General features: G+C 36.3%; 3 protein-coding genes across 4 annotated transcripts; 2 read left to right on the plus strand and 1 right to left on the minus strand.

Moving 5' to 3' along the window:
* Window positions 1-6,966: 6,966 nt before the first annotated feature.
* Window positions 6,967-13,115, plus strand: LOC145069943 (putative glycosyltransferase At5g03795). The gene is made up of 4 exons (XM_079016881.1): window positions 6,967-7,403; window positions 11,562-11,907; window positions 12,163-12,471; window positions 12,668-13,115. Exons 1-4 carry the CDS (start codon window positions 7,033-7,035, stop codon window positions 13,037-13,039), a joined length of 1,398 nt encoding a protein of 465 aa, XP_078873007.1. The 5' UTR covers window positions 6,967-7,032; the 3' UTR covers window positions 13,040-13,115.
* Window positions 13,116-31,560: 18,445 nt separating this feature from the next.
* LOC145071494 (putative glycosyltransferase At5g03795) lies at window positions 31,561-39,354 on the plus strand. Of its 2 annotated transcripts, none has more exons than XM_079018363.1 (4): window positions 31,561-31,994; window positions 37,602-37,947; window positions 38,189-38,497; window positions 38,738-39,354. In XM_079018363.1, exons 1-4 carry the CDS (start codon window positions 31,561-31,563, stop codon window positions 39,107-39,109), a joined length of 1,461 nt encoding a protein of 486 aa, XP_078874489.1. In that variant the 3' UTR covers window positions 39,110-39,354. The 2 variants fall into 2 exon arrangements, with proteins under 2 accessions (XP_078874489.1, XP_078874490.1); XM_079018364.1 differs by having other exon boundaries at window positions 38,189-38,477; window positions 38,738-38,862.
* Window positions 39,217-42,271, minus strand: LOC145071495 (3-isopropylmalate dehydrogenase, chloroplastic-like). The gene is made up of 11 exons (XM_079018365.1): window positions 41,954-42,271; window positions 41,729-41,858; window positions 41,431-41,542; window positions 41,171-41,246; window positions 40,997-41,085; window positions 40,828-40,914; window positions 40,625-40,741; window positions 40,435-40,542; window positions 40,282-40,335; window positions 39,546-39,698; window positions 39,217-39,437 (listed from the first exon to the last, which is right to left on the minus strand). The coding sequence occupies exons 1-11, from the start codon at window positions 42,168-42,170 to the stop codon at window positions 39,363-39,365; spliced, it is 1,218 nt and encodes a 405-aa protein (XP_078874491.1). The 5' UTR covers window positions 42,171-42,271; the 3' UTR covers window positions 39,217-39,362.
* Window positions 42,272-72,089: the final 29,818 nt, after the last annotated feature.

A 72,089-nucleotide genomic window follows, 5' to 3' on the forward strand; every position in this document is an offset into this window, starting at 1 on the left:
AATCTCCGAAGAAAGAAACTCTCGGGTCTGCTCATCCATGCGCTCGTCCCCCGAGCCTGAACCTGATCCCTCCCCGGCACCTCCACTGCCGGCTGCTGGTCTGGAACACAAAACCACCATTCTGAAACACATCACAACTACATTAGAAAACGGAAATATCTCAAGGGATCATTGATACTACAACTAGCTTCCTGGTATTGTCTCAGCCTTTCTTGATTCGAGTACGGATCCTCTGCTTTCAGTAGTACGGGCCCATACTACCTTCCACATCTATCCGTACTTTCTTCAAGAACTGCCTTGACTCCACCAAGTCACTTCTACTACTATTGATCTCCGCTACTCTCATCCTAGGCTTGCCCTAGGGAAACCTCCGACTCAACTCAACTAGTCCTCAGCTGCTGAAGGTCTCCTTATAATGCTAATTAGCCACCACCTGAACACCATCACATGTGACGAGGATCAGATAATCCTTCAAGTAAAAGACCCGTCCCTATAACGGTTGGACTCAAACAAGAGCTGCGCAATAGGGCCAGTTCCAGCACTCTGGGATTATTTAACCCTGATCACATGTGGTGTGACGTGTTCACCTAATGGCTAACTCCCATCACTCAGAACCCCACAAAGCACGAAGCAAGCAGCATTCGGATAAAGGAAACATACTCAGGCAAAACTATTCTCATAACGAGAAACTGTACTAGCATACAATGCGAAGCTCATACTATCAGGCATAACCTAAACAGGATATCCTACTGTTGTCTACTCAATACTAGCATGCAATACTCATAAAGATGTAACACATAAAGCAGGCACATAAGGCATCCTCCTAGATCCTTAGTCCTATACTAGCATGCTGTTCTACTGAAACTGAAACTGAACAAATAACTTGTATGGGTAATTTGGGAGTACTTACTTGAGCTCGGCTGATCGCATGCACCACACCCTTATCTCGTTTAAAAATTTCTTTCTTTCTAAGTGCTTTCAAAATTCTTTTAGAAAACATTTTCCTTTTTAAAAATCTTTTTATTTCCCCTTAGTTTGAGTTCAGATACACTCAGAAGTGTATCTGAATCCCTCAAACCAGGGCTCTGATACCAACTTGAAACAACCCAAAAATACGACCCAAAAATTTCATTTTTCAATATAACCAAAAACCATAATCTGAGTGTCATATCATAAAACCATACGTGATGTATCCCAAACATAATAAAAACACTGTGCGGAAAACTGTATCATATCTATGTCATATCAAAATCAAAAACTAAATCAACTCCCAGGATAAAAGCTGAAGCTATGGTGTGTGTGATGCCATCATCCCGAGCTCTTCCCTCTACTTGCGGAAGTACCTAAAACCAAAACTGAAACTGTAAGCACGAAGCTTAGTGAGCTCCCCCAAACTACCACATACCGCACAATACATATATAAATCACATACTGGGCCTTGCCCACTGCATCAGACCGAAGTCTGGAACTAGCTGCATCGGACCGAAGTCCGGAACTGACTGCATCGGACCGAAGTCCGGAACTGACTGATCATGGCATAGCATAAAACATAACAACTATTATAAACACATATATTGCATACTGCATCGGAACAGAGTCCGGAACACATAACACAAACATGCTTGTATCACAAAGACATCAAGCACTCTAACTACTGCATCAGACCAAAGTCCGGAACTACTGATAATTAAACGGGCCGGCATTGTGGCCGTAGACCCGTTTCTACTAAAAGGAAACTCACCTCGAGAACTGGCTGCTGAGTGTATGGCTCTGGAAGCTAACTGTTGCTGCTCCGGTATCTCCCCGGCTACAAGTCCATAAACACTCAATCAAATACTAAACACTGTACTGGGTAAAATGACTCTTTTACCCTTGGTCAAAGTCAACTCTCGGTCAAGGTCAACTCTCGGTCAAAGTCAACTCTCAGTTGACCTGACTCGCCGAGTTGGGCCGCCAACTCGCCGAGTCCCTATTCTCACTCCTCGACCCTACTCGCTGCTACTCGTCGAGTATGGCATCGACTCGACGAGTACCCTCTCGATCCAAGAACTCAGACAATCTTCATCCGACTCGCCGAGTCATATGAACAACTCGACGAGTTGTTCTTGAGTCTAAGAAGATTGCCTTGGACTCGCCGAGTTGTATGAACAACTCGCCGAGTCCCTCCATTACTGATTCTACCCTCAAACTCGCTGAGTCCACTCCACTACTCACTGGTCCCACTCGACACCGCTCAAAAGGAAGAAATCGGGGACTCGCGACTCGACTCGCCGGGTCGTTCTTCTGACTCGCCGAGTCACCGCCATGCAACTATTCTACTCTCGATTCTGCTCGAATCCAATACATACAAATGATAGATCTGAGTCCAATAAGCTGATTTACCACGTAAAGTTTCCAACTTTATGTGTACAAACACATGAACAAGGGAATAAAGGCTAAAAAGGCACTTAAAAGGGTAGATCTAGGGTTATGATGCAAAATAGCTCCATAAAGGCAATAGATCTGGGCTCTACAACTCCTAAATGAACAGATCTAAAGATATCTTGACATAAAAGGGCTTCCATATCAACATAAGGCTTGAGAAAAGCATCAACTAGATCTAGAGGGGGTTTTAAAGCATAAAAGGGAAGGAAATCCGAAGAATACCTCAAAGAACTCTTGTTTTCTCTTGAATCTCTGCTCTACAATCCTTCTCCTTGCTCCTTTCTTCTTCTCCTTCTTCAAGCCTTCACAAATGCACACAAGATCACTTAAAATCACTCAAGAACGAATTAGGGTTTTCTCACAGCTTCTGAGGGTGAAGGAGGCGAGAATGGAGGCCATAAGGTGGCTTAAATAGTGGGCAACCCGGGGATTTAGGGTTTCTCCCAGACGGACAGACTCGCCGAGTCTAGAATATGGACTCGCCGAGTCGCCAGCTAACATGTGCTCGAAATCTCGTCCCTACTCGGCGAGTCAGGCTATGAACTCGCCGAGTCCCTCTTGCAAAACTTTAAAATAAATACCAAAGAATCATCATACCGGAAACGGGTCGTTACATTATTATTATTTTCATGTTTTGGTTTTCAGACACGAGATATGTTTTATGAAATGATATGATCGGATGATGTTTTACTACAAATGTTTTACAAACCACTTAATTTAAATGAAATTTTTGGGCGTGAAAATTAGGTCGTTACAAATATATTAGAACTTATAATATATTAATGTAAATCATAAGTATATTTTTTCTCATTTTGTCTATCCAATTGTTCCGATGCCACGCAACCCAAATGGACCGTGCCAAATCGGGTCAAGTACATACCAATTATAGTTTTGGACTTAGACGCTAATCCAACACCTAGATCATGAATGGAAGGAAACTAACAATCAAGACTACATTTTTATGCTTCCTAATAGCTCCATAATGGATAAAGTTTCCAACTTTGTCCATTTGAATGGTCCAAACAACCAAGATCTAGTCTTTAAGTCTAAAAGGGACCAAAAAGTGCATCTTTATCAACTTAATCCATTAAGTCCAAGTCTCCAACCTTCAATTCTGAATCAGAATGATGTTTAGATGGATAATGTTTCCAATTTTATCCATAACAAGGTCACAAACTTTGAAGATCTAAACTAGCTAGATCTAACAAATGAATCATCAAGATTCAAGCTTTATACCTCTATAAGGAAGATCAAGGTGAACAAAGTTTGGATCTACAAGCTCCAACGCAACCAACACTTCCCCCAATGAGCTCCTTCTTCTCCAAGATGCACCAAGAACACTCCAAAGCACTTAAAAACATCTTCTTTTTGCTCACAAGGCTCAAACTAGGGTTGGGATTTCAAGGGAGGGTGTTGGAGAGGTGGAAGCTGAGAATGAAATGGGTTTGGGGAAGTTAAGGAGCTTAAATAGGGCTTGGGCACTGATCGCGTATGTCCAACGTACTTCTGGTATGCCTAGCATACTCAGGGATGCCCTTGTACGCCCAGTGTACGCAGCTTAACCCAAAACCATCCTAATTTCAAACGGTCATAACTTCTTCGTTCCAACTCCGTTTTTGACGATCTTTATATCCACGGAAATTTATTAAAGAGACCCACAATATTATCTAGATATCTTGACTAAAACCCTCATGAACAAAAATCTATATTTCATGCAAGAAGTCTGAAACATCACTTTTCTCGTTTTACCCCCTTTGACTCCAACGCACACCAAGGGCTTGGATTACATAACCAATATTTTCAACATCCAATAGAGTCTAAATCTTATTCCCTTGAAGTCCAAGGCCTTTATGATCCATTTATTGCCCACAATAAGAAACTTTTCGAAACAGGATGTTACATGAATACTCATGCGTTGCACATAATACAACAATATATTTGAAATATTTACAAATATACGTTTTTTAAATATACCAATGACGTTGTTGTTAACTCTTATATAATAAATCTTATAATAGGATAGTACAAACATTATTTGTTTTGATTTTATATGATAATGTGAAAATCTTTTAAAATTCTATAATCTCAATTGTCTCAATGGTCTCTACCTGTAGGTTACTCATGAATAAAATTAAATATAATATATGATTTAATGATATGTATAGTTGTTGTTATGATTAATTAAATTTAAAAAGTTTATTTGCTTAAGATTTTAATCTTTGTCATTATAATTATTTAAAACATCATATATTGTTTTTGTTTTTAAAGATAACAATATAATTTTTGTATATAATGTTACTTTTAACTATTGTTGTTTTAAGTTATTTAAATTAACGTATTTGGAAACTCTTAATTATTTTAATTTTGTTTCAAAAATTTAACTTTTTTAAATTTATTTGATGAATATTAGTAGTTTCTTTGATTGTAACTATTCAAAACAACAAACATTGTTTTTGTTTTTAAAGATAACATTATAATTTTTTATATAATATTACTTTTAACTATTCTTATTGTAAATTATTTTTAAGCTACTTATTTAAAAAATTCTTAATGATTATAAGAAATAGTTTCACTTTTAATATAGGATTACAATTTATGTTTAACACTATATTTTATAACTATTAACTATTTATAAAAAAAAAAATTCAAGTTTAAGTTAACTATTTAACATTATATTGAAATTGATAATTTAAATATTTTGCATAAAATCATAAATTATACAAAAGTTGTGACTTTAAAATGACAATTTCCCACATGCGACAACGTATCTAAATTAATAAGTTAATTATAATATGTAATTTCACTATAATATATTAAAAAGTTAAAGTCATAATTTTATAAATAAAAGTAAAAAAATGTTTTCATATTGTAGTTTAGTTAATTTATGATGAGAATTTAGTTTTTGCATTAGTTTAACATTATTAACCAATTTATAATAATATTAAAAAGAAATTGAAAAGTCATAGAGGTTTTAAATACATGTGGTCCAAGTATATATATATATATATATATATATATATATATATATATATATATATATATATATATATATATATAGAAAGAGAGAGAGAGAGAGAGAGAGAGAGAGAGAGAGAGAGAGATAAGATCGGGTGAGGACTCATTTTAAAGTGATGACTCGTGAGGACATTTTAAAAAAATTTTAAAAAAATCTTAAAAAAATAAAAATCATAAAATCGAGCATAGATCTATGTCTAGTAGAAAAAAAAATTGGATCATTGAATTTGAATCATGGATCATAATGATGCAAAAAAAAAAACTAAAAATGAATCATGGATCAATTTTAATGATGCAATTTTTTTTCTAATTTTTTTTTCTTTCGGACATATATCTATGCTCGATTTTATGATTTGTATTTTTTTTAGATTTTTTTCAATTTTTTTAAAGTGTCCTCACTTTAAAATGAGTCATCTCAGGAACCAGATCCTCTATATATATATATATATATATATATATATATATATATATATATATATATATATATATATATATATATATATATATATATATATATGTTCAGGTTCATTTGAGACCATGCTACTTTTGTGAGACCGTAAAACCAAAATCTAAAAATAATTTTAAAATGCAAAATAAAAAGAAAAATCCAAAAAAAAAAATTAATTATTATTTTTGAAACTTTAATTACCTAAAATAATAAAAAGTAATAAAAAAAAAATTACCGTCTTTTTTTTTCGAAAAATACGTGAAATATTCTAATAGAATATTACGTACATTGTAAATATTCTAATATGATTTTTAGAATGTTAGAATATTATAATAGTAGATTTCTCAGATTTATACAATATTCTATTTATTCTACTATAATATTTTTAAAAAAATTTATTATTTTTTTATTTTTTTTGGTATTTTTTTATTTTTTATTTTGGAAAATATAAATTCCGAAAATAATATTTGAAAAAAATATTTTCAATTATTTTACATTTTAAAAATGTTTTTTTGTTTATCTATCAAATGAATGGCTAAGATTGCATCACACACACACACACACACACATATATATATATATATATATATATATATATATATATATATATATATATATATATATATATATATATATATATATATATATTTTTTTTTTTTTTTTTTTTTTTTTTTTTTTTTTTTTTGTTGTTTTCCTAGTATTTATGGCTAGTCAAGATGTGGTTAAATCATCATTGTTCAACATTAGTCAATCTGAAACTAATCCACCATTTTCGATTAGCTTTTTCTTTTAACACCCATAAATCTTTATTATACTTGTGACTATGTTGGTTTTTTTCCGTTTTTCTCGGACCAAAAATATGTTTAAACCGACTATGTGTTCGGTCTATTTTTCTTCGTTTCTTGCCCTGTCACAACAACTCTCAACATTAATAGTAATAAATAATTAAATATAGCATTAAAGACAAAATGGTCATTTTGTAAAAATAAGAATACTTTTGTTATTTTTGTTTAGTACTTTATTCATAATATATAGTTTTTTTAATATCCCTTTGTTTATATAATAGATTTCGTAATATTATGTCCACGGAGTATAAGCAATTAAATTCTCACAAATACAATCGCTCCATTTTCTAGAGAGAGAACATGGACGCAAAAAAATGCATCATGAACAGAGGGTGGTCAAGTTCTAAGCTTCCATGGCTGACACCATCTCTAATCATCATCATTCTATCATTTATCTCCATTCATCCTACAATTTCTACCTCATTTCTCAACAATCGTTACACCACTACATCAAATTTCAGCCTTTCTTCTTCAGTCAAATCAAATCCTCGTCGAATTTTATCAAGTTTTCCAAACAAAAAACAGAGCAATCTGCAGAGAATTGAAGCAAGTTTAGCTCAAGCTCGAGCTGCAATCAAGAAAGCTGCTTCCATGGCAACAAATAATTCGATTGATGATCCAGATTATGTTCCATCTGGATCAGTTTATCGGAACCCCAATTCGTTCCACAGGTACAATTCTGTTCTTCATTGATTTGCCAATAATTTCTGGACTACTTATGTGATTCACAACGTTGTTTATGAATTGGTTGCGTGAATCAACAACCATCTAATATGCTTCAGGAAAGATCCTTTCTAACTTTATCGTGAATGTCACAAAAAAGAATTCTTCCTATGTTTTCTTTTTAGAATTGATGATTTACTATTATTTTAGTTATATCTAGATGTTAATGATTATATTATGTTACACGAAGTATATTACAAGTGATAATGTTGAAATTTGAAATTGTGAAAAATCTACCTCCATTTTATCACAAAGAGGTCATAAAATCTTTTTGCTAAATTTAGACTCGGTGGATTATATTATTATTTTTTTTTTTTAAGAAAAAGACAATTTTATGCATGTTTTAATTTTTAATTTATTTTTTTTCATTTATTTTTAAATTAATTGTGAGATATGTATAATATACGAGTTTTAATTAATAAAGTTAGATATGAAAGTCAAAAATTTAGGAGTTTGAATCTATAAGTAAAGTGAAAAAAATATTGAATTACTGAAATTGAAGTGATTATTTCTTTTTTGAATTTAAATAAGTAAACAAACTAATAATTGAGCTTTAATTTAAGAATTATAAAAATAAATGAAAATTTATATTAATGAAATTGATATCCATTTATTATTATAATTATTATATTTAAATAATATCTAAAATTTACTAAAATGAAAAAAAAATCATAAAATGACATGTGAAAAAAAATTATTTTAAAATAACTATAAAATAACATATGTTAAAATAAATGAAAATATGACTGAAAGATTATTATTTATTACAAATTTAGATTTAAAAGAGACTATAATAGATTTTAAATTTTAGAGTCAACTAACTAAATTTTGAAAATTAAATAAAAACTTATTTCAACTTCCATCTATTAACGTATATAAACACATCTATATATATACATATGATGTGACCTAACTTCTATTCTACTCCGTTCAATCTTTTTTCTAATTTGAATATCTTAAACGTCAATAATTGAGTTTTTTGAAGTCTTTTCAATATTTTTCCTTCTAAAAACTGAAAGAAATTTAGAAAATAAAAATCATTTGAGGGCTCTTTTTCAAAGAGATCTATAATTTATAAGTTATTATCATATGTTTTTTCAAGTTTTAAACCAATTGTAAATAAATAATTTATGCAAAGGTAAAAACAAATTTGAAAAACTCTCTTATTGTAGAGATAAATTGAGTTTTTCTATATATATATATATATATATATATATATATATATATATATATATATATATATATATATATATATATATATATATATATATATATATATATATATATATATATATATATATATATATATATATATATCATCGAAAGCTCTTTCATCATGAATGCTCTTAGGGTGATGAATATTAATCCTTAGCTTTCCTACCTTCATTAAAACCACATTAACTTTTTCTTTATCTTCTTATATCATTCATAACTTCCTTAAAACTAGTGGAAATTATCACCCCTCGCATCCCTAAACCATTTTTAATAAAATAAATAAAAACTAATTAAAATATATATAAAACTATTATTTAATTAAAAACATACATTAATAAAGAGAAATATAGGACTGGATAAACAAAATATGACTTGTACCGAAAGTTTTGAAAATGGTGAAAGTTGAGCTTCATATTGAGTGAATTGCATGAATTGAGTATGTGAATTGAATGTTGGGAGTTGGTTGCTCTTGTAAACCCGTAGCGTTTTCTTTCAGCTTGAAAATCTATTTTGATTGTGAAAATGAAAGTTGTGAAATATGGTGTGGTAAAATAAAAAAGTTACAAAAAAAATGGTAATTCTTAATGGTGAACTCTTTAGGTTATAAGTAGTGTTGTAAAACTCGCCGAGTTGGCCAATTACTCGTCCGAGTACTCGATACTCGGCCCCTTACCAATGCGAGTTACAAAATCCGAGTACTCCCTGATCGACCCCTTATTAAAGTGAACATTGTTGTAAAACTCGATCAGTTCGGTGATTAATATGTATAATATACTTAATGTTTTATTATTTAACACACACATGTGATTATTAGGACATATATATCTTAAATTTTCAATAATTATTCACGAAGTGAGATCATTGTGTGTTTTTCAGTTTTTGTGTATTCACATGTATCTAATTTTGATATATATTTCAATCAACTTATCGTTTTAACTTATGATTTTGACATATATAATTTCCTTAAAAATATTTATACATGAATTACCGAATCCGAGTACTCCCCGAATACTCGTTGCTCGGTAGTCGGCCGAACAAACACCAAATAACGAGTTCTACAACCATAATTATAAGTCACATCTAATATCGTCCTCACACCTCTACCTCCCAAGCTCCAACTCATCGCCACATTTCCATTTGGTTTAGATAGTAGATAAAAAGTTTAAAAAGTCATTAAAAATAAATTTTTGAAAATTTTGAAAGTGCTTGCAAATATTTAAAAAAGTCAGAGAATTTATGTTATCATTTTATTAAAAATAATTGAATATATATAAAATATTAAAAGGTTAAAAAGTAGTAAAGAAAATTCCAATCAAAAAGTCCGACAACCTCTCAACCCTTTGGGCTTTAGGGCTAGTAGTTAGTTTAAGGGGTTAGATTTGGTTGGTATCAATTTTTTTTAAACGAAAATCCAATATATTCCTAAATTATTCTTTAAATCTATTTATGTTCATAATGTGACTTGAACCCTCAAAAAAACGAAAAACAATATTAGATACCGTTGGACTAGAAACCCTTTGGTATTTCTTTTTTACTTAACCAATAATTTTTTTTTTCAATTTAAGTAATGAAATTTTATAGTGTTAATACATATTGTTATGCATGTTGTTATACGTTTTTTAAAACACTTTAAATTTTATAGGTTTGTTGAATATAACAATAAAAAGGTAAACATTTTTAATTGATGATAATTTTTTATTTTTTTTAAGGTTATTTAATCTTTTAAATGGACATTTTCAATATTGATAAATATTAATATAGCTATAAGATTTTCTAATATGTCTTAAGAACACATATAAGAAGCATTAACTGAAGTATTAATTATGAGAAATATTATCATAATTAAAGAACACATATAAGAAGCATTAACTGAAGTATTAATTATGAGAAATATTATCATAATTACATGTGATAGATATTAATTATAAATACTATTTTTTATAATTAATATATTTTACATTTAATTATGGTAATATTACACACAATTAATGTTAATCACATTTAATTATGGTAATATTTCTTATAATTAATACTTCAATTAATGTTTCTTATATGTATACTTATGGCATCCACAAGACATCAAACTTACTAGAGTTGTGTAGTAAATGTGAATCGATAAATTTACTGACATTCATTAAATATATGTTCCATTGAACTCCATATCTATTGAATACCAACATGGCATCCCACAATGGTAGAGTTTAATTTATTGAATGTCAATTAGTCATGTCATCTCATTCAATTTTCTCATTGAACTATGCATTATGGATGCCCTTATGGCACATATTGGAAAATCTCTATAGTTATTAATAAGTGTGAATCCATAAATTTACTAGCACTCTTTGCAAAACTAATTAAGATAACGTTTTGGCATATGCCAATTTTAGAATTTCAAGTCTTTTTAACCGGTAATCAAAACATAAAGAGGGGTGAATGATGAAGTTGCATTTCGTTTCATTTTGTAAATGAATGCTATATTTATATTTTTTTAACATCAATTTTGAAATTTTGAGGGTTTTTATTTCTTTCAAATATTATTTGAAACAAATATCCACTTAATAATAATCTTATTTTAAAAATATTAATATAATTTCTATAAAAAAACCAAAAAAAAACTAATTTAACCTACAACTTATTTAACTCGATCTTTGTTTTAATCCCCTAATTATAATGACCATGTTCAGTCCATCATTCTTATTTAGTGTCTTGTATTTATTATACCACCGTTGATTTAAATAGTTAACTGTGTTTAACTCTTAACGAAATACTATTTTTAAACAAAAGTTTAAAGGTTGTTAAACTATCAAATTTTGTTCTATTTGTTATGTATTTCCGTTTGTGATGTTGCACACAGGATACCTGAAAGACTAATAAATTGCGAATTTGTGTAGGAGTTACCTAGAAATGGAAAAGCGATTTAAAATTTTCGTTTATGAAGAAGGAGACCCTCCAATATTTCATAGTGCACCATGCTACGGAATCCTAGGGTTAGAGGGGATCTTCATCAACGATATGGAAATCAGTCGGTTTCGTACATGGGATCCTGAAAAAGCTCATGTTTATTTCCTCCCATTTAGTATCATAACACTTATCAACTATGTTTACATAGTAGGATCCCATGATTGGAATCCTATGTACAACACAATTCGAGACTACATCAAAGTTATAAACCAAAATCACCCCTACTGGAACCGAAGTCACGGAGCAGACCATTTCATGTTTGCATGCCATGATTGGGTACACTTTGAATTTTAAGCAATTGTTCACATCTCAAATGCACGACATATAAGGGGCATGAGAACATATATGACATTAAACTGTTTTTTGACATACATTTGACTGACTGAGATTAAATATTTCCCACCGATCATCAAAGAGAACTATAAATCTTGTCTAATCACATGCATGTCATGTTATAACTTGAATGTCATAACTTGAGTGCTTTAACTAACCAATATTTAATACCATGTTATTATTTTTTATTTTTCATAGGGTCCTGTAATATCGAGATCCGTTCCTTACTTGTACGAAAACTCGATTCGTGCTTTATGTAATGCAAATACATCAGAAGGGTTCAAACTCTCTAGAGATGTTTCGATCCCTGAAATCTACCTCCCACATGGGACCACGGAGGGTTTACTTGGTGGGCCACCCCCTTCGAAACGAAAAATCTTGGTGTTTTTCTCTGGCGGAGTCCATGGCTACATTCGTGAGGTACTTCTCAAGCATTGGGAGAATAAGACTGAAGATGGTGTTAAAATTCTAAAATACCTCCCAAAAGGTGAGGATTACAATCAACAGGTACTAATTTTAAATTGAGGTTTACAGTTATATTGAGATTTTATATACAGAGCTAAGAATGGTCCGAGTCAACTAGATGAGTTTATTATTAATGTATGTTGTTCACATAACTATGGTAATCGTCCTATTGGTCACCATAGCCGCTATTAGGTCTAGAAAAAATAAGACTGTTGAGTTGATACAAGTTTCTTAATAGGTGAGAAATAGCAAGTACTGCATTTGTGCTAGCGGATGGGAAGTTGCAAGCCCACGCATGGTGGAAGCTCTTTACATGGGGTGTGTTCCGGTGCTTGTCAAGGATGATTACGCAAAGCCATTTAGCGATGTTTTGAATTGGGACACATTTTCGGTTGATATACCAACAAAGAACATCCCACAACTGAAAGATATTTTAATGGCAATACCACAAAGGAGGTATATAAGGTTACAAAGGAATGGTGTTCAAGTTCGAAAGCATTTTGTTGTTAATTTGCCTTCGAAGAGGTACGATGTTTTCCATATGATGCTTCATTCGATTTGGCTTAGAAGACTTAACATTCATATCCGAGATATGGACAATGAAATGTGAATCATAATATTTTGATAGATAATCAAGTATGTAAATTGTATCTATTTGTGTTTCTTTAATAAATCACTTGCTACAACCAATTTTTTAATTTCGTTTCAATTTTTGTAAAATCTTGTTGCTTTAAGTTTAAACACTTCACAAACTCCAAAAGCTTTCGATGGAAAAACTCCCACAATTTCACATTACATACAAAAATTTTCAATAAAAAGAGCCGAAAAAAGATGATTAATCTCAACAGTTGAAAAGGAAGATGCCCATAGCATATTATTGAACTCCAATCCACTATCGGTCTTCCTAAAGTTAGCATATATGTGTCTTGCACACCGTCTATGTTCCACATTTGGTAGTAATTCCTTTGTTGCTTCAAGCAATCCCTGCAATGTAATAAAAATAAATACTTAAACATATAAGATGATCATAAGGAACAATCATTAATATGCTAAGAAATTACAAACCTTGTGTTTATCATAAATTATAGTAAACCCTCTTCTATCTTGTAGGTTAAGATCCTTTGTGAGAAATTCTAGAAACCATTTCCAATTAGCTTTATTTTCAATGTCAAAAACTGCCCAAGCAATAGGATACACTCGGTTGTTTGCATCCCTCCCTATTGTTGTGAGTAATTCTCCTTTACATGTCCCTTTCAAGAAAGATCCATCTAGACGAATTACCCTACGACACCCTATTTTCCAACCTTACTATATTGATTTAAAACACACATACATCCTATGAAAGTATGTTGTTTGATCTGAATTGACAGTGACACCCACTTGGACAGTGCTACCAGGATTTGGCCTTAGTAACTCATGAGAATAATCTCACACCCTTGCATAATGGTCTGTGAGTTTACCATCTATAATGTTAATTGCCCTACACCTTGTTCTGTAAGCCTTATACCAAGACACCCCACAATGAATTTTGGTTCTAATTATTGATTGCATCTCCTTACACTTCAAGTTATGTTTCATTATCAACTCCTTCAAAAAAGTGTCTTGTTAGCCATATAGGGCTCAATAAATTTGAAATATTGAAATTTCTAACATATTTGTGATCATGAACAAAGGTTTTAATTTGAAAAGACATTTCTTGAGTCATCTAAGAAGCATAAACTCTAAATGGACAGGGTTAGGACTTCATCGTAGAAGCATATTTGGCAACTAATCTCATAGTGTTACACTTCACAAATGTAATGTTATACCTTGTCTTAATAGCATAATTAGTGAGGCATTGTTGCAACTGATGTGGTGATTCATACCTTTCACCAAAAAGGGGCTTCATCTTATTCCACTTAACTAATGAATCGTGAATGGGGAAGCCCAAATGAAGATCATTAACCCCTGTTGTGTCATTGATTTCCTCTGCTGACCCAAACCCTTCTTCATCTTCATCAGAAGCGCCATTGTCTTCATCGACTTTATTATCTTCAAAATCAGAACCGAAGTTAAATAAATCATCCTTGCATCTCTCTTTACCATGTGTTTTGAAATCATCTTCCAGTTCCATATCTATAAGTTCAGTATCGAGCACTTCCTCATCGTCCTCGTATTCTTCAAAGTCGTATTCTCTAGATGCTTCATGGTGAACTCCTCTGATTCGATAGCCATAAATAAAAACAGTCGGGGTTTACCTTCGTTTCTCTCAGTAAAACCATATTTCCTTCATGTTTCTCTTTGGAAAACCCTAGCCTTTTTCTCTCAATCGATTTACCCCATATGACGAACGAAGTGGAAATGGAATGGTAAACCCCTCATTTACACGTAAGGTGCCACATACGCATAGTACCGATGGGGTATCGACTAACCCAATAATTATCCTGCTTTGATTACGTTTACCAGTAATTAGGACTTAATTGCAAAAAAATAATAATAAAGGGACTAAATCGATTATAGGGTCAATACATAAAGATTTTACTACGGTTTTTCCTATAAAAAAAAGTTTGGGGGTAACCCTATTTCTTTTTAATCGTAACCAAAAAATAATAAATAATAAATAAAAGAATTTACACTCTTTTAACAAATACTAAAAGGTAGAACGGGGATACTTTATGTCCACTCGTATCCCATGTATTAATGTATATAGGCACATATGATAGTGACCCAACTTCCATTATACGCTATTCCATCTTTTTTCTATTTGTATATATCTCAAAGATTATGATAGTAGTTTTTTTAAGAACTTTTCATTATAAAAACTCATGAAATTTTAAAAAGCTATTTGGAAGCTTTTTTCAACCTAAGCTTTTTCAATGAGTTTGTTAATTAACAAAATTTTGTCATAAGTTTTATTAATGATTTGGTAGGTCAGATACACTATATATACAATTAATTCATATAACACCTTATGAATAGTAAACTTTCTATTGTTCAAATTATTGCCACAAAAGATTCATGAATTTGTCACTTTTGGTCCCTTCTCTACTTTTTCTATATTAGTTTGTCCCGTTGACACTGTTGGAGAAGGAGCGGGTGATTGGGCAGGTTTCCGAGTTTGTGACGGACATTCGTGGGCTTATGACTTTCCTAGAGCGAATTTGGGTACCCTATACAGGTGGAGCACGACGCATACTGATAGAGGAGACACATAGATCGGGATTCTCGATCCATCCAGGGGACACTAAGATGTATTTGGACCTGAAGAGAGATTACTAGTGGCCCTGTATGAAGAGGGACGTGGCATGGGTACTTGAGAAGTGCTTGACCTGTCACCGGTTTAAGGCAGAGTATCAGCATCCACATGGCCCATTACAGCCTCTAGAGATTCCCCAGTGGAAGTGGGAACATATTTCGATAGATTTTATCACCAAGATACCGAGGATCGCACGTGGGGTTGACGCGATATGGGTGATTGTAGACCGGTTGACGAAGAGTTCTCACTTCCTCGCCATTAGTGAGAGCTCTTCTGCAGAGAAACTAACCAAGATTTATGTGAGAGAGGTAGTAGCACGGCATGGAGTGTCGACCTCGATAGTGTAAGACCGAGATGTGCATTTACTTCCAGGTTCTGGAAGAAATTTCATGAGGAGTTGAGTACTCGGTTGCATTTTAGTACCGCATACCACCCGCATACAGACGGGCAGAGTGAACAGACGATTCAAACGCTCGAGGACATGCTGCGTGTATTTGTTATGGACTTCAGAGGAATTTGGGACACCTATTGGCCCTTGGTTGAGTTTTCTTACAACAACGACCACCATTCCAGTATTGGCATGCCTCCCTTTGAGCTCTTATATGGGAGGAGGTGTCGGACTCCCATATGTTAGGGAGAGGTAGGGCAACGAGTGATGGGTGAAACTGAGATAGTGTTGAAGACGACCGACCAGATTCAACAGGTTAGACAGATGTTACTGACATCCCAGAGTCGCTAGAAGAGTTACGGAGATCGGCGACGATCCAAGTTAGAGTTCCAGGTTGGAGATTTTTTCCTCCTGAAGGTATCCCCATGGAAAGGGGTGATCCGATTCAAGAAACGGGGCAAGTTGGGGCCCCGTTACATTGGTCCTTTCAGAGTGATCGCCAGAGTGGGCAAGGTAGCTTACCGGATGGAGCTACCTACAGAGTTGAGTGAGATTCATAACACCTTCCACGTGTCTCAATTGAGGAAGTGTGTTGCCGATGAGACGGCGGTGGTACCCTTAGAGGATATTTAGGTGGATGCGAGCTTGAATTATATTGAGAGGCCAATAGCGATCTTGGTTCGGAAGGTGAAGGTTCTGAGGAACAAATAGGTTCCCCCGGTTCAGGTCCAATGGCAACATCGAAAGGGGTATGAGTGGACTTAGGAGCCGGAGTCCGAGATGCACGAGCAGTATCCAGAGTTATTTCCGGAGCTTGACTTCAAGGGCGAAGTCTGATTCTAGTGGGGGAGAATTGTAACATCCCGACTCCCAGGTATTACATTTATTTATTTATTTATTTTTGGGATTTAATGAGTGACTTGATGAGTTGTGTGTCCAACTCGTTGAGTAGAGTTGGATTGGTCACGTGGGTTTAATGACCGACTTGACGAGTCAGAGAGCCGACTCGCCGAGTTGGCGTTGTGTGAGGAAACCCTAAATCTCCGGGTTTGTGACCTATTTAAGGGGCCTTAAGCCCTCATTTCCGCCTCACCAGTCACCTTACACCCTTGAGAGAAACCCTAATCGTCCACTTGAGCTAAAGAGTGAGAAAGGAGCTAATCTGGTGGTTATTAGTGCACTTTTGAAGGAGAAGATGAGAGTATCAAAGGTTGGATCAAGAGGAGGCTTTGGATCTAGAGGTTCATCAGAGTTTTGCTTCATTTGGAGGTAAAAAGATGCTAACTTGATCATTTCCTTATGAGATCTTGGTTTAGGGAGTTTCTAGGGTTTTCTCCCATATCTTTTGTTTCATTTGAGTACTTTGAGCATGATTTGAGGTTGAAACCTCAGATCTGGAGTGTAGGAGGTCTTGTGAGTCCAAAGATCCAAACTTTATTGAGCTAGAGATAATATCTTGTGCATCTAACCCTTTTTGGAGCTTGAATTGGCATTTTGGAGCAAATATGCCATGCATAAACGTAAAGATCGAAGCTTTACATCATAATCGAGGCTTAGGAAGTCAGATCTGGAGTGTGGGGCATGGGTTCTGCCTTAAAACGTCTGAATGAGAATTTAATTCAAGGGACTCGAAGAGTCAAGGAGCTGACTCGACGAGTCAGTTAGGGTTTTCCCCGATGAGTCTGGACAAGGGTAACTCGGCAAGTTGATGAGACAACTCGACGAGTTAAGTTGGGTTTTCACGATGCTTTGAGGAACAATGGGGGCTCAGCGAGTCACATAGGTGCACTCGGCGAGTCAGGTCAACATGGACAGTTGACTCTAGTGTTGACTTATGTTGACTTTAGGGTTTGGTCAAGGCAGGGATTAAGGGGACCATGGAGGGGTAAAATGGTATTTTACCCATCCCAAGAGTTAGAAAGATATTAGCATGAGTTTATATAAAGTTGTGATCTTTATGAGTTAATTAGAGATGCTTATTACGTGTAGGCGGAGATTAGGTTGTTCGAGGGGTATCTAGTTTTCCTTGCTTACTTACGAGGTGAGTCTTCTCACTATACTTATCTGCGTGGTAATACCGAGTGACCAGAGGGTCTTATTTGAGTTATCGACCGGAGGGTCCTATGTGCTTATATTGAGTTATGTGATATTATGCATTTCTGTCTTTGTGATATATGCTATGATATTATGTGTTTAACTGAGATCGGATCGGGGGTCCAAACCGAGTTTTAAGACTGCAGGGTCTTCATTGAGATATAGGAATGGAGGGTCCAAACCAAGTTGTGAGACCGAAGGGTCCTCACTGAGACACATGACTAGAGGGTCCACAGTGAGCCGTAAGACTGGAGGGTCTTCACCGAGACGCATGAGACCGGAGGGTCCATGCCGAGTTCTAGCCATGAGAGGCTTATTATTTGTGTATGTGGTATTTTAGGGAACTCACTAAGCTTTGTGCTTACCGTGTTGTGTGATATGTGTTTCAGGTACTTCTCAGGATCGCGGGAAGGCATCGGCTTGATTATACCCACAAATTTCAAGATCATGTGGATTCTGGGATAATGATCATTTTTATGTGGAGTTATGTTGACACTTGAACAATTATGTTTTTGAGAAATATATTATGAGTTTGATGTGTTTTTAAAATGAAAAATTTGGTTTGAAAATTTACGTCGTTACAAATTTTATATATATTGTTTTATGTCATTATTCAACAATGAATATATATATATATATATATATATATATATATATATATATATATATATATATATATATATAGAGAGAGAGAGAGAGAGTAAATTTCAAGTGGTTCTTATTTCGTGTCTTATATTTATTATATTTGTATTGATTTAAATAATTAACAAATTTGATTAGTATCGAAATACTACTTTTAATAAGGGCGGACTCAAGTGGTTCCCGGGGGCTCCCAGGCCTCCACTTCAGCTAGTTAGTGTATAAAAAATTGATTTTCTATTAAGGTGCAACCTCTTGAAATATTAGTGACACTACTATTTTGCATTTGGTTGGAAAAAAATTTGGTGCCACAACTATCCAATGTTTGTGCGTTTGCACTGATTCTCAAACTAAGTTTCAAAGGTTGTTGCTTTATCGATTTGTGTTTATATGATATGTTGCAAACGTCATGCTCGGAAGAGTTAGACCATTTTGTTCCTTAATAGTTACAGTATTTTTTGTTTTTCACCCAATGTATTTTATGTTGCACATGTGATATGTGAAATACTTATAAAATGCAAAATTTGTGTAGGAGTTACCTAGAAATGGAAAAGCGATTCAAAATTTCCGTTTATGAAGAAGGATACCCTCCAATTTTTCATAGTGCACATGCTACGAAATCCTCAGGTTATAGGGGATCTTCATCAACGATATGGAAATCAGTCGTTTTCTTACATGAGATCCTGAAAAGGCTCATGTTTATTTCCTCCCGTTTGGTATCATAACACTTATCAACTATGTTTACATAGTAGGATCCCATGATTGGAATCCTATGTACAACACAGTTCGAGACTACATTAGAGTTATTAGCCAAAATCATCCAAAGTCACGGAGGAGATCACTTCATGTTTGCATGCCATGATTGGGTAAACTTTGATTTTAAAGTAATTGTTCACATTTCCATGCATGACATACAAGAGATATGAGAACACATATGACATTAACTTTTTTTATATACATCGGACTGAAATTAAGAATATTATAAAAATAAATTAAATATTCCCACCAACTATCAAAAGGAACTATCAATCTTGTCTAATCACATGTACTCATGTCATGTCATAACTTGAGTGCTTTTGTGACATCCCCAAAATCTCGGCCAGAAAAGACCGGTTTCATTTATGCTTTTTAAACATTTTCAGAGTAAATCCTTTTAATTTTAAAAGAGATGCGGAATTTGTTCCCAAACACAAAATATGATAAAATAATATTTACCAAAGCATTTCATAAAGAAATGTATTTTCATTATATAATCAAAACTCGGGGTGTCATGTTCTGATACAGACCATAAAGCATAAACGATAACATTACAAGTCATTCAACAAATATATACATATACAGACTTGTAAACAAAACAACTTGATGATTATCCATCTTATGCCCTCGCGCCACTTCCTGTAATACAAAGAAACTGAGTGGGTTAGGCTTGGGAGCCTAGTGAGCATATAGGGTTTTCAACCCACAATAAATAATTATATTTAATTCCACCAACCAACAATAACCCAATTACTCATTCCCGTTATTCTCACTTTACGTCCCTAAAACAACTAACACAAGGGACCTAGTCTTAGAATATTTCATTGGGGCGACAACACATGCATTCGGGGGTTTCCCGGCAATATATGTCAAATAAGGCAACCATGGGGGGATGGAGTACAGCGAATGAACACCCAAGTTCATTAACACCTACAGGTGGCGAGCCTGCTAGTGTTCCACAAGACTGTCTAGAAAAGTCCGTGGTAGTCATCTAAGCTCCGCTAGATGACTAAATCAAAACAACATCGAGGCCTCTCATCTATTTATTACACACCAACTATCTACCCATGTTCTACCCAACATATTAGTAGATAAAAATATACATTTTTATACATAGTTTAAAACCTGTATAGCATGCTTTAATCAATACATATTCCACATAACAGATGAGGCACACACACATAACACGTATTTCATAGAGAATAAATCAGATCTATGAGATAGAAGAGAGTGAATATACATTCACACATATAACAACAAAATATATACACGTAGCACGTATATTATATAAAATACTTCATAATAATGTGTTGGAAGAAAGTAACTACATACTCACTTGATCAGAAGATGATCAGACAGCACTACGACTTGCAGAAGTAGTGTTTCTCCGTAGATCTGGAAGATTTTCACAAAAACCGGGCTCCTCGCGGGCAGGGCTTCGGCTCGGGAATAACGCTCTTCGGGATCCTTGGGGCTTCAGATCTTGCTTCGGGGCTCGGGAATGATACCGGGGCTTCGGGGTATAAATGGCATGCAAATCGAGGCAAAAACTAGAGAGGAAGAAAGAAGTTTGTAAAAGAAAGAAGTTGCCCTCGTATGCCCCTTTTATAGGGCTGAACCCTCGCATTACGCTGGGCGTACTGCTTCGGTACGCTGGGTGTAATGCCGAAACGTCACTGCATCCGTCATCGGAGTACTCGAGTGCGAGGCTTCGTCATGCTTCGCTGGGCGTACAACATTACGCTAGGCGTAACCCGGATAAGTCCGGTGACTCCTCTTCGGATAATATTGGGAATAATAATTAAATTTAAATATTAATTATTTAATAAACTTTGAAAATTCATATCTTCATCATACGAACTCCGTTTTCGACGTTCTTTATATCCACGCATAGGTGAGACTACGCTCTACAACTTACGTTTGGAAACCTCGTTTCAGCCACTACAACTTTATGCAAAGATATTGAGTTTATTTTACACTTAAATTTTGACGCTTATTTCATTCTTAATTAATCAAATCACATAATTAAGCAATTAAGCACGAAACACATAATACACAAATAATACGCTCTTATTATTTCAAAACGGGTTACAAAGGTTAACCTAGACTGTTACATCAACGAAAATGCCTAGCCTGGAAACGCGGGCGTTACATGTGACATCCCCAAAACCTCGGCCAGAAAAGACCAATTTTCATTTATGCTTTTAAATAATATCAGAGTAAATCCTTTTGATTTGAAAGAGTTGCGGAATTTGTTCCCAAAAACAAAACATGATAAAACAATGTTTACCAAAGCATTTCATAAAAGAAATGTATTTTCATTATATAATCAAAACTCGGGGTGTCATGTTCCAATACAGACCAATAAGCATAAACGATAACATTACAAGTCATTCAACAAATATATACATATACAGACTTGTAAACAAAACAACTTGATGGTTCATCCATCTTATGCCCTCGCGCCACTTCCTGTAATACAAATAAAACTGAGTGGGTCAGGCTTGGGAGCCTGGTGAGCATATAGGGTTTTCAACCCACAATAAATAATTATATTTAATTTCCACCAACCAACAATAACCCAATTACTCATTCCCGTTATTCTCACTTTATGTCCCTAAGACAACTAACATAAGGGACCTAGTCTAAGAATATTTCATGGGGGCGACAACACATGCTCCGGGGGTTCCTCAGCAATATAAGTCAAATAAGGCAACCATGAGGGGGATGGAGTACGGCGAATGAACACCCAAGTTCATTAACACCTACAGGTGGCGAACCTGCTAATGTTTCCACAAGACTATCTAGAAAAGTCTGTGGTCGTCATCTAAACTCCGATAGATGACTAAATCAAACAACAACGAGGCCTCTCATCTGTTTATTACACACCAACTATCTAGCCATGTTCTACCCAACATATTAGTAGATAAAAATATACATTTTTATACATAGTTTAAAAACCTGTATAGCATGCTTTAATCAATACATATTCCACATAACAGATGAGGCACACACACACATAACACGTATTTCATAGAGAATAAATCAAATCTATGAGAAAGAAGAAAGTGAATACACATTCACACATATAAACAACAATATATTTAATACACTCAAACCATACTTGTATTATTATCGTGTTTATGAAAGGTAGTATACACTCACTTGATCAGAAGATGATCAGACAGCACGACGGCTTCTAGAAGTAGTATCTCTCCGCAGATCTGGAAGATCTTCACAAAAATCGAACTTCTCGCGGGCAGAGCTTCGGCTCGGGAATCACGCTCTTCGGGATTCTCGGGCTTCAGATCTTGCTTCGGGACTCGGGAATGATACCGGGGCTTCGGGGTACTTCTGACACGCAAATCGAGGTAAAACGGGAGAGAGAAGAGAGAAAATAGCAACCCTAAACGGCTGGCCCTTCAAATCTATTTATAGGGCAAATTTGGCCCTTGCCACGTCGTGGCAACCTTTTTCCACGTCGTGGGCTTGGTCGTCACTGCATGCGTCATCCCAAGTTGCATCTGAGGGCCTTCCGGAGGTGACAGGAGATTTGCCACGTCGTGGCACTGCTTGCCACGTCGTGGTCTCTGACAGTCTTGGGGTTTCGCGCCCCGAACTTCAAAAATTCATAACTTTCGCATACGAACTCCGTTTTCGACGTTCTTTATATCGCCGCGAAGGTGAGATTATGCTCTACAACTCTCGTTTAGACTCCATTGGCTAATTTTGACTTTATTTTTAATATATTATAAGTATATTACTTATATATTATCTTTAGTAGGCCGGGACAGGAAAACTTCGTTCGAAATTCATAACTCCTTCATCTGAACTCCGTTTCCGTCCGTCTTTCCGTCGTTGCACTACTATCGATGAGATCTTAAATTCTCATTTAGATCACTAAGGATAGATATCTATCTACCTTAAATTCACTATTTACGTCGCGCTGGGTCGCGCTGGGTCGTGCCGGTTCTGTCGCGAAACTTCGACAGGTCATAACTTCTTCGTTATAACTCGGATTTTGACGTTCTTTATATGCACGGAAACCTCGTTTCAACTACTACAACATTATCCATAGATATCGGCTTTATCTAACATTTCATTTTGACACTTAGTTTTTATTCTTAATTAAATTAAGACACACAATTAAGCACATAACACATAATACTCAAATAATACAATTCTATTATTTCAAAACGGGTTACAAAGGTTAACCTAGACTATTACATTGCTAAAAAATGGCAAGCCTGGAAACACAGGCGTTACATTACAATTCTCTCCCCCTTAGGATGTTTCGGTACCCGGAATCACACATTAACAAACAAATGTGGATAGCGACTCAACATGTCACTCTCCGTTTCCCAGGTGAGATTTGGCCCATTCAAATGTTTCCAACGAACAAGCACTAATTCGACCATCTTGCGTCGAAGCTTCTTAGTCTTTCGGTCAACAACTGTCTCTGGTTCTTCAACTAACTTCTTGTTTTCATCAATTCTCAATTCAGAAATTGGAATTATATCGGGAACTTCTCCCGTGAACTTCCTCAAATAACACACTTGAAAAGTGTTGTGAATTTCATTCAGTTCTTCGGGTAATTCGAGCTTGTAAGCTTGGTTCCCAATCCTCTGAAGAACTTTAAACGGTCCAATAAACCTCGGACTTAACTTTCCCCATTTACCAAACATTATAAGTCCCTTCCACGACGAGACTTTAAGCAAAACCGAATCTTCAACTTCAAAAGTCATCGGTCTTCGCTTCTTGTCAGCATAGCTCTTTTGACGATCCTGAGCTGCTAACATTCTTTCTCTAATTATTTTCAACTTCTCAGCAGTCTGATGGACCCTCTCGGGACCCATAAACTGCTTTTCCCCAGCCTCAAGCCAACACGACGGCGTACGACACTTCTGTCCATACAAAGCTTGATAAGGTGCCATCTTTATGTTCGAGTGGAAACTATTATTGTAGGAAAATTCTACCAAAGGTAAATGTTCATCCCAGTTACCTAGGAATTCCAGGGTACTTGCTCTCATCATATCTTCAAGTGTTTGTATTGTTCTTTCACTCTGACCATCAGTCTGTGGATGGTAAGCTGTACTTAAACACAACTTGGTACTCATTTCCTCTTGTAGACTTTTCCAAAACCTTGAGGTGAACCGACTGTCACGATCTGACACAATCGTTAACGGGACACCGTGAAGCCTCACAATTTCCTTCACATAAGAATTCGCAAGCTTATCCATAGACCATTTCTCCTTGGCTGCTATGAAATGCGCACTCTTAGTGAATCGATCAACGACCACCCAAATCATGTCGTGACCACTTTTTGTTCTGAATAGTTTAGTGACAAAATCCATAGCAATGTCTTTCCATTTACCCATAGGCACAGGTAAAGGCTCTAAACTCCCATATGGTTTCTGATGTTGTGTCTTGACTCTTGCACAAGTCACACACTCGGCCACATACTTTGCAACATCAAGCTTCATCGTCGGCCACCAGTAGTAGGGTTTCAGGTCCCTATACATTTTAGTGCTGCCGGGATGAATTGAGTACATGGTCTTGTGAGCTTCTTCCATCAGAAGATCTCTTATTCCTCCAGACTTAGGTACCCAAATCCGACCTTGGAACACCTTCAGTCCATGACCGTTTGTATCAAACACCAACGTTTTTCCCAAACGTTCCTCCTTTCGGTCATTCTTCTCAGAAGCTTCCTCTTGAGCTTTCTTTATACTTTCCACAATTGTCGAGACAACTTCTATTCTCAACGCTCTTGGCCTTTTTCCTTCAAGATTGACTTTCCGACTGAGAGCATCAGCAACAACATTAGCTTTACCGGGGTGGTAAAGTATCTCACAGTCGTAGTCTTTAAGTAATTCTAGCCAGCGTCGTTGCCTCATATTCAATTCTTTCTGACTAAAGAGATATTGGAGACTCTTATGATCAGTGAAAAGTTTGCACTTCGTGCCATAAAGGTAATGCCTCCATATTTTTAGAGCGAAAACTACCGCTGCCAACTCCAAATCATGAGTCGGGTAATTCTTTTCATGCTCTTTCAGCTGTCGAGACGCATATGCTATCACCTTTTCTCTTTGGGTCAAAACACAACCCAATCCAACCCCAGACGCATCGCTATAAACAGCGAAGTCTTCAACTCCATCGGGTAGAGATAGAATCGATGCCTCACATAGCCTCTTCTTTAGCTTCTCGAATGCTTCTTTATGCTTATCACTCCAAGCATAAGTAGCTCCTTTGTGGGTCAAAGCTGTTAATGGAGTAGCAATCGAAGAAAAGCCTTGGATAAACCTTTGGTAATATCCAGCTAATCCTAAAAAGCTTCGGATCTTCGTGGGACTTTTCGGCTGTTCCCACCTCATTATAGCTTCAATCTTTGCTGGATCAACCATTATCCCTTCTTGGTTGACCACGTGACCCAAGAATTGGACTTCTCGAATCCAAAAATCACATTTGGAGAACTTCGCATACAACTTCTCCTTCTTCAAGACTTCCAACACTTCTCGCAAGTGTCTGCCATGCTCATCTTGGCTTTTTGAATAAATCAGAATGTCATCTATGAACACTATCACAGATTTATCTAGAAACGGATTACAAACCCTATTCATCAAATCCATGAACGTTGCTGGAGCATTGGTTAGTCCAAACAACATAACCAAGAACTCGTAGTGTCCATATCTAGTTCTGAACGCAGTCTTCTCGATATCTTGCTCTCTTACTTTTAGCTGATGATATCCTGACCTTAGGTCGATCTTTGAAAAATAACTTGAGCCTTGAAGTTGATCGAACAGGTCATCAATCCGCGGCAACGGATATCTATTCTTTATTGTTGTCTTGTTCTGCTCTCTGTAATCGATGCACATTCTCATACTTCCATCTTTCTTCTTTATGAATAACACCGGAGCTCCCCAGGGTGATGAACTCGGTCTAATGAAACCTTTGTCCAATAACTCCTGAAGTTGCATCATCAGCTCCTTCATCTCCGTCGGTGCTAGTCGGTAGGGTGCTTTTGCAATCGGCGTTGTTCCTGGTAACAAGTCAATACGGAATTCCACTTGTCTATCAGGTGGTAATCCAGGAAGATCTTCGGGAAATACTTCCGGATAATCACACACCACTGGTATACTCTGCATCACCTTCTTTTCCTTCTTAGCATCGATCACGAATGCTAAATATGATGTACACCCCTTGGTCAAACACTTTATGGCTTTCATTAGGGAAATGATTCCAGAATTTACTCTGCGTTTATCTCCATACACGATAAACGATTCCTTCCCAGGCGAGTTTACTTTAACTATCTTCTTCTTGCCTAAAATTTCGGCATCATTGGCACTAAGCTAATCCATTCCCAGAACGATGTCGAAACCATTTAGTTCGATAGACAATAATTCCTCGTGAAACTTATTCCCATTAAGGTCGATTAAGATGTTTTTCATACGATGTCTAACAGGTACAAACTTGTCACTAGCAACTTCGACTAATAAAGCATTATCTAGTCTATCAACAGGCAAGGCTAGTTTCCTACCAAACTCATGCGAAATAAAGGAGTAGCTAGCTCTAGAATCAAACAAAATTTGAGCAGGTAGTTCGTTTATGAGAAAGGTACCTAAAGCGACATCAGCTTCATCTTTCGCACCCTCAAGTGTCATCTGGAAGGCTCTCGCCTTCGGCTTTGGTGGAATGTTGGGCTTAGCTGCCTCCTTCTTCTTCGGGCAGTCTTTCAAAATGTGTCCCTCTTCATTGCAACCAAAACACATCCTTTTGTTGTTCGGACATTCATTGGCAAAATGCCCAATCTTTCCACACTTGTAGCAGGTTACATCCTCACTACATTTCCCAAAGTGCTTTTTCTTACACTTATCACACCATTTCGCTTCGCCTCCTTTTCCTCCAAACTTTTTTGAATCAGACTTCGAAAATTTGCTTTTCTTATTGGAAACTGAAGTTCCTTCAAACTTTCTCTTCTCGCCAACTTCAACCTTGTCGGCGGTCCTTCCCTTTATCATGTCCTCAACAGACTTGGCAGCCCAAATAGCTGCCTGGCGCACTGGCACCACGTACTCCCATGGAAGTCCTTTTGTGTATCGGTCAACCTTTGTCAGCTCATCTGGCATGATGCGCAAAGCAAACTCCATCTTATCGGTGAAAGCATTTGTGTATTCATCAACTGACATGCTGCCTTTTGTCAATGTCAGAAACTTGTTCTCTAACTCCAACAGGTTTTGGGCTGAGCAGAACTTGCGCTTGAACTGCGCCAAGAACTCTGCCCATGACAACTGCAGTGGCTGATTAGGGCTTAAAGTCTTTCCTAGAGTGTTCCACCATCGAACTGCTACACCTCGGAACTGACGCACTGCATAGATAGTCTGCAACTTGCCTCTGCAGCCACAAGTCATGAAGGCTAACTCCATTTCTGAGATCCAATCCATAACTCCAATCGGATCCTCCTTTCTATTGAAGGTCGATGGTTTGCAAGTTAGAAAGTCCTTGTATTTGCATCCCATTCCATCATTCCTTCCATCATGGTTGTTTTGCCTAACTATCGGTGGGTTGGCTTGACCAACAGACCCACTGAAGTTTCCACCTTCCGAGTGCCCTTCATTCAATTCGGGCTCTTCCACTTGAATTGACGGTTCTTCACGATTCTGTTGAAGCAACCGCCTAGTCTCCTCCATTTGACGATCCAACATCGTTTGAATCATCAATTGTACACCAGCCATTGTTATCGGCTCAGGTGCTGCTGCTACGATAGGTATTTGCTCAATCACTGGTGGTTGATTCCTGTTTTCATCAGCATTTCCAAATCCACTTCTTGTTCTCACCATTTTTGATCTACACACCGAATAAGGTGAAATTAGATCCTTATTCACAATAGATATTCAAATCATCCTTATCACTCCGAAACGTTTACATGCTAGTTCTAATATCGTAGACGTACGCTTAGAATCCTACACACATAAGGTTTCCAGATCCGGTCGGCAACAGACCATAGATCCGAACAAATAATATCATATATGGAAAACATATAACATTTAGCACATAAAAGCATTTTAGGCAATTTTCCTAAAATAAACTAGTGCTCGTGTCTAAAATATCACAGACACACATCTCAAAATTTCACTTAGCATTTTAAGTTTAAGTCTAGAAATCCTACAAATTCCTAGTTCGCTTAAACTAATGCTCTGATACCAACTGTGACATCCCCAAAATCTCGGCCAGAAAAGACCGGTTTCATTTATGCTTTTTAAACATTTTCAGGGTAAATCCTTTTGATTTTAAAAGAGATGCGGAATTTGTTCCCAAACACAAAGTATGATAAAATAATATTTACCAAAGCATTTCATAAAGAAATGTATTTTCATTATATAATCAAAACTCGGGATGTCATGTTCCGATACAGACCATAAAGCATAAACGATAACATTACAAGTCATTCAACAAATATATACATATACAGACTTGTAAACAAAACAACTTGATGATTATCCATCTTATGCCCTCGCGCCACTTCCTGTAATACAAAGAAACTGAGTGGGTTAGGCTTGGGAGCCTGGTGAGCATATAGGTTTTCAACCCACAATAAATAATTATATTTAATTCCACCAACCAACAATAACCCAATTACTCATTCCCGTTATTCTCACTTTACGTCCCTAAAACAACTAACACAAGGGACCTAGTCTTAGAATATTTCATTGGGGCGACAACACATGCATTCGGGGGTTTCCCGGCAATATATGTCAAATAAGGCAACCATGGGGGGATGGAGTACAGCGAATGAACACCCAAGTTCATTAACACCTACAGGTGGCGAGCCTGCTAGTGTTCCACAAGACTGTCTAGAAAAGTCCGTGGTAGTCATCTAAGCTCCGCTAGATGACTAAATCAAAACAACATCGAGACCTCTCATCTATTTATTACACACCAACTATCTACCCATGTTCTACCCAACATATTAGTAGATAAAAATATACATTTTTATACATAGTTTAAAACCTGTATAGCATGCTTTAATCAATACATATTCCACATAACAGATGAGGCACACACACATAACACGTATTTCATAGAGAATAAATCAGATCTATGAGATAGAAGAGAGTGAATATACATTCACACATATAACAACAAAATATATACACATAGCACGTATTTTATATAAAATACTTCATAATAATGTGTTGGAAGAAAGTAACTACACACTCACTTGATCAGAAGATGATCAGACAGCACTACGACTTGCAGAAGTAGTGTTTCTCCATAGATCTGGAAGATTTTCACAAAAATTGGGCTCCTCGCGGGCAGGGCTTCGACTCGGGAATAACGCTCTTCGGGATCCTTGGGGCTTCGGATCTTGCTTCGGGGCTCGGGAATGATACCGGGGCTTCGGGGTATAAATGGCACGCAAATCAAGGCAAAAACTAGAGAGGAAGAAAGAAGTTTGTAAAAGAAAGAAGTTGCCCTCGTATGCCCCTTTTATAGGGCTGAACCCTCGCATTACGCTGGGTGTACTGCTTCGGTACACTGGGCGTAATGCCGAAACGTCACTGCATGCGTCATCGGAGTACTCGAGTGCGAGGCTTCGTCATGCTTCGCTGTACGTTGGGCGTAACCCGGATAAGTCCAGTGACTCCTCTTCGGATAATATCGGGCATAATGATTAAATTTAAATATTAATTATTTAATAAACTTTGAAAATTCATATATTCATCATATGAACTCCGTTTTCGACGTTCTTTATATCCACGCGTAGGTGAGACTACGCTCTACAACTTTCTTTTAGACTCCGTCGGCTAATTTTGAATTTATTTTTATTATTTATTTTTAGTAGGCCCGGACAGGAAAACTTCGTTATAAATTCGTAACTTCTTCGTCCGACGTCCGTTCTCGCCTAACTCTTCATCGTTTCGCTACTAACAACGAGATCTTCGATTCTCGTTTAGATTGTTTCGGCTAAAAACCGTTTGATCTCAAATCGAGTATTCGGGCTACATACCGCTAAGTCGAAACTTCAGGAAATCATAAATTCCTCATACGAAGTCAGATTTGGGCGTTCTATATATATTCGGAAACCTCGTTTCGGCCACTACAACTTTATGCAAAGATATTGAGTTTATTTTACACTTAAATTTTGACGCTTATTTTATTCTTAATTAATCAAATCACATAATTAAGTAATTAAGCACGAAACACATAATACACAAATAATACGCTCTTATTATTTCAAAACGGGTTACAAAGGTTAACATAGACTATTACATCAACGAAAATGTTTAGCCTGAAAACGCGGACGTTACAGCTTTTACTAATCAATATTTAATATCATGTTATTAACTTTGGTTACTAGCATCACTTTAACATGAAAATTATTTTTTATTTCCATAGGGGCCTGAAATATCAAGATTCGTTCCTTACTTGTAAAAAACTCGATTTGTGCTTTATGTAACGCAAATACATCGGAAGGTTTCAAACTCTCTAAAGATGTCTCGATCCCAGAAATCTACCTTCCACATGTGACCACGGAGGGTTTACTTGGTGGGCCACCCCCTCTAAACGAATAATCTTGGTGTTTTTCTCCGCCGGCGTCCATTTTCATCGGTTCCAAATCCTCTTGGTTTTCCAAAGTAAATTCCTTTAAAAAATAAAACATTTGTAAGGCATATTCAAAAGAAAATTTGTTCATCCAAAAAAAATCAATTTATACACTAACCTCCTGTAAGTTCCCTTACAACCATCAAGTCAACACCTTCAGCAACCTCTTTCTTCAAAGTTGAAGCATCCACCAACTGAAAGTGGTAAAACAGAATAAAGAGTAAAGCAAGAATTGAGTTGTATACAACTTAAGTTCATAAGGTCAAAAAGAAACATTAATAGTCCTAAATATGGTATTAAGGACAAAAGGATCATTTTGCAAAAATAAGAATATTTTTGTTATTTTTGTTTGGTACTTTATTCATAACATATAGTTTTGTTAATATCCCTTTGTTTATATAATAGATTTCGTAATATTATGTCGACGGAGTATAAGCAATTAAATTCTCACAAACACACTCGCTCCATTTTCTGGAGAGAGAAAATGGACACAAAATGCATCAAGAACAGAGAGTCGTCAAGTTCTACACTTCCATGGCTGACACCATCTCTAATCATCATCATTCTATCATTTATCTCCATTCATCCTACAACTTCTACCTCATTTCTCAACAATCGTTACACCACTACATCAAATTTCGCCCTTTCTTCTTCAATCAAAGCAAATCCTCATCGAATTCTATCAAGTTTTCCCAACAAAAAACAGAGCAATCTGCAGAGAATTGAAGCAAGTTTAGCTCAAGCTCGAGCTGAAATCAAGAAAGCTGCTTCCATGGCAACAAATAATTCGATTGATGATCCAGATTATGTTCCATCTGGATCAGTTTATCGGAACCCCAATTCGTTCCACAGGTACAATTCTGTTCTTCAATTGATTTACAAATATTTTCTGGATTCGAAACGTTGGTTATGACTTATGACATTGGTTGCGTGAATCAACAAATATCCAATATGCTTCAGGAAAGAATCGAAAGATCTTCTTTTAACTTTATCATGGATGTGAGAAAAAATAATTCTTCCTATGTTTTCTTTTTAGAATTGATCATTTATTATTTTAGTTAAATTAATGATAATATCATATTACAAGTGATAATATTGAAATTTGAAAACTGTGAAAAATCCACAAAGAGGTCATAAAATCTTTTTGCTAAATTTAGACTCGGTAGATTATACTTTTTTTAGGAAAAAGACAATTCATCGGTGTTTGAGTTTTTAATTAATAGCTTTTCATTTATTTTTTTAAATTTTGTTCAACTCATCTAGGTAAAAAAGAGAAATTAAATATTTTTTTTTGTTTTTATAAATCTTTCTATTTAATTTCTATCTAATTAAATGATGATATGTATAATATTTAATGTTAATTTAATAAATTAAATAGATAAAAAATTAATAAGAACAAAAATATTAAAAGATATTTAATTTGTGGGTAAAAAAACCTATCTCATATCATTGTGGACTCAAAGACACAAATTTAGGTTCAACAATCAAGACGTCAGGGTTAGCACAATTTAAAAAATATTACAAAAAAATCGGGTAACCCAATTTCTTTTTAGTGGTAACAATAGTATAGGAAAAATAATTAATTAAAATTAAAAGAATTTACACTGGTAAAACGGGCTACCTAGGTCCGCCCCTATCCCATCTAGGCAATTAAGCACATATGATAGTGACCCAACTTCTATTAGGTGATAGTTTGTTTTTTCTGAAATAAAATGTCTGCAGTCTGCGGACCATATCTGTAGACCTCTGCAGTAGAAGAGGTGGACCAAACGTCTGCAGTCTGAAAAAAAAGACTGTTTGTTTTTTTAACATCTGCAGGCTACTAAAATAAATTGAAATCTAAATAAACTGGTTTTTTTAAACTTCAAAGTAATTTTTTAATATTTTTATGACTTTGTTATAAATAATTAATGAATATATATCAACTTTTATGTATTACTGTATAAAAATAAAAATAAAAATGGTATGAATTAACGTATATATTTGATAAAAACCAACAACTTTGGTTGTAAAGTTATAACTAAATATTATAATTAGTTATCAAAGAATTTGAGAAATAAATTGGATGAAAATAAACTTCGATTTCTTTAAGTAAATCCATTAAAAACGTACCATATATATTTTTTTTGAGAAATTGACGATATTGTATTAAATAATATTTTATAAATTTTGGCAAAAAAATATAAGAATATATTATGATTTTTTTTCATATTTATATAAACAACTTCAACGACTATTATTGTAATAAATCTTTATTTATAAATTTGTCAAAAATATCATGTTTGTATCGTCGAACATTTTTTTTTTAAGTTTTGTAATTTTTTTTTAAAAATTGTTTATCATTAATAAAGTTGGAAAAAATATAAATTAAAAAAAAAAAAAAAAAAAACTTGAAAAAAATAAAGATATATATGTTTTTTAGGCTAGAAGATGTCTGAAGATGTTAGAAGACTCCGGTTCACATCTGCGCCAAAAAGAGGACGCGTAGACCTTTTTAGGTCTGTAGTCTTCAAAAAAACAAACAATCTGCGAAGGCTAATGTCTGCGCGTGGTCTGCGCGGCGCAGACAGAAGAGGTCACACAGATTTGCAGACAAAAAACAAACACTATCTTAGACTCCATTCAATCTTTTTTCTATTTGTATATATCTTAAAGATTATGATAATAGTTTTTTTTAGAGTTATTTTAAGAATTTTTCATGATAAAACTCATGAAATTTTAAAAAGTTATTTGGAAGCCTTTTCAAACTTAAGCTTTTTCTTATTAACAAACTTTTGTCATAAGTTTTATTAATGATACGGTCAAATCTATACTAATAAAAGAAAACAAATTTTTGTCATTTATCATTTTTTTTCTAATTTTCAATTTTTTCTTATATGCTCTAAAAAAAAGTTTTGTATTTTTGTCACTTATCATTTTCTTATTATTTTTAATTTTCTTTTAAACTATTTGTATTGATTAGCATGTCTATAATCAAGATTTTACATTTTAATTACTATTCCGTTTATATCTCCTTGATTTTCTCATGTTTCCAATGTCTTCTTAATTTGCACAACAATCTTACTAATAAGTAAACGAGTTCAGACAGTGACAGACTCTCAAATTCAAAATTAAATCGGATTGTATAGGTTCAAACCAATTCATTAGTTTTTTTAATTATTATTACAAATTGAATTATTTGTTTATTCATGATTTCATTTGTATTTCTCTAAATTTTATTTTAAAATATGTTTAATATTCACTCATTCATATTAACTTCGGTTTTAAACGACCTGTGTAGTATACACATGTTTCACATCTAATACATTATATATCCAATAACACCTTATATGAATAGTATATTTTCTATTGTTCAAAGTTTTGTCACAAAAGTTTCATGACTTTGCCATTTGTGTTTTTTTTTTTAACTTTTTACCACATTAGTTTGTGGAGTTGACACTTTTGGTTCCCCAACTTTGATATTCTTTACTGTTAGCCACAAAGGTTTCAAGAGTTTGCCATTTTTTGTCCCTGACATTTACCAAATGTGACACCTCAAGTTTTTGTCACATTATTTTGTGGAGTTTGTGTTTTTGGTCCCTTCATTTTCGATATTTTACTATATGACATTACTTTCCTCAAAACATTATACACACAAAATAGAAGAACAACAAACGAAAAAAAAAACCAAAAAAACACTGAAATGTAAACATGAAAAAAAATCACTTCTAATTTTAATTCAACTGTAAATAGATAATTTATCTGATGGTCCCAAAAAAAATTGAAAAAACTCTTTTATTGTAGAGATAAATAAAGCCTTTTCATTTTAAGTTTTCATGAAAAACTTCATTAAAAGTTATAATATTATGGATGTTCATAGGGTGACCCTAAGTAGGGGTGGCAAATCGGGTCATCGTGTTGTGTTTTTGTCTGACACGACACAACAATGTTTTATGTAACACGACACGACACGATCTCGTGTTTTTTTTAACTAACACGAAAACGAACCGATTAAAAAACGAAAAACACGACACAACACGACAAAGCTAACATGAAATAACAATTAATGTATTTAATTAATATTTATTCATACATAACACGAAAAACACGACAAAAAATGTTAAATCGTGTCAAATTTTGAACACGAACACGACACGACGTCGTGTTTTACACATGACACAAACACGAATTCAAATTTCAATTTCGTCCCAATTTTATTTCGTGTCGTGTATTTTTGTCGTGTCGTCAATTACCACACCTTATCCTAAGTTCCCTACTTTTCTCGAAACCCTCCCAACACCACGTCATCCTTTCTCTTCTTATTTCATTCTTAATTGGCCTAAACACTTGGAAATTGATGCAAAACAAAAATAAACAAACACAAAATTACTGAAAACCTCAAGATGTGTTATTCAATTTCAAATGCCTCTAAGGCTTACATAAGACCTTATATATACGGTGGAACTAAATTTGACATGTACTACAAAATTTGAAAAAATAAAATTCACAATAAATTCATAAATTTTAACAGCTAAATAAACATGAAAAAAAAGAGAGAAATTTTATAAATGACATATTATATAAACTAAAATATTGATCAATCATAATGAAAAGTGGCTTTCCAATACGTGAGGTAACTAGCTGTACAACCTCTAAGTTTTTTCAATTAACTAAAGTACAGTAACAAATTCAAAATGAAAATATTTTAAGATGTACAAGTGTTAATGCATAAAAAACAACATAGTAATAAATTCAGACAAAGAGCATATTATAAATAAAATAAAAAAAAATAAAAAATAAAAAAAAATTGATTGATTAGATTTTTATTAGGTACAGAAAACAATGAAGAAAAAAACTCCAAAAAGTTCATGAAAATTAAAAAATAAAAATAAAAATTAAACTTTTTCAAAGAGCTTGCTAATTAATAAACTTTTATCATATGCTTTTTCAATGATTTGGTCTGTCTCATCAATTTTAAACGAATTGTAAAAAGACAACTTGTATGAATGTCCTATAAAAAGTAAATTAAAAAAACTTTCCTCTTATCAAGATAATTTTAGCTTTTTGATTTTAAGTTTTTTCATGAAAAAAATATCCCCTGTCTTTTTATTAATCCCTAACTTTTCTATCTTACATCGTTACATCATCTTTTTCTTTCTCTATGTATTTCAATAATAACTTCATTAAAAAGTAGAAATTGATCCTTAGGCCATCCAACAGAGGATAAATAATGAAGCACAAGGACCATCACGAACCACAAACCAATGTTGGTGTATCAGTGATGACCACAAACGGAAAGTAGAAGAGAGGGGGAGAAGAAGAAGGTTGGCCTGAGAGAGAAGGTGTCCATGGTCCTCCATTCTTCCCACCGCAAATCACCACGACCACGACTCCCACGGACAGCCGGGATGGTGTTCGTGATTGTGGTTCGTGGTCACGTCAACAACGAATGTGTTCGTTCTCTGTATTTTGGATGGCCTTAGCATTTCACCATTTCTAAATCATTTTTTAAGAAAATACTTTAAATAAATATGTAATATGTAAAATACATAAAAGTATTACTTAACTAAAAACATTTATTAATAAAAAAAAATCAAAACTACGAATTAAAAAAAAAAACAAAAAAAAAAACAAAATTGAATTAAAAAAATATGAATGTTGTATCGAAAATTGTGAAAATTATGCAAATTGAATTTGATAGTGAAGGAATTGAGTACGCAAATTGAGTGTCGGGATTAGGTTGCTTTTGTGAACCTGTAATTTGACTTTTCTTTCGGTTTGAACCCGTTACATGACCTTTCACACGGATTGAATCTATTTTTGATTGTGGTAATGAATGTCGAGAAATGTGGTTTGGTAAAATTATAGATTGGATATGTATTTAAAGGGTTAATCTTTAAAACATTTAATAATAATAATTAAAAAAAACATAAAATAGGTAGTCACCGAGGAGGTCATTTTCAGTTGTTGGTACTAAGTGCCAACAATTAAAAGGAGAGGAGAGCTTAGAAAAAACTCCCCGCAAATTTATGTTTTTCTTTCACATTAGAACAACTGAGTTCGTGTTCCCATTGGTAATCCTTTTTACAAGTGAAAACATGAAAACACAATTTTTATGTTATTATTTTGCTATGAATTTTATATCATTATTCAGCAATCAATATATAAATAATCATACTTTAATATTTATATTAAAACTTACTACAATACTATATATATAACAACATAATAATAACATAAAACTAGTGTTATATAAATACCTTAATTTTCTAAAGTTTACTTGAAATCCTCTTTATGTTTTTGAAAAACTTCAACAGTGCCCCAACAAAAATAAATAAATAATCCTTAATCGCCCCTGCTAGGAAGAGTGAGACCATTTTGTTCGTTTGAATAGTTATAGTACTTTTTGTTTTTCACCCGGTGTATTTTATGTTGCACGTGTGATAATTGAAATACTCATAAAATGCAAATTTTGTGTAGGAGTTACCTAGAAATGGAAAAGCGATTCAAAATTTTCGTTTATGAAGAAGGAGACCCTCCGATATTTCATAGTGCACCATGCTACGGAATCCTCGGGTTAGAGGGGATCTTCATCAACGATATGGAAATCAGTCGGTTTCGTACACGAGATCCTGAAAAAGCTCATGTGTATTTCCTCCCGTTTAGTATCATAACACTTATCAACTATGTTTACATAGTAGGATCCCATGATTGGAATCCTATGTACAACATAGTTCGAGACTACATCAAAGTTATCAACCAAAATCACCTCTACTGGAACCGAAGTCACGGAGCAGACCATTTCATGTTTGCGTGCCATGATTGGGTACACTTTTGACTTTTGAGAAATTGTTCACGTCTCAAATGCACGGCATATAATGGGCATGAGAACATATATGTCATTAAACTGTTTTTTGACATGTATTTGACTGACTGAGATTAAATATTTCCCACCGGTCATCAAAGAGAACTATAAATCATGTCTAATCACATGCATGTCATGTCACAACATGAGTGCTTTAACTAACCAATATTTAATACCATGTTATTATTTTTTATTTTCATAGGGGCCTAAAATATCGACATCCGTTCCTTACTTATACAAAAACTCGATTCGTGCCTTATGTAACGCAAATACATCGGAAGGGTTCAAACTCTCTAGAGATGTTTCGATCCCTGAAATCTACCTCCCACATGGGACCACAGAGGGTTTACTTGGTGGGCCACCCCCCTCAAAACGAACAATCTTGGTGTTTTTCTCCGGTGGCGTCCATGGCTACATTCGTGAGGTACTTCTCAAACATTGGGAGAATAAGACGGAAGATGGCGTCAAAATTCTAAAATACCTCCCAAAAGGTGAGGATTACAATCAACAGGTACTATTTTAAATTGAAGTTTACAATTACATTGAGATTTCATATATAGAGAGAGCTTGGATTAATCCAGGCAAACTAGAGAGGTTTATTATCAATTTACATGGTTCACACAACTAGGGTAGTCGTCTGATTTTGTGGTTGTTTCTATGGTCGTTGTAGCAACTATTAGGTATAGAAACAATCAGACTCAACAACTCAACAATTTTTTTAACAATGGAGTTGATATGGGTTTCTTAATAGGTGAGAAAGAGCAAGTATTGCATTTGTGCTAGTGGATGGGAAGTTGCAAGCCCAAGAATGGTGGAAGCTCTTTACATGGGATGTGTTCCGGTACTTGTCAAGGATGATTATGCAAAGCCATTTAGCGATGTTTTGAATTGGGATACATTTTCGGTTGATATACCAACAAAGAAAATCCCACAATTGAAAGATATTTTAATGGCAATACCACAAAGGAAGTATATAAGGTTACAAAGGAATGGTGTTCAAGTTCGAAAGCATTTCGTTGTTAATTTGCCTCCAAAGAGGTACGATGTTTTCCATATGATGCTTCATTCGATTTGGCTTAGAAGACTCAATATTCATATCCGAGATATGCACAATGAATCATAATCTTATGATAGATAATTATGTTTGTAAATCGTATCTATTTGTGTTTCTATAACAAATCAACTTTTAATTTTGTTCCAATTGTTGTCAAATCTTGTTCATTTAAACACTTCACAAACTCCAAAAGCTTTCGATCGAAAAACTCCCACAATTTCACATTACATACAACAATTTTCAATAAAAAGAGCCGAAAAAAAATGATTAATCTCAAAATGAGATAATAAATTAAAAGTAACCTCTAAAAAAAACTCACATTTTAAACCGATACAACTTTCTTTGTATCCACCGACTTCAACACTTCCTCCCCCATCTCCTTGCATCCAACCAATTTCTGAATCCAATATATCAATTTAAGTAGTTTTTTAAAAAACAAAAAATTAATTTCTAAATAAAAAAAGAAGTAAAAGTACAATTTCTTAATAGGAAAAAAGATACATACATTCCCATCTGAGTAAATGTCACCAGTACGAAACCCCCGATTTAAAGCATCCAACACCGCCAGCTCAATCCGCTCAGCTGCCGCCACTTCACCGAGGCCGTATTTCAAAAGCATTGCAGCACTCAGAATGGTTGCCAAGGGGTTTGCTTTATCCTGCATAATAATAATTAAAAAACCAAGGGCAAAATAATCTATTTGGGTAAGATAGGGACCAAGAGCGCAACAAAAACAAACTGTAGGGACCTTCCGAGTTAAAACAATAAGTTAGCGACCAAACGTGCAAATTACACCAAACCATAGGGACCATTCGTGTAATTTAGAAGAGTAAATTACACGAATGGTCCCTATGGTTTAGGGTAATTTGCGTATTTGATCTCTAACTTATTTTTTGAACTTGAAAGGTCCCTACTGTTTGTTTTTGTTACACGCTTGGTCCCTGTCTTACCTAAAAAGACTATTTTGCCCTTGATTTTTTAATTTATTTAGATAAACACACCCCCAATCCCACCCCTCACATTACCTTACCTACCTCACCATTTTTTCCTATTTAAATAATAGTCTTTTTAAGTAACATGGACCAAACGCATAACAATAACAAACAGTAGGCACCAAGCACGTAACAAAAACAAACAATAGGGATCTCCCGAGTTAAAAAAAATAAGTTAGGGACCAAACATGCAAATTAATCAAACCATAGGGACCATTTGTGTAATTTACTCTTTCAAATATTAACTACCTGTCCAGCAATATCAGGTGCAGAACCATGGATTGGTTCGAATAGTCCAGGTCCCTACAAAAAAATAAAATAACATTAAACTAATTACTAAACTTATAAATATAATTAATAATATATAAATAATTGGAAAATGTAGAAATTAGATAAAAATACCGATGAACTAAGACTAGCAGAAGGAAGCATTCCAATACTTCCAGTGATCATTGATGCTTCATCAGATAAAATATCACCAAATATGTTGTTTGTAACTATTGTGTCAAACTGCAAATAAATGGAGATAGAATAAATTACATATTTAGAAAAATAGAAGAAAAAAATCAACAAGGGCAAAATCGTAAAAAACCTGTTTTGGATTTCGGACAAGTTGCATGGCTGCATTGTCTACATACATGTGGGAGAGTTCAACATCAGGATACTCTGCAGCTATTGCTATTACCCTTTTCCTCCACAACATTGACGCCTGTTCAATTTACAAAAGACGTAAATACCCTTCTCATAATGGAATAAGAATAAATTAAGAAGAAGAATACTAAAGGGGATTGGAACCTCGAGGACATTTGCTTTGTCAACAGAACAAAGTTTGCCACTGCGCTTTCGAGCTGTCTCAAATGCAATACGAGCAATTCGGTCTATCTGGGAGGGCAGAAAGGTAATTTTAGCATATTTATATAAAATATAAACTATTTATATGAAATTGTGTGAGAGAGAATTCAACCTCATATGCTGCATAAACCTCAGTGTTGAAGCCAATCTCATTACCATTTTCATCAGTTCCAAATCCTCTTGGTTTTCCAAAGTAAATACCTTTAAAAAATAAAACAATTGTAAGGCATATCTTAAAAAAAAAAAAAAAAAAATCAAGTAAATCTGATCAATTTTATACACTGACCTCCTGTAAGTTCCCTTACAACCATCAAGTCAACACCTTCAGCAACCTCTTTCTTCAAAGTTGAAGCATCCACCAACTGAAAGTGGTAAAACAGAATAAAGAGTAAAGCAAGAATTGAGTTGTATACAACTTAAGTTCATAAGGTCAAAAAGAAAAGCACCTTAATCCCTCTCATCAGTATAGGGTGATTAATAATTATGCATGAGTATTGAATGAATTATTAACATAATCAAGTTTCTTCATGTTCATGATTGGCTTACCTGAGGTAGAACAGATGCTGGCCTTAAATTTGCAAAAACCTTAAGACCCTCACGAAGCTGAAGTAATCCAGTCTCAGGCTTCAAATGTTTCTCGTTTTTATCCCATTTATACCTTCAATCCATTTAATGAATAAAGATAAGTGTCCAGAACTCCAATTCTAGCAAAATATGTTTGGTAATCTGAAGTTTTGATGAAAGGATAGGGATCCAATTATGTTTTTTCTTGTATAATGCGTTTAAGTTGTTCGAGTAAAATCAAAATCAAAGTATTAGGTATAATTTGGAAAAAGATGTTCACCCGCCAATAGCACCAAGAAGAACAGCATCAGATTGCTTAGCAGCCGTGAGTGTTTCCTCCGGTAATGGAACTCCAGTCGCATCCAAGGCAGCGCCTCCCATAAGCTTCTCGTTGAACTTAAATTCAATCCCTAACGAAAATCATACATACGCTATAACATCAACATGCATTCTAATAACAATCGAATCGTTTACTCAAAACTACTAATATGTATATTTATCATACCTTCGATTGAGCCGGCAAGATTAAGAACATTCTTGGCGACGGAGATGACTTCAGGGCCGATTCCATCGCCAGGAAGCAGAGTGATGTTGTAGCTTTTGGCGGTGGATGAGGCGGCGGAACACCGGATAATCACCGGCCGTGGCTGGCGTTGAGGAACAACGGATGTAGAGTTGAATCCAAAGGGTCTAACGTTGAGAGCTTGCATTGAGGACGCCATTGTTGATGGTAAACGACGTCGCAACGGTGAGGATTTGTTGAATCGTTGAAATAGAGCTTGTGGTTAGGTGCCGATGTGCCTTCCTATATGTCAACATGATAGACAATGAATAATATTAAAACCTAAAAACTCACTTTAAGGAGGATGTCCTAAAATGAACAAAATCATATTCTCACATTTATACCTCAATCCAATTAGAAATCCAAAATTTTGAAAGTTTGGATATCGAAAATTAGGTTAGTTATATTCCAAACCTAAAGAACCAAAATCCATTTCAACAAGTATTAGTGATAATCCAAACAATTTCGTATGATGTAATTTGAATACAAATGAGAATTTAATGGTTAATAATGTAAAAAAAATAATTAAATATGAACAATTTGAATAAAATTTGGTTATTCGTTGAAGTTATTTTTTCAATTTTATATGTGACGGAGATACCACGTATATGCCAATTGTGCATTAACCTACTAGAGATACATAAGGGTATAACTTAAACAAAATTCAAAAATTCACCGCAAATGGTATACAAAAAATAACTAGATATGAACAAAATTAATAATTGGTTACCCTCCTAAGTTATTTTCCATAGAGTGTTCAAAACCGGATATCTAAAATTTTGGATAGTCGATTTTGATATCTGAATTCGTACTTGAAACTTTAGAAATTTGAATTTCAGATATCCAAAGTTTCATATGCGGATTCAAATATCTCAAATTCACCTATATTTTCTAAAAAAAATTCAATCAATCACTATCAATCGATAAACACGTAGCATGAATAATTTACATTGTGTGCTGATGATGGTTAATTTAAATTGGATTTGTGGAATTTAACTTAGGTAGAGTAAGAGAAATTTTAATTGTTTTATCACACATATTATATTTAAACAAAGATTAAACTAAACAAATTGTCCTTATGGTTTCACAAAAACTATAGACAGAGTCTAAATTTTTTTTGTCTTGTATGAAAAGTCCAAAATTGATAATTTTTCGTGGTTTTGGTCTTTGAAAAAATTGAAAGGGTAATCTTTCTCCTTTCATTTCTTTTTTCTAGTTCTTCATATTATTTTTAATGCTTTATTAATTAATAATAAATAATAATAATAAAAGATTGGGACCACCCACCCCACCCTACAGGTCTCTTTCTTTCTCTCTCTCTCTCTCTCTCTCTCTCTCTCTCTCTCTCACACACACACACACAAGCACTCAACCTAAAACAACACCACCCATCTTCTTCTTCAAAATCCTTAATTTACAATTAAAGATTTGTGAATAACTTTGTGTCGTATCTCCCCCACCTTACTCACGTCCCATGTGAATCGGATCTCCCCTCTCCTTATTTTCTCTCTCCAATGAGACCATCTTCCGCCTCTGGCCAAGGCTTTACCAACGCCAGCAGCTCAATATCTGATTCCATAACTCTCTTCTTGGTGAGCTTTGTTTTCCTTTCTTTGATGTTGTCATGATTACCGGAAGCCTTGAGATAAAAGGTGTGTAACACCCGGTTTCGAATCGTTTCATTATTCGGGGTCGTGACCCGAATATCAGTTTTCATAAGGCTTCGAGCCTCGGGGGAAAATATAATTAGACCCTTTTGGATGTGGGTATATATTAGGTGATCCGAGAGCTCGGTTATGTTTCAAAGCCCAAGGATATAACCGTAAATTGGCAAGTTCAGCCTTTATGAATTTTGGGTTTCTATTCAGGAAGTCTTAAGAAGAGGATGAGTTAATAGAAGTGTAGAGCTTCTCGTTACCTTTCTGTGGATATAAAGAACGTCGAAAATGGACTTAGAACGAAAGAGTTATGATCGATTAAAGTTGAAGTGTTTTGGAGCTTTGACTAGTACGCATGGCGTAGTGGAAGATATTATCGCGGATGTCATTTGAGTACGTCGGGCGTACTCAAGAGTATGCAAGACATACTCCCTTCATCTTGAAACCCTAATTTTTAGGGTCTTACCCCTATTTAAGCTCATTATGTTCATAGGGTCTTGCCTTTTATCAGCCTCCATACCTCCTAAACCCTAATCTCGACCCCTAGCCACCATCTTTGAGTTCTTGAGCTCTTGTGAGGAATCTTGGTGTGTTCTTGTATAATTTGAAAAGATAGAAGGTTGTAAAAGAATCATCACTTGGAGTGGAACTTGGAGATCCAAAAGTTACACATCTTTTGCAGCATATTGAAGGTAAAAGCTCTGATATTGACGTCTCCTTGGGTAGATCTAGTTTGGGGTGGTTTATGGCATATTTTGGTCTCTTTGGTTTGTCTTTACGAGGATGAGTGTAACATCCCAAGATTTGTCATTTTTAGTCCCTAGGGATAGAAGGGTGGAGCCATGAAAGTCTAAGGCTAAATTGCAATTATTGGGATCGGGAGGAGTACGCTGCGCGTGCATAAGGGTATGTTGAGCGTACTAGGCACGCCCTAGTACGTTGGGCGTACACTTGTGTACGTTGGGCATACTCATGGCATAAGGAAACCCTAATATTTAGGGTTTGGGAACTATATAAGCAACATTATGAGCACAAAACCCTCCCTTACCCCAGGCTCCACTACTTAGAGTCGTTTTCCCTAAACCTTAGCCATTTCCTTGAGTGTTTGAGCTTTTTGAATGTTCTTGAGTATGTTAAGAAGAAGATGTTGCATCAAGGAGTTGGAGAAGAAGATCAAGCTTGTATATCTAAAGTTGGTTTGTGCCCAATAAGCTCCAGAAGGTAAAAAGCTTGGAACTTTATACTTGTATAAGATAGATCTAGTCATTTTAGCTTTATGGAAGCATTCTTGTCCCAAAAGTCCCAAAATGGTGCATGTTTTGATTTGGACGAAATGAGTTGTCCTTTCAGACCTTATAAGAGGTCTAAGTGATAAAAATGGTGTCCCAATAGCTAGATTTGTCTCATACATGAAGTAGGAAGGTCTTAATGGATTAAAACCATGTGCTAAGAACCTTCTGGACTTCCAAAGTGATAAAGTTCGAGACTTTATAGTCCTATGGCACATTTGGTCGATGGATCTGGAGTTTGGGCTTAAGTGCTTAAGCCATTAAGCACTTATAAGGGTCTTGGTGAAACCCTGCGTACGCCCAACGTAAATCCAATACGCCCAGCGTACTGGGTCAACCACCCCGATGGTGGTCAACATCAGGCGAGTACGCCCCACATATGTCCTTTGTTGGGCCTTTGACAATTGGGCTTCGAATTTTGGGTTGTTTATGGACTAGTTGGATTTGGGCCTTTGCTTGACTTTATGAATATAATGTTTTGGGCCAAGTTTTGATAATGGATCTTGGAACGAGGCCCAATTAGGGAGTTGGGCCCAATTTGGTAAATTGGGCCAATAATGGGCTTTGCATAAGGACTTTCAAGGTTATGGACTTGGCATTAGGCCTTGGCCCAAATAAAGAGAATGGACAAGATGGATTGTGTGGATCCTTAGTCAAGAATGTTATGTTGTGGTATTTATTATGTGATATTTCGGGATTTCCGGTGAGATAGCGATTCGGGAGTTTGATTCTTCAGTTCAGATCGACATTGTGAGGTGAGTTATCCTCACTGTACTCAAGGGTTTAATGCACCAAGGTCGGCCCTTTGATTTGTTATTTAGGATTGTTACTATTGTGATATGTTAGCTCGACATCCTGGTAGATAAGATGGTTATATGCTAGTATGATATGTTAGATCGGTATCCTGGTAGATAAGATGGTTATATGCTGGTATGATATGTTAGATTGGTATCCTGGTAGATATGATGGTTATATGTTGGTATGATATGTTAGATCGGTATCCTGGTAGATAGGATGGTTATATGCTAGTATGATCTATTAGATCGATGTCCTGGTAGATAGGATGGTTATATGCTAGTATGATCTGTTAGATCGGTATCCTGGTAGATCGGATGTGGTTATGCTTAGTGACCTATAGTTTGGTATGATTGTCTGTATGCTGGTAGGAGATTACATATTATATGTGCACATGATTGATTGGTAGTTGAGGGTATTCCATCCCGAGGATGATACGACCCTAGTATGCTGTCTTTATAGACTGTTATATGATTATCTGATATAGGTGCACATGTTTGATTGGTTATGTTGGCATTCCAACCCGATGGTTGAGGGCCTGGGGTATTCCATCCCGATGGATGATTGGACCCATAGTATTTGTTATATATGTATAGTATGTTGGCATTCCAACCTGATGGTTGAGGGCCTGGGGTATTCCATCCCGATGGATGATTGGAGCCATAGTATCTGTTATATATGTATTGTGTGTGGGAATTCCAACCCAATAGTTGTGGGCTGAGAGTATTCCATCCCAAGGATGATTGGACTCGTAGTATGTGGACATTCCAACCCGATGGTTGAGGGCCTGGGGTATTCCATCCTGATGGATGATTGGACCCATAGTATGTTGTTTGTTATTGTATGTGTATTGTTGTGTGTATGGGTATTTTGGGGTAACTCACTAAGCCTTCGAGCTTACAGTTTCAGTTTGTTGTTTCATGTCACACCCCAAAACCACGAACGGCGGAAACGTTCAGGGGTGGAGGACGTCATGTACAGTATCACAACAATGTAATATAAAAAACAAGAAACAACATCATCCATTGCATTATAAGTAAAGTTTTAATACATGTGTGTTCTTTCATTGTAATAAGACACCAAAAATATACAATCAAAATAAAAGACGAGACTTGTCTGCTCCGTCTTCTCAAAACCTGGCCATCGTACCTGTCTACTGTTGACCTGAGAATACAAGTTATTTTGAAAGAGAGTATCAGCTTTAAAGCTGGTGAATTCATAAGTAATTAAGTGTCATTGTCTTGCTTATGAAAATTTGTTATGAAGGCCATGTAAACCTTTAAATGAAAATGTTGATGTAAGTATGAAAACCCTAGAAAATCCCTTATTTTCTATCAGTTTGAGATGTAGTCTTCTACCAAGACCCGAATGTTTTGTTATGACAATGTAGTATTCTACCAAGACCCGAATGTTTTGTTATGGCAATGTAGTCTTCTACCAAGACCCGAATGTTTTGTTATGACAATGTAGTCTTCTACCAAGACCCGAATGTATTGTAAGTAAAATGATAGTTTTTCCTTTAATTGTTTAGTACTAAAGTACTTAGTCTAACTCATCGTTTATGTGAAAGTATCACAAAATAAAGTAAACAGGAAAATGTACTACTGTAAGTGTTGTCACTGGGTACTAGGACCAACACAACATCGCATTAAGTGAAATATGTAACCTAATGAACATCCGAAGATTGTCCAGAAAAAGTAATAATGTAAGTGTCATCGCTGGGTACTAGGAGTAACACAACATCGCGATAAGCAAAAAGTATAACCTTATGAACAATCGAAGATTGTCCATTTGTCCTATGTAGCAGCAGCAGGTGGGTGGAGGGGTTAGCCCCGGTTATCGATCTACCTAGTATAAGTAGTAACCTTAGACCTCCGTAGATGGTCATCGACCACTAGTGCTAATCAGTGGGGTTCAGAATGGTAAGTCCCGTCTAAATATCCCGAGGTACTGGGGATAGGGTCCCGTCTAAATATCCCGAGGTACTGGGGGATAGGGTCCCATCTAAATATCCGAGGTACTGGGGGATAGGGAGGATAAGTTACACAGAAGGTACTAATAAATCATCCTCGAAATTCGAGATACAAGTATTCATGTTAATATACACAGGTAAGTGTATCTACGTAAAGGTACTCATGTAATGCGTTCATGTATCATGTAAGTATATGTAAACATACTCATGTATCATGTAATCAAATGTAAATGTACTCATGTATCAGGTAATGTACTGGTATAGACTCATGAATAAACTGACTCTTGTGTGATTCCTTGTAATAGGAATTATGTTTGATATCTACAAATTATCCCTATGATAATTTAATGAAAGGTAAATGGTTGTTCAAGTAGGTTTATACACTCTTACTACTCAAGGGTGTGGGAAACTAAATGAAAGGTGTAAACTATAACATCAATACATATATAAGAATATAAGTGTATATGCATAGTTTAGTTCAAGAATGTAAAATGGTTTTGTAAGACATCTTATGGGTTTTGAACAATAATTAACAATGACTTGATGTCATTTTAATTAAACATTTCAAAAGTAAAACATTTGATAACAAATTATTTTTAAGATTTAAAACCATTTCATGCATCACATTTTGTAGTATGTGAAATCTGTTAAATGACAAACATAGTTATAAAATACATATCAATGATTTAATAACATGTTTGTTTCTACTTGTATTCCCCCCCCCCCCATTTAAGAATTTAAAATCATTTAAAACATTGATTAGGGGTATGAACTCACCTGTAGTTGGTGATTGGGATGAACTGAACGGTATAGGATTGCTAGATGTCAAGCGAGGACTTGCACACACACTACGATCCTAATGAACATATAATCACACATATATGCACTCAATTAGTCTCTAATTACTAATTGATAATTTTAAGACATCCTAGACATAATGAACACTTTATATAAGTGTTTTAAGCCCTAAGGATTGCATCTAAGCTATTGTGGGACAAGGCACTTGTGTTTAGGGTTCCAAAGGACCCCATATATGAGTTTACTCCTCATATACTAACACACATGGAGTTTACGGTTGTAAACTCTTGAGTTTACGGCCGTAAACTCCCAACCATGGGTGTATTGTGTGTTTTGAAGTTCCAAATGATTCCTAGAATTATTCCAACTTGGTGGTTCAATTCTTGAAAGGGTTTAAGGCCTAGAAACACTCCCTAGAGGAGTTTACGGCCCCAAGTCCATTTCCTTTGGAGTTTACGGCCATAAACTCCCTTGGAATGGTGTTTTTGTTGTTTTCAAGTCTCTTGCATATGAAGGATAGGTTCTAGACTTTTACCTAAATCATATGAAGGCATTTGGCACACTTTGGTGCCCTTTTAATGAGTTGATGGCCCATGAACCATGTCATGGCCATAAACTCACTTTGCAAGGTGCTTCTTATGTGTTTAAGGCCCTTGATTTATTGGGAACAAATCTAGGTAAAAGTCCAAGGCTTTAGGTGCCTTAAAAGCACCATTTTGAGCTTGAATTTGGAGTTCACGGCCTAAGATACTCTTGGGCCGTAAACTCCCAAACTTGGGTGATTCTTGCTTGATTTCATGTCCCTAATACACATATAAATGAGTCTAAGGCAGTAGCATAACACAAGGGTCGGTCTCGGCTTTGTTTCGGGAGTTTACCGCCCAAGAACACCTTGGGGAGTAAACTCCTAAATCTAGTGATTTAGCCTTCTAAATCATGTTATTAACACATATAAAGCTTTCTAACACTACTAGAAAGAGGTACTCATGATTTGGGATAAAAACCCGAAGATCCGTGAGAGAGAAAATGGCTTTTCTCTAGTTGGAAATGCGAATAATGAATGAATTTGGTTCAGAATTCTATTTATAGTCTTGAGATATTTTTGGCAGAAAATATTTTTATTCCTGTAATGATCTCTAATACAATAGAGTGTTGGAATAACAGTGTTGCACAAAACCCTAGTGCACCCACTCTCCTGATATTTCCTGAAGTGTAAACCCTGAATTACTCAAACTTACGCAAAAAAGTCTGAAAATTAACTGTGACTGCTATAACTTCTATTGAAGTGATATAGTTTGTACAGAATGGAAATTTCGGGTTGTCACATTTCAGGTTCAGCGGATGACCGCGAGAAGGCGAAGGCGTGACCATACACTTCCTCGATTGATGATTTTGATTTTTGGAAACTCTGATGTTTAAACTATTTTGAAAACAAATTGTAATAACTGAATAATATTAAATTGGATCGAATTTTATGGATGTTACAATGAGTTTGCTCCAAGAGTTTGGTTACTAGATCTGGACTGTAACATCCCAAAATTCAAGACCAAAAATTTCGTTTTTGTTAATTAAAAACCGCTTAATAAATTTTGCTCAAACATTTAACAACATTCTTAATATAACAATTATCAGAGTTTTAAATCCCAAAGATCATCTAGTGCGGAAAAACATGGTGTGATGCGTTGCGATCACCCCGAGCTCCTTCCTTGGAAAAACCTTAGTACCTGAAACAAATAGCTGAAAAACCGTAAGCACGAAGCTTAGTGAGTTCCCCAGATACCACATAACATACATACCAACTGATCCATACATGCCATACATAACCATGAGCCATATATAACAAACATATCTATAATCAAGTAAGGTGCTATGGGCTAAACATAGTCTTGCTAAGGTGCTACGTGCCAAACATAGTCTTGCTGTTATGGCACGGGCCGTATGTGGTCTTCCTGGTCAAGCCTGGGGCCACTCCCTGGGTCTTACAGACAAGTGCCAAGGGCCACCCCCTGGTCTTCAATGCAAGCATCACAAAGACAACTATACATACTACTATACTAGACTACTCCATATATAGTGTGCAAGGAGCCACCTCCTGGTCTTTCATACCTAATAGTATACAGTGCGCCAGGAGCCACCTCCTGGTCTTTCATACATAATAGCATACAGTGCGCCAGGAGCCACCTCCTGGTCTTTCATACATATTGCCTAGGGTTAACCCACGGGTCTTCCTGCCACACATAATAGCATATTATGTGCCAGGAGTCGTCTCCTGGTCTTTCATGCATAATGCCTAGGGATAACCCCCAAGTCTTCCTATCATACATAAACTAAATGGTCCGACATTGTGGCCGTAGACCCATACAAACAGTGAGGAGACTCACCTCACACTGCCGAAGATTTGCAGAACACTTTTGACTGCTAACCGACACTTCTGAACTGCTGACCCTTCAGCTTCCCGAACTATCAATAACCAAAACAACATTTAGACAATAATAATCCAAAAGTCAACCCTGGTCAAACTTGGTCAAAGTCAACATCCAGTTGACCTGACTCACCGAGTTGGTCTACCAACTCGTTGAGTCCATACTCCTCTAACCCCATACAACCTCGAATCCACTCGTCGAGTCTAGCAATAACTCGACGAGTTCTCCTTCAATCACACAATCGGGACCAACTTCATCTGACTCGCCGAGTTCATCCTTGAAGTCGACGAGTTCATCATCCACATATGAATATGTCTAGTCTGTGACTCACCAAGCTGTATGAACAACTCTTCGAGTCCATCTTCATAACTAAGAAGATTGCCTTAGAATCGCCGAGTACGATGAACTTCATGACCATTATGGACTCGGGCCGACTGAGTCCCTTTCCAAGCTCACTCATACCCTTAACAAAAGGGTTTTGGGGCAAGAACTGGCCTGACTTGCCGAGTCCCACAATTGACTCGACGAGTCTCTTTATGTCCAACACTATTCAGACGATTTCCAACTAGCTTAAGGCATCCAAGACCCAAATCTGGCCTCCTAGGGTCGTGATATCACACAAAGCCACTACCTTTGCACCATGCATGGCCCTTTTTTCTCAAAAGGCCAAAATAACTCCTTAAAGTTTGCATGGAGAGGTATAATGTCATAAAGCTTCCACCTTTATTCCTCTACTACTCTGAACACCTCTAAATCTGGAAGGATCTAGCTTGGGGACGTCCAAATCCCACAAGACATCCTTCTTGGACCATAAACTCCATAAAAAAGGTCATAAAGAGATCTATCAAACTAGAAGTCAAGGTGAGAACTTGATTACCAGAAAATGAAGATGAAGAAGCAAACTTCCTGGATCTACAACCTTTTTCTTGGACCTTCAACCTCCTCCTTCTTCTTCTAGACTTCAAGAACACTCTAAATCTTTCAATAAGGCTCACACACTCAAAGAGAACACTAGGGTTTCGTGGGACAGGTTCTGGATAATGGAGGCTACAAATGAGGCTGATAGAATGAGAATAAGATGCTTAAATAGGGAACCAACTCCTAGTTTAGGGTTTTCCCAAAACATGGCTAACTCGCCGAGTCAGTCCTCTGACTCGTCGAGTGGGTCACTTAACCCGCAACCAAAATTGCACTCCTACTCATCGAGTCACCCATCTACTCAACGAGTCACTTCCTCATCTTGAGGTTTTCTTTCCTTTCTAGGTCTTCTGAATTCAGGGTGTTACATGGACGTTTTAGGTGTCCCAAATGCATGAAAATGTAATCTTGATGGTTGATATCTACCCATGCATGTGTATTAGCTCCTTGTTGAAGTTGTAAAGTTAGGGCTTGGATTTGGGACCCATTGAGCCATGCAAAAGCTCAAAGTTAATGACTTTATGGGTGAAGTCATGATTTGGAAATAGTTCTGAGCATTGGACATTTTGGATTAAAGGTTTAAAACCTTTTCTAGATGGATTAAGAACATGCAGTGTACGCTGGGCGTACCTCTTGGTACACAACACGTACTGAGTCAAACCCCCGTGGGCTGGTCAAGATCCGTAGTATGCTGGGTGTACCAAATGAGTATGCAGGGCGTACTCAGTATGTATGGACTACTTTGACTTGTTGACTTTTTGACCTTTAACCATTGACCAGAAGTTTGACCAAAGTTGACCGATGGATATTTTAGGCCTTTTCGAAAATTGGGACTTCTTGGATTAGGCCAATGATGGGTTTTGGGCCAAATTGAAAATTAGGCTATGGTGGGCTTGTGAGTTTTTGGTTTGGGCTTAGGATGTTAGGCCAAATGAGGAAAGGGTAAATGGACTTTTACCCTGATTATTGGGCAATTGGTCTAGATTTCTAGCTATGGGTAAAGGACCAATTATTTATTTGGTGCTATTTGATGTTGTTAACGCGAGGATTTTCCGAATTGGTAGTCCGTCTATGATATTTAGCAGCTGAGGTGAGTCTCCTCATTATACTATAGGTCGAAGGCACCAATGTCGGCCCATTGACTTATGAGATATAGGAAGACCAAGGGGTCGCCCTTGGCATTTGTTTGAAAGACCCGGAGGTGGCTCCAGGAAAATTGTATGCAAGACCAAGGATCGCACTCTGGAAAATAGATAGATAGTTTATGTGTATAGATAGTATGCTTGTTGTCTTTGTGATGCTTGCATGGAAGACCAGGAGGTGGATCCGGGCACTTGACTATAAGGAAAGAACATGATACGACTCATGGCATATTAGGAGTTATATTGTAAATAAAAGAAGTTGAGGGTCGATGTTGTAATTTATCTTTAATCGGTTAGATTAGTTGTTAGAGTTGTTAGTATCCATTGTATAAAGGTAAGATCAGCTCATTGTAAATCGTAATGAATCAATAATAGATTTTCGTTAATGGTTCAATATTATCTTCGTAATATGGTATCAGAGCGCAATGCTCAAGCTTCCGTTTAATTTCCCGATCACTTTATGATCCTGTTCATCTTCTTCGTTGCTCCAATCTACTGTTTTTCGTTCATTTTTTCTTATTGTGTTCTTTGATTGTTCAAAGATGTCAACTAATCTTTCATCTTAATCGAATTCTTCTGGATCTACGATCGCTCTGATTGATGATCGCATGCATCCTTATTATCTCCATTATTCTGACAGTCCTGGTTTTATTCTCGTTTCGTAACCTCTCACCAGTGATAATTACAATTCTTGGAGTCAAGCTATGCAAATAGCTCTTTCTTTGAAAAATAAAAGTGGATCTATTGATGGAACACTTCCTAAACCAAGTTTGTCGGATCAAGTTAATTACAATGCTTGGATGTACAACAACAAATTGGTGATTTCATGGATCTTAAATTCTGTATCAAAAGAAATTTCAGCGAGTATTATGTTTACAAAAATTACCCATGACATGTGGAAGGATCTATAGGATCGGTTTCAACAAAGTAATGGTCCTCATATTTTTTAGATCCACAAATAAATTGTCACTCTGAAGCAAAACCAAGACTTTGTTGGTGTTTATTTCACCAAGCTAAAATACTTGACTGAAGAGCTTGTCAATTTTCACCCACATTGCACTTGTAATAAGTGTGAATGTAATAGAGTACAAGAAATCGAGAAATATTTCAAATCATAGCACATTATGAATTTCCTCATGGGATTAAATGAGTCGTTATCTCAATCTCATGGTCAAATTCTTCTCATGGATCCTTTACCTTCTATTAATCGTGCTTTTTCTTTAATTTCACAAGAGGAAAAACAAAAATCCATTACAAATGCTTCCATTGATGTTCAACATTCATTTGTTTACATCCCCAACATGGATCTTCTATTTATGTTCCCTAAGGAACCATCATCTCATTCTCGTAGGAATCATACTCTTGTCCCCGTATGAACCATACTCTTATTCCCGAAGGTATCTTAATATTTGTCCTTATAGGAACCTCTACTTTATTCCCGAAGGAAACTCTATCTCTTGTCCCCGAAGGAATCATACTCTTATCCCCAAAGGACCTTACTCTTGTTCCTATAGGAACCATACTCTTGTTCCCGTAGGAACCATACTCTTGTTACCTTAGGAACCTTACTCTTATTCCTAAAGGAATCATACTCTTGTTTACGTAAGAACCTTACCCTTATTCCTGAAGGAATTTCCCGTGGGAACCTTACTCTTATTCCCATAGGAATCTTCTATCTTTTGTACTTGAAGGAACCATACTCTTGTCCCCGAAGGAACCTTACTTTTGTTCCCGAATAAATCTTCTATTTCTTTCTCTTATAGTACTTAAGTCATTAATTACTTAATCTTTATCTATGCCTAGTATCATATAGCATTCTACAGAATACTAAGGATAGCTAGTCATACATACTTACTCTTATGATTATATTACATATAATCATCTTCCATCTCTTAGGTATTTAACAACTACCATTCTCATCTAAACCCATATAATCTTTGTATACATACATGTTCTTCCACATGTATCTTGTGTATACCTTTTACATACTCTTAATATGTGTGCATGCTTTGATACATGCTCTTATACACATATTCTTCATCCATCTTTATCTATTTACTTGGGGACATTCACTTAGTGCCCCAAGATCTAACATACACACACACATATATAATATAATATAATATAATATAATATAATATAATATAATATAATATAATATAATATAATATAATATAATATAATATAATATAAAGAGAGGGAATGAGAGAAATAACTCACTTTATCAATTAGTAAAGACTAACTATCTTATTTTCCTCTACTCTGCGATTAATGCATTATGAATCCATCTTCTTTGATCTTAGGCCTAATCATACACATACACAAGAATCTTAATACTTGTCTTGGCCTTTTAAGAGCTTTTAACCCTCTAAGTCGAAATAACCACTTAATGGATCATTAATCTAACTTTTCATTATATGTCTCTTAATCTCATCCAATTAATGAATTAAGCATCCTATGTTGGGTCAAAAATATGGTTTATACTTTACTTTTCTGGGAAAATGTATTTTTGTGTCTTGGACCGTAAATAGCTTGGTGTTTACGGTCGTATATGTGTTTACGGTTGTGTTTACGGCCGTAAACAGGTTTACGGTCGTAAACCCATTCATGGCCCATGTTCACCAAACCCATGTTTCTTATGTATAAATATAGGTGTAAGGGGTGAGGAGTAGAGTGATGAACATAAGAGAATAGGGAGCTTAAGTGTGTGTAAGTGTGTGTGAATCTTGTATCTGAATCTTCATTCATATCAATACATACAAGATTCATCATTTTCTTATCCTTCTATTCTATTTGATCTGACATCATCCGTTTGATTGGGATTCCGCACCATAAAACGGATCTGATTGATACACAAGCAGATCAAGGACTTACAATTGGTATCAGAGCTTGGATTGTATCAGTCAATTTTGTCAGATCTGGAGCTTATTTGATGTTATTCCCGAAAGATTTTTGCGTTTTTTGATAGACCTCTGAAAATTAGGGGGGGTTTGTTCTTCGCATTTTTCATAAAAACGGGGTCTTGATCGAGTTTTGGAGCAAAAAAGGGCAAAAATCACTGTTTTTGGTTGTAACCTGCGAGGGGGTGGCGGAGTTTGCGGCCAGCAGCTAGGGTTTCCGGAGTTCACGGCCCGAAGTTCACGGTCCGAGATTACGACTCGGAGTTTACAGCCTCGGTTTGCAGTCCTCGGTGGTTTACGGCCTCGTCCTCGCATCCAAGCATCCTCGCATCGCTTCTCAGCCTCGCATAGGATCCGAAGTTCGCAGCAGCATCTTCCTTCGCATATTAAAAAAAGGCGAAACATATTTGGGGATGCGAGGGATCGAACCTGCGACCTCTGATTAATCAACGACGCGCCTTACCAGTTGCACTAAGAAGCCTCTTGATTCATTCCTGTGAAATTTAATTCAAAAGGCGTCTTTCTCGGTTCCAACTTTCGAAATTTGACACTTTTAACCCAAAAACTCAATTTCTTTTAGTTTTAATTCTTTTTTCATCCAAAATAAAAATAATAATAATAATAAATAAAATAATAAATAATAATAATAATAATAAAATTTAGTCTTTAAATTTTGACTTTGACTTTTAAAATTTTACCTTTGATTTTAAACTTTGACTTTCTCGTTTAACTTTTAAATTTTTAAATTTAGCTTTTCGGTTTGAATTTTCAAGTTTGATTTTTGAGTTTGACTTTTTAAATTTGACTTTTAAGGTTGACTTTTGAGGTTTATAGTCAAAGGGCATTTTTAAATTTTAGTTTGACGCTTAAGTTTTATTTTAGCTTCGAGTTGTGCTTTTAACGGCTTTTAAGGTCAACAAGGGAATTAAAGACATGAAAGAGAATCGTCAGGATTTGTTAAAACAAAATTTCAACATGTTCAACTACATTCCCGGAGAAACCCTGGAGGCTCAGCTGCAGGGATTCACCACTCTCATTACTGAAATGAGTATATCTGGGGTCTTCTTGACCAAATATGAGATAAACAAAAAGATATTGAATTCACTTCCGAAATCGTGGGATATGAACGTAGCTGTCATCAAGAAGACAAAAGATTTCAATCATCTTAGTATTGCTGATGTAATTGATGAGCTTAATGCTTTGAAATGTGGAAAAACAATGAGTTTCACAAACATCCCGACCAATGAAGTTTCATGTACTCCATCTTGTGAAGATATGATTAAAATTCGTCGTGAACATAATGATTTGCTAAAAAGGGAAGTCGAGGACCTAAAATACGAAGAATATCAACTTAGGAAAGGATAGAAACCCCTGAAGGCTGAATTAGAAGCAAAAAACCAAAGACTTTAGGAAGCTTCAGGAAGAGTATAGCAACATGTGTGAAAATTATGACTATATTAAGAGACAACTTGTTGCTGTAACTGAAGAACTTGACACTTTGAAAATTAAGTGTGGAAAAACAGATGTTAGTTTCAAAAATTATACTGCGTCAAGTCAGACAGTCGAGTCCTTATTTGAAACCCAATTAAAATTCAAAGATAATCAAAACAAGGGTCTAGGGTATGATAGTGTTCCTCCACCTTTCAATCATAACTACACATCTATCCCTATGACTCAGGAAGAATTTGACAAGGAGGCACATCTTCATTATGGCAAACCATCTAGATTTGTGTCAGGAGGTATTCAGGTTGAAGATTCTAATGTTTCTACTTTATGTGCAGATAAAGTAGCAGAAGATGAGAACAAGGAGAAAACCACTGAACAAACCAATGACTCCTTGAACTCAGAATTTGTTGCTTCGAATTCTGTTACTCTTGACAAACCTGTCGTTAAGAAATATAGACCACTAATTCCAAAGCAACAGAGTTCTTGTTACAAGTGTGTATGTGGGAACAATAAGAGACAAGGCAAGGATACTGTGACAACCCTATATTTTCCAAAAGCATTGTAACAGTCGAAAGCCAAATACAACGAAATTAACCTCGAAAATAAAGTGTTCAAGTATCTAAGTTGGGATGCCTCAAATATTAGATATCATGCCAAGGTTTCCAAAAACATAAAGCACGCTCAAAACCGGGTTATATTGAAGAAAGTATAACCACTTGTATATTTTCGACACGACGATAAAACATTATTTGACGTAAAAAGTAAAATCTCAATAAAATACATTTTAGTCTTAAGTATCTAAACAAAAGTCGTAGATCTCGTTGAAAGGTGAGCGTGCATAAAAAGATCGCCCAAATTGGACCTCGTATGAAGAAGTTACGAATTTTCAAAGTTTCGTAACAGTAGTAGAGGGCTAAAAACTCGGATTGAAGACCGAGCGTTAATTAGCTATCGCCACCTAAACGGAAGTTGAAGATCTCCTCAGTGGTAATAAAATGATAAAAAGACAAACGAAAACTGACGTCGAATAAAGAACCTATGAATTTTTAACGAACTTTAGGAGGCCCGACCTATTAAAAATATATCATTAAAAATAAAGTCAAAACTAGCCGATGGAGTCTAAATGAAAGTTGTAGAGCATAATCTCACCTATGCGTGGATATAAAGAACACGAAAAACGGAGCTCGTACGTGAAAGTTACAGAATTTAGAAGAGGACAGGCCGGATTACGCCCCGCGTTCTCTGGGAGTACGCCCCGCGTACTAGACCCAGAGTCGAGTCCCATCGGCCCGCCCCCTCTATGCTTAGCTAGCCAGGAGTTGTAAGCCATGACGCCATATTACGCCCAGCGTAACGAGGTACGCGCTGCGTACTCCAAAATTACGCCCCGCGTACTCACTCTTCCAGCACTATAAATAGATGGCATAAGCTTCGAGTTTTGACACACCTTCACAATTCCTCAGCCATTCTTCCAGCTCCAGAGACCATTTCTTTACCTTGGTTTCCGCACTCGAGCCCCCGACGAAGGATCTACGCTGCAGAGATTCCCGAGAACCCGAAGACGCAACTTTCCGCGGTCGAAACTCTACTCAACTCTAGCCTCTCTCTTCAAACTTAACGAGTGAGTTCATACCCCTACTTTTCAATTCTTTTCACGTTTTAGGGGGGGGGAATACAAGTACATTACAACTCAAAGTATCATTTTATAAACATAATTATAATATCGTTCTTATAGGGTTTTGATACAAAAATAACGTTATGTTTAAAGGGCTATTATATCACCAAGTTGTTCTTACTAAATGGAAACATACTTTTGAGAAACTATAATGAGTGTAGTATTCAAGTGATTCATACATTTTACATATACATCTCGACAAATGAAATGCTTTCAAAAGAAGTAAAAGTCTTTATTATCGTAATTCTGTTTATACCAAGTAATGTGAGACATTTAAACTTCAACGTACTCGTATGTATGCATTTCAAGTCCTGTATTATATACCATAATCTCTTGGAGAGAGAGCGTGATACTTGTGTATAGATCTATACGGGATTGACAACCCCGCACCTAAACTATTAGCTATAGTTAGACCGGCAGGTCTGGGGTGACAAATGTCATAACACTACAACACTTGAAGAATGTTGTTGCAGGCCGTCAGTGTCAATAGTATGGTTATAAAACTCACATAAAAGTATAAAAACAAGTTTGATTTACGAGATTCATATATGCATATCAGTTTTCCATTTTATTGTTAACACAAATTTTATCACTATTATTCAAGTATGGAAAACACTAACGCACTCCAACACGGGAAACTTTTCAAATCATTTATAGAAAATATTGGATTTTCTGAAAACCTCGTTCATCGATTTACTATCAAAAAGGACATACTTTTCAATGCAAAACACTTATGAACTCACCAACTTAATTGTTGACACTTTTTCGAAACCACTTGTATTTCTCAGGGAATCAGTAATACAGGTAACCACCAGCATTTGGAGAAGGGAACACTAAGGATGTTTTATTATTGAACATTTATCATCTTATTGTAATATTCTTTTGCTAATACGTATAACGCAACAACATACGTTTTCATTATATATGTGATGGTTGTGTTACTTTCTTTACAATATTCAATGGTTGTGATACTACGTGAAGTCATCCACCCCCGAATGTTTCCGCCATTCTGGTTTGGGGGTGTGACAGATTGGTATCAGAGCATTGTTTATAGTGAACTAAGTATATCGAACCACATACGATATACAAACTATGAATGCAAAGGGGACCAAAAACCCTCTGACGAAACATTTTCATGAACAAAATACTTTCTTTTAAAGATATACATTTTTACAAGCATGCATTAATCTCGTATCATAACAAGTTTTACTAAAAAGTATTAAGGCAAGTTACGACACTACGATTGAGCCTCGGGGTATGTAATCAGGTCGAGAATAAATACAGCCTGATCAACTATATTTATCCTGGATTTGACCAACGTACGTCGAGGAATGGTCGTAGTGGACAACAAGCCAAGAACTTACCAAATACAAATTATTTTAGTTTCGCCAAATTGAAACATTATAGGAGTATTATTAAAAATAGTTGTACAAATTATAGTTAAAAATAGTAAGTCGTTAAATAGAATTTTCTTTTCTTATAAAGTTCTCATACATCTATCCTAGTACAGACAAATGGCCGGATTCCATTTACCAGGAGATCCCTACTACCCAAACCAAGGCAACGGCGGTTGGATAGAAGAAGACCCGGAGGAAGACCCAGAGGAAATCGAAGAAGAGGTCGAGGAAGAACCCGAAGGGGTTATCGAGGAAGAATTCGAAGTCGAAGTCGGAGAGGAATTCGAAGTCGACGAAGAGATCGAGGAGATTTCTAGCAGGACAGACTCCGAGCCAGAAGTGTTCGACCCTCCCATCCCCCATCCTCCCGTAATCAGACCATATCAACCGGGACCCATCCCCATATGGGGAAGCCACCTCTACTACTGGAGCCGCCAGCAAGGTGTACGCCCTCCTTTCGGCATGTGCTGAGATTTTTTCAATGTCAGTGGGGGAGGCTCAGCTGATCGAGCACTTCCTGTCGTCGTGAATGCTATAGCTAACCAGAACTACCAGGCGGACCAACAAGTAACCAGAGTTCGCGAGATCAATGCTGCTACCCAAGGTAACGCTGCTGACATCCGCCGTTTGGAAGGACTACATGAGAATACCCAAATCTACACGGGAACACTTCAGAACCAAATGATAACGGCTCTGGCAGAAATAAGAGAAATGAAGGAACAACAAGCAGATCTCGAGAGGCGAATAATGGGAGTCAAACGGTCGGATGCCGAATCTAGCTCCAAACACCGCAAGTAGGACTTGTTCGAGCCCCAACAATTTTGTTATAAATTAGGATTTCGGATAAAAGTTTTTCCTTATTTCCCTTTTGTGTCTGTAATCGGAGACCCCTAGGAGGGTCAAATTTTCCAAACAAAACATGTAATGTAACACACTTCAGGTGTGACCTATATGTATGAATATGAAGTATTTCTTATTTTATACCTCTAAAAAATTATGAGTTTTAAATTTCTATGCCTACCTTGAAACCATAAACTAAAGTCAAAACAAATTACAAGATACAACTAACACATGATTGTCAAAACATTAGAAACTTATAGTATTCATTCTTATTTTTCTCTACCAGAACATGACTCCTCGTAGATCAACACGCAGAAACTCAACTTCTACACCACCTCCACCACCTCCTCCAATTATGGACACCGTTATGTTCCAGACCGCTGTAACCGTTGCTGTAACTGCAGCAATGGCACAAATGAGCAACAACGGATCGGGGGGAGGAACAAACAGTTTTACAAATGGCCAGGGTCAAAGCCGTTCAGGGGTATGCACATACAAAGACTTCACCAACGGAAAACCTATTCCCTTTTACGGGACTGGGGGAGTATTGGCTCTATCTCAATGGATAGAGAAAACGGAAGCTGTATTCGAAATCTGTGCATGTCCTGAAGAAAGCAAAGTAAAGTTTGCCGCTTTTACTTTCTCTGAACGCGCCCTGACATGGTGGAACGGCCACGTCCAAACACTAACCCTGGTGGTGGCGAACTCCATGGGTTGCGAAAACCTGAAAAGAATGCTCCTTCGAGAATACTGCCCAAGAGGCGAGATTCAGAAGCTTGAACAGGAACTGTGGAACCTCTCGATGGTAGGATCGGACATAGCTGGTTACACCAACAAGTTCAGTGACTTAATAACATTTTGCCCAGGAATATTAACCCTGGAAAGCCAAAAGGTCGAGAGATACATCTGGGGACTATCACCCCAACTTCGAGGAAGTGTATTAGCCTCCAAACCCTTGACTTTCGCCAGCGCCAAGGAACTAGCGCAATCTCTTGTTGATCATGGTGTCTGTCAAGGAGTCGCGGCTATTATGGCTGAACCAACCAAAGGGAACAACAACAATGAGATCAATGCCAACAACAACAACAACAACAAGAAATTTTGGAACAAAAGGAAGGGGCAAAGTTCGCAAGAACCTTCAAAGAAGCAAATGGTTGCGGTTCATGCTGCTACTACCCCCACCACAACTCCTGCTACCTCTGCACCAACAAAACCATATGCAGGGAATCTGCCCAAGTGCAGCAAGTGCAACTACCATCACCATGGTATTTGTCGCGAGATGCACTGCAAGAACTGTGACAGGAAAGGGCACACAACCCGTTTCTGTAAAGCACCGACACGACCAATCACTCAAGTTTCTGGCACTGGAGTAAGTCGGGCGTGTTATGGGTGCAGAGAGACTGGACACTTCAGGAGGGATTGTCCCAAGGAAAGGAATATTGGTGGTGTGGGGAGAGTGCTGGCAGTAGGACGGAATGAAGCAATAGCGGACCCCACAGTGGTTACGGGTACGTTCCTACTCAACAACACTTATGCATGCATACTTTTTGACTGCGGTGCGGAGAGAAGTTTTGTGAGTCATAAATTCAAACACCTACTTAATCAAAAACCCCAACCACTCTATAAAATATTCACTGTAGAAATGGAAAACGGTAAAACAGAACACGCAAACGATTTGTACGTAGGGTGCACACTAAATTTAAACGAGCGCTTGTTTCGAGTCGATCTTATGCCCATTTCCATAAGAAGTTTCGATATCATCATCGGTATGGACTGGTTGAGCCTTCACCATGCCGATATCCTTTGCCACAAAAGGGTCGTTCGCCTAAATCTGCCAAACAGCGAAACTCTTGTCATTTATGGCGACAAACCTAGTTCAAGTTTACAAATCATTTCCTGTATTAAAGCACAAAAGTATCTTCGTAAGGAATATCATGCCTTTCTAGCCCACGTAGTAGATAAGAAACGAGAATCGAAAAACATTAAAGACATTCCGGAAGTCTGCAACTTCCCAGATATTTTCCCAGAAGATCTTCCAGGAATCCCACCGAAACGTCAAGTCGAGTTCAGAATCGACTTAATCCCCGGAGCTACCCCTGTAGCAAAGTCACCTTACCGTTTAGCCCCAGCCGAGATGCAGGAACTATCCAGTCAATTAAACGAGCTGCTGAGCAAGGGATTCATCAGACCGAGCTTCTCACCATGGGGAGCGCCAGTCCTATTCGTGAAAAAGAAGGACGGATCCTTTCGCATGTGCATCGATTATCGGGAACTAAACAAACTCACGATCAAGAACCGATATCCCTTACCGCGCATAGATGATCTATTCGACCAACTACAGGGAGCAAGCTACTTCTCAAAGATCGATCTAAGATCTGGTTATCACCAACTGCGAGTACTGGAGGGAGACATCCCCAAAACGGCTTTCCGAACACGTTATGGTCATTACGAATTTGTAGTAATGCCCTTCGGATTGACGAATGCTCCAGCAGTGTTCATGGACTTGATGAAACCGAGTATGTCGTCCCTTCCTGGATAAATTCGTGATCGTGTTCACAGATGATATACTCATCTATTCAAGAAGCCAGGAAGAACACAGCCAACATCTCCGCCAAGTACTGGAAACATTAAGGGCAGAGAAACTTTACGCAAAATTTTCCAAATGTGAATTTTGGATTCGGGAAGTGGATTTCCTAGGACATGTTGTAAGCAAAGAAGGAATACACGTGGACCCTTCCAAGATAAAGGCAATAGATAGTTGGACTACTCCAAGAACCCCTACAGAAATCCGAAAATTTTTGGGACTCGCCGGGTATTACCGAAGATTCATACCGAACTTTTCAAAGATTGCCAAGCCACTTACCACCCTAACCCAGAAGAATGTGACCTTCGACTGGGGAGAAAAACAAGACAGCGCATTTCAGACACTAAAGCGAGCCTTATGTAGTGCGCCCATCCTAACCTTGCCAGAGGGAACGGAGGACTTCGTGGTCTATTGTGATGCATCAAACCAAGGACTTGGGTGTGTCTTAATGCAAAGAGGGAAGGTCATCGCCTACGCCTCAAGGCAACTAAAGACGCACGAAGTGACCTACACAACGCATTATCTTGAGCTAGGAGCAGTCGTCTTCGCTCTGAAGATATGGAGACACTATCTCTACGGCACAAAATGTACCATCTTCACTGATCATAAAAGCCTCCAACATATCCTCAATCAGAAGGAACTCAACATGAGACAGAGACGATGGGTAGAACTACTAAGTGATTACGAGTGCGAAATTCGATATCACCCTGGAAAAGCTAATATAGTGGCTGATGCACTCAGTCGAAAGGAGTACTCAGGTCGCCGAGTGAAATCCCTAACTATGACGATCCAATCACACCTGTTCACGCAAATCAAGGAAGCCCAAATAGAAGCCTTGAAATCCGAAAATGTGACAGGAGAAGCCCTAAGGGGAATGGATAAGAACCTTGAGACCAAGAGCAACGGAATTCATTATTTCATGGATCGAATTTGGATACCGAAGATTGGTGGATTCAGAGAAATCGTTATGGACGAAGCCCATAAAACACGATACTCCATACATCCCGGCTCCGATAAGATGTATCTCGATCTCAAGAAGTTGTATTGGTGGCAAAACATGAAAGTCGAAATTGCTACCTACGTGAGCAAATGCCTGACATGTGCCAAAGTCAAGGTGGAATACCAGAAGCCCTCGGGTTTATTACAACAACCAGAAATACCCGAATGGAAGTGGGAGCGGATAACCATGGATTTCATAACAAAATTACCCAAAACAATAAGCGGACTCGACACCATTTGGGTAATTGTCGACAGGTTAACTAAGTCAGCGCATTTCCTACCGATCAAAGAGACGGATAAATTGGAGAAGTTAACAAGGACATACCTCAGAGAAATTGTACGACTGCATGGTGTGCCCATATCCATTATCTCGGACCGAGATAGTAGATTCACCTCAAGGTTCTGGCAGTCGCTACAAAAAGCTTTGGGGACAAGACTAGACATGAGTACCGCTTATCACCCACAAACCGACGGCCAGAGCGAGAGAACTATACAAACCCTAGAAGACATGCTGAGAGCTTGCGTAATCGATTTTGGCAAAACATGGGACACACATCTACCCTTGGTCGAGTTCTCGTACAACAATAGCTACCACACCAGTATCAAAGCTGCCCCGTTCGAAGCCCTCTATGGCCGCAAATGCAGGTCACCTTTGTGCTGGGCCGAAGTGGGGGACACTCAACTAGCAAAAGGGCAAGCAACTGACAACACGCTCACTGGGCCAGAAATCATAAGGGAGACTACGGAGAAGATTGTTCAAATCCGAGAACGTCTAAAAGCATCAAGGGATAGACAAAAGAGTTACGCAGATAAGAGACGAAGACCCTTGGAATTCCAAGTTGGAGACCATGTCCTACTCAAAGTCTCGCCTTGGAAAGGTTTAATACGCTTCGGAAAACGTGGAAAACTGAACCCTAGATAAATCGGACCATTCGAGATCCTTGCCAGGATCGGTCCAGTGGCTTACAAACTTAGACTACCTCAGGAGCTCCACAACGTACACTCTACCTTTCACGTATTGAATCTAAAGAAGTGCTTATCCGACGAGACCCTTTTCGTCCCTCTAGACGAAATTGCAATAAATGAAAACCTCCAATTTGTGGAGGAACCAGTAGAGATCATGGATCGGGAAATCAAAAGGACTAAACAAAGCCGCATACCCATTGTAAAGGTCCGCTGGAACGCCAAGCGAGGACCTGATTACACCTGGGAACGCGAAGATCAGATGAAACAAAAGTACCCGCATCTTTTTCCTAAAACTGTAAACTCTATCTTAGATTAAATTTCGGGTCGAAATTCCCTTAACAGGGGGATGATGTGACAACCCTATATTTTCCAAAAGCATTGTAACAGTCGAAAGCCAAATACAACGAAATTAACCTCGAAAATAAAGTGTTCAAGTATCTAAGTTGGGATGCCTCAAATATTAGATATCATGCCAAGGTTTCCAAAAACATAAATCACGCTCAAAACCGGGTTATATTGAAGAAAGTATAACCACTCGTATATTTTCGACACGACGATAAAACATTATTTGACGTAAAAAGTAAAATCTCAATAAAATACATTTTAGCCTTAAGTATCTAAACAAAAGTCGTAGATCTCGTTGAAAGGTGAGCGTGCATAAAAAGATCGCCCAAATTGGACCTCGTATGAAGAAGTTACGAATTTTCAAAGTTTCGTAACAGTAGTAGAGGGCTAAAAACTCGGATTGAAGACCGAGCGTTAATTAGCTATCGCCACCTAAACGGAAGTTGAAGATCTCCTCAGTGGTAATAAAATGATAAAAAGACAAACGAAAACTGACGTCGAATAAAGAACCTATGAATTTTTAACGAACTTTAGGAGGTCCGACCTATTAAAAATATATCATTAAAAATAAAGTCAAAACTAGCCGATGGAGTCTAAATGAAAGTTGTAGAGCATAATCTCACCTATGCGTGGATATAAAGAACACGAAAAACGGAGCTCGTACGTGAAAGTTACAGAATTTAGAAGAGGACAGGCCGGATTACGCCCCACGTTCTCTGGGAGTACGCCCCGCGTACTAGACCCAGAGTCGAGTCCCATCGGCCCGCCCCCTCTACGCTTAGCTAGCCAGGAGTTGTAAGCCATGACGCCATATTACGCCCAACGTAACGAGGTACGCGCCGCGTACTCCAAAATTACGTCCCGCGTACTCACTCTTCCAGCACTATAAATAGATGGCATGAGCTTCGAGTTTTGACACACCTTCACAATTCCTCAGCCATTCTTCCAGCTCCAGAGACCATTTCTTTACCTTGGTTTCCGCACTCGAGCCCCCGACGAAGGATCTACGCTGCAGAGATTCCCGAGAACCCGAAGACGCAACTTTCCGCGGTCGAAACTCTACTCAACTCTAGCCTCTCTCTTCAAACTTAACGAGTGAGTTCATACCCCTACTTTTCAATTCTTTTCACGTTTTAGGGGGGGGGGGGGAATACAAGTACATTACAACTCAAAGTATCATTTTATAAACATAATTATAATATCGTTCTTATAGGGTTTTGATACAAAAATAACGTTATGTTTAAAGGGCTATTATATCACCAAGTTGTTCTTACTAAATGGAAACATACTTTTGAGAAACTATAATGAGTGTAGTATTCAAGTGATTCATACATTTTACATATACATCTCGACAAATGAAATGCTTTCAAAAGAAGTAAAAGTCTTTATTATCGTAATTCTGTTTATACCAAGTAATGTGAGACATTTAAACTTCAACGTACTCTTATGTAATGCATTTCAAGTCCTGTATTATATACCATAATCTCTTGGAGAGAGAGCGTGATACTTGTGTATAGATCTATACGGGATTGACAACCCCGCACCTAAACTATTAGCTATAGTTAGACCGGCAGGTCTGGGGTGACAAATGTCATAACACTACAACACTTGAAGAATGTTGTTGCAGGCCGTCAATGTCAATAGTATGGTTATAAAACTCACATAAAAGTATAAAAAAAAGTTTGATTTACGAGATTCATATATGCATATCAGTTTTCCATTTTATTGTTAACACAAATTTTATCACTATTATTCAAGTATGGAAGACACTAACGCACTCCAACACGGGAAACTTTTCAAATCATTTATAGAAAATATTGGATTTTCTGAAGACCTCGTTCATCGATTTACTATCAAAAAGGACATACTTTTCAATGCAAAACACTTATGAACTCACCAACTTAATTGTTGACACTTTTTCGAAACCACTTGTATTTCTCAGGGAATCAGTAATACAGGTAACCACCAGCTTTTGGAGAAGGGAACACTAAGGATGTTTTATTATTGAACATTTATCATCTTATTGTAATATTCTTTTGCTAATACGTATAACGCAACAACATACGTTTTCATTATATATGTGATGGTTGTGTTACTTTCTTTACAATATTCAATGGTTGTGATACTACGTGAAGTCATCCACCCCCGAATGTTTCCGCCATTCTGGTTTGGGGGTGTGACAGATACGCCACCAGGGGCAGGAAGAAGCTGTTGGGTTTTGAGCATTCTGACACTCCTAAGTGTACATGCAACCCTAAATACCATGGATCTATGTTTTCTCTATTATACATGCAAATATGAACTTTCCAAGGTATTCATCCTAACTATCATAATAACATTGATTCAAATGAATATATCAAGTTAAAATTACATACCTCTTTGATGTAGATTGTCTTCATGAAGCTTGAGTGCCTAGTGCCCCAAGTGTGACACCTCAAATGGTTCACACAACATCAAATACACATGGAATGACTTGAGAGAAATTGGAACACTTCATAAAATCGGCTAGCCCTTCATTCTCACACATAGTGGCCGATTTTCCCTAGAATATGATCTTTATATAGTGTCACAATTAGGGTAAACCCTAATTATCATGGCTTTCCATTTCCTTGAATCCATGGGTTCAAATACACCATGGAGCATCATATGGGTTTTAGCCCAACTTGATAATCCATGGAGTCTTAGCCCACTATACGAGTATGGATGATTTACACAATCAAACCATATATTTAATTAGTCTTCTTTTGATCACTTAATTAATCCTAGATTAATTCTTGATCAATACTAATTAAATAATCTTATTAATATATTAGAAGTTATAATATATTAACAAACCTTAAGTGTTATTTCTCTCATTATAGTCTATCCAAATGCATGATGCCATGCAACCCAAATGGACCATGTCGGGTCAGGTCAAGTCTCACCAATTATAGTTATGGACTTAGACATTAATCCAACAGTCACCCACCTGGATAAGTCTAAAACTATTATTGCGTATGACTTCAAGAACCGACTGGCAATCGTAGCTCTCAAAAGCTTCTGTCGAACTCTGACCTTGTAGATGAACTCTGACCTTTGTCAATGACTTGTCCATTAGATAAGGGATCATATATTCCTCCATTCTAGATATCATATGGACTGAGACATGGATTATAATCATTCTTTCTGTCCATTTTTTGTTTCCCGATTTCCGATTTATTACGACCGACTAATTGAACAAATCAAATCAGTCCTGGCCCGGCCGAGCACTTACATTTGTCATCACCAAATCATCGAGGGGCGCACAAATATCGCTTTTATCCCGAAGGTAAAAGGAATGGATAAACTTCGACTCATATGGCTTGTTCTACTACTTGTTGAATCATACATAAAGGCACGTTTTATAACATCGAGTTACCGAATGCGTTTTCGTGCAATCAATGTACAACCAACTCATAGTAACAACTCATATCTCTAGGTTTGAAGAATATAAGATATTATCGTCTCATGATCACTTGTGATAAAATCCATGAAGTGATTCCAATGAGCGCGGGTTGAATCCAATACTCAGAACTTATGAGCACTCATGAGTGTTGTAGCCCTTTGTCCAACATCTTAGACCTCTACAAGCCAACCCATGACAGTCTTAATTCATATCTACTTCCAACATATGACCGACTGTGGATGGTTTGAATAACTTAGTTATCCAGAACAATGACCTAGTTATTCAGGAAGTTAAAACATGCAAAGTGAAACACAATAATAATTGAATCCAATATGGTATCAAAACCTATGAACATAAATAAAACACCTTTTATTTATCACCATATGATTACACATTATTCATTGTATATTGTTTCAACTATCTATTCTTGAATTTAAAACAATAGTTGTTTTCTAAACACTAGTCATGCCATACACCAAGTATGCATACTATGTTTGTCTATGATCTTTACTTTGTGAAATAGATCAATTGAACATAACTCCAATGATCCTCTTTTCACCGTCCCAAATCCTTACTGCAAATGCAAGAATTCCAAATTCATGTCATTTACTGAAATCTGTTAGATTCTAAACTTATATGCATTGATCCACTTGTAATGATTATGCACAAATTCAGAAAGACTTGACAACAATCATTATAGAGCATTCCAAAGGAGATCAGCTCCTTGGAAACATCCTTCTTACATTAAGTTTCCTAATCTTACACAGATTGAATAATTTCTAACTTTGAAACATTTGCAGATTCCATTTTGACTATCACTTCTGAATAAGAGTTGCCTCCTTACAAATTATGTCAATATGGTCCTTCCAGAATTATCACTATACTTCCAACTGTCCTTGAGCAACCAATCCTTGGTAAACCTTAGATTGTCTTCGACAATTGTTTAATCCTTTTAGTCATATCCAATTCTAGACCTTTTCCCTTCTTAATGCCCCATGCATTTGGAAAATTTTAGAAAGGATGAATATAGCACATATAATCGATCCTATATCTGAAGCATATGGGACACGATTCATGATCTCTCACATAAAGACTAAACCAGTCTTTTGCTATAACATTTCCATTCCTATTTGCCAAGTTCTCATAATTCAGATTATGAAAAGGGATGCCGCAATCATAATCAAATTTTAGAACGCAAATAATGGACCCATATACAGAATTTCTTTATGTTGACTCATTCCAACATGAAGTTCATATATATATATATATATATATATATATATATATATATATATATATATATATCCTTGACTAAATACGATTAAAACCTCAATCTAAGCTTTTAGATTTGAGATGAAGTATAATTTCCTCTCCCTTAATTATAGCAAAACAACTTTTTCCCACTTGAGACCTTTTTGTTTTCTATAATTAACATTGCTAACTTGCAACCTTTATCATAATTATCATGCTCCCACTAACATGATGATTATTAGCATAACACTTATGCTCCCACTAGCTTTGACATATACTCAGAAATCAGTTGGACTTCTAGAAATCAATACTTTATTGACTTTCTTACCAAAGTTCAGATTTCTGATACTAGATTGTTTTGATAAAACTTTATCATAATCATACACCTTATCTTAGATAGCTCATAGGTGTGTCTAAACAATTTTAAGTACTATGAAAAGGGATGCCGTAATCATAGTCTCAATTATTTAGACCTTTGCCACTTCTCACAAGTCCATGTTAGTGTGTCGGTAAACCACACACGCTCCACTAACGACTTTGAGAATGCAAATATCACAATTGCTATCTAGCTAAAATCTACTTAGTGAAAGTGTTTCCTCACCATCATTTTCATGAATCGGAGAGAAACCTTATGACACTTAGATTTAATGGTGTATGTGTTCTTATCCACGTGAATTTTCAAAACCATAGTCACAAGACAAGGATAATGACAAATCCAAACTCATATGGACTGAACTCAATCTTAATTTCTTGCCACCTGGCAGCTCAAGGGCCTGCTATTGCTTCCAAGTTGTTGTGCAACCAATTGAGAACTCTAAGAACTCATATGCAAAGCCAAATTTAATTGGAATGGGCACAAAATATGTCAACACGATAGGTTATGAACCTCAAGTCGTGTGCTAGTGAAGAACCTCAGGTTTTATTCTTGATTAGTTCTTGAGACTTTCAAGACCTTTAAGACTCCCACCGTCCTCTTGACATATAAGACTCTCTTGTCAAATATTCAAGAGATAGTGTAGATTCTAATCAAGACAAACACTTCACACAATTAGCCTTAGTTGGTCTTTGTTTTATCCAAAACATCACAACTTACCAATTTCAAATGTACAAGAGTAGAAAACTTTTACTCTTACATTTGACAAGTGTTCTAAACCTTCTTTAAGACATGTCACTCAAGTTACAATCTTAGAGTATAACTTTAAGAATTGTTTTTGGAACGAAGTATGAATCATCTTCTTGATTTAACCACTTCAACAA

The sequence above is a fragment of the Lactuca serriola genome, chromosome 8 (genome assembly GCF_051521515.1).
Source record: "Lactuca serriola cultivar US96UC23 chromosome 8, Lser_US96UC23_V15, whole genome shotgun sequence".
NCBI classification, from domain to species: Eukaryota; Viridiplantae; Streptophyta; class Magnoliopsida; order Asterales; family Asteraceae; genus Lactuca; species Lactuca serriola.

What these genes read in the sequence shown, in the direction of transcription:
- LOC145069943 (XM_079016881.1), top strand. Translation starts at nt 7,033, where the DNA reads ATGGACGCAAAAAAATGCATCATGAACAGAGGGTGGTCAAGTTCTAAG. An exon ending in TGTTTGCATGCCATGATTGG is followed by an intron (nt 11,908 to 12,162) that starts GTACACTTTGAA and finishes TATTTTTCATAG; the next exon opens with GGTCCTGTAATATCGAGATC. An exon ending in GTGAGGATTACAATCAACAG is followed by an intron (nt 12,472 to 12,667) that starts GTACTAATTTTA and finishes GTTTCTTAATAG; the next exon opens with GTGAGAAATAGCAAGTACTG.
- LOC145071494 (XM_079018363.1), top strand. Translation starts at nt 31,561, where the DNA reads ATGTCGACGGAGTATAAGCAATTAAATTCTCACAAACACACTCGCTCC. An exon ending in AACCCCAATTCGTTCCACAG is followed by an intron (nt 31,995 to 37,601) that starts GTACAATTCTGT and finishes AATTTTGTGTAG; the next exon opens with GAGTTACCTAGAAATGGAAA. An exon ending in TGTTTGCGTGCCATGATTGG is followed by an intron (nt 37,948 to 38,188) that starts GTACACTTTTGA and finishes TTATTTTCATAG; the next exon opens with GGGCCTAAAATATCGACATC.
- LOC145071495 (XM_079018365.1), bottom strand. Translation starts at nt 42,170, where the DNA reads ATGGCGTCCTCAATGCAAGCTCTCAACGTTAGACCCTTTGGATTCAAC. An exon ending in TGTAAGGGAACTTACAGGAG is followed by an intron (nt 41,086 to 41,170) that starts GTCAGTGTATAA and finishes TATTTTTTAAAG; the next exon opens with GTATTTACTTTGGAAAACCA. An exon ending in TTGTCCGAAATCCAAAACAG is followed by an intron (nt 40,543 to 40,624) that starts GTTTTTTACGAT and finishes ATTTATTTGCAG; the next exon opens with TTTGACACAATAGTTACAAA.